The 72,089-nt window shown below is 29.7% G+C and overlaps 5 protein-coding genes and 1 long non-coding RNA gene across 9 annotated transcripts; 3 read left to right on the forward strand and 3 right to left on the reverse strand.

The window, feature by feature from the left end:
- Window positions 1-5,779: 5,779 nt before the first annotated feature.
- LOC137807234 (enhanced ethylene response protein 5) lies at window positions 5,780-11,320 on the reverse strand. Of its 2 annotated transcripts, XR_011080487.1 has the most exons (13): window positions 10,536-11,314; window positions 10,331-10,424; window positions 10,154-10,243; window positions 9,381-9,446; window positions 9,063-9,152; window positions 8,757-8,813; window positions 8,185-8,246; window positions 7,699-7,786; window positions 6,773-6,849; window positions 6,612-6,686; window positions 6,387-6,492; window positions 6,058-6,277; window positions 5,780-5,920 (listed from the first exon to the last, which is right to left on the reverse strand). XR_011080487.1 is itself a non-coding variant. In XM_068607744.1 (12 exons), exons 1-12 carry the CDS (start codon window positions 10,838-10,840, stop codon window positions 6,146-6,148), a joined length of 1,242 nt encoding a protein of 413 aa, XP_068463845.1. In that variant the 5' UTR covers window positions 10,841-11,320; the 3' UTR covers window positions 5,780-6,145. The 2 variants fall into 2 exon arrangements, 1 of the variants encoding a protein (XP_068463845.1); XM_068607744.1 differs by having other exon boundaries at window positions 5,780-6,277; window positions 10,536-11,320.
- A 1,358-nt stretch (window positions 11,321-12,678) lies between these two features.
- LOC137805881 (uncharacterized) lies at window positions 12,679-13,364 on the reverse strand. Its single transcript, XR_011080267.1, has 2 exons — window positions 13,106-13,364; window positions 12,679-13,022 (listed from the first exon to the last, which is right to left on the reverse strand). It is a non-coding gene; the product is annotated as an uncharacterized lncRNA (long non-coding RNA).
- A 2,723-nt stretch (window positions 13,365-16,087) lies between these two features.
- LOC137807236 (uncharacterized) lies at window positions 16,088-18,739 on the forward strand. 2 transcript variants are annotated; one of them, XM_068607745.1, is made up of 8 exons: window positions 16,088-16,316; window positions 16,412-16,673; window positions 16,766-16,830; window positions 16,897-16,961; window positions 17,233-17,319; window positions 17,396-17,526; window positions 18,038-18,143; window positions 18,233-18,739. In XM_068607745.1, the coding sequence occupies exons 1-8, from the start codon at window positions 16,099-16,101 to the stop codon at window positions 18,394-18,396; spliced, it is 1,098 nt and encodes a 365-aa protein (XP_068463846.1). In that variant the 5' UTR covers window positions 16,088-16,098; the 3' UTR covers window positions 18,397-18,739. The 2 variants fall into 2 exon arrangements, with proteins under 2 accessions (XP_068463846.1, XP_068463847.1); XM_068607746.1 differs by having other exon boundaries at window positions 16,412-16,667.
- Window positions 18,740-24,167: 5,428 nt separating this feature from the next.
- On the forward strand, window positions 24,168-26,090 carry LOC137807237 (uncharacterized). Its single transcript, XM_068607747.1, has one exon. The coding sequence runs from the start codon at window positions 24,305-24,307 to the stop codon at window positions 25,943-25,945; it is 1,641 nt and encodes a 546-aa protein (XP_068463848.1). The 5' UTR covers window positions 24,168-24,304; the 3' UTR covers window positions 25,946-26,090.
- Window positions 26,091-33,913: 7,823 nt separating this feature from the next.
- Window positions 33,914-35,534, reverse strand: LOC137807238 (probable xyloglucan endotransglucosylase/hydrolase protein 23). Its single transcript, XM_068607749.1, has 3 exons — window positions 35,051-35,534; window positions 34,655-34,848; window positions 33,914-34,520 (listed from the first exon to the last, which is right to left on the reverse strand). The coding sequence occupies exons 1-3, from the start codon at window positions 35,309-35,311 to the stop codon at window positions 34,124-34,126; spliced, it is 852 nt and encodes a 283-aa protein (XP_068463850.1). The 5' UTR covers window positions 35,312-35,534; the 3' UTR covers window positions 33,914-34,123.
- A 10,405-nt stretch (window positions 35,535-45,939) lies between these two features.
- Window positions 45,940-49,275, forward strand: LOC137807239 (cold-responsive protein kinase 1-like). Of its 2 annotated transcripts, none has more exons than XM_068607750.1 (8): window positions 45,940-46,186; window positions 46,538-46,732; window positions 46,877-46,933; window positions 47,035-47,165; window positions 47,607-47,820; window positions 48,006-48,237; window positions 48,617-48,767; window positions 48,844-49,275. In XM_068607750.1, exons 1-8 carry the CDS (start codon window positions 46,111-46,113, stop codon window positions 49,144-49,146), a joined length of 1,359 nt encoding a protein of 452 aa, XP_068463851.1. In that variant the 5' UTR covers window positions 45,940-46,110; the 3' UTR covers window positions 49,147-49,275. The 2 variants fall into 2 exon arrangements, with proteins under 2 accessions (XP_068463851.1, XP_068463852.1); XM_068607751.1 differs by having other exon boundaries at window positions 46,538-46,720.
- Window positions 49,276-72,089: the final 22,814 nt, after the last annotated feature.

The following is a 72,089-nucleotide window of genomic DNA, read 5'->3' on the forward strand; positions in this document are numbered from 1 at the left end:
CCGAGGGCCTCGAGAGGCGAAGCGTCGCCACCATCTCAATCGTTATATTTTTTCAATCCAACAGTCCTCGTCAGCTCTCACCCAAAAAACCCCTCATCATTGCGGGTCATGTCAACCGCCACCTGACGTCACATAAAACATCAAGAACTCCAATCGTCATTCAAAACCCAGAAGCCCGATCGACACATCACCCTCGTAAGCCTCTTTGAATTAACCATCATCGAGCCTGGGGGCAAGTGTACCGGTGAGAGCTGCACAACCGATATAACGTCTCGGACCCCAATGTCGGGTCGACCGAATGTAGTCGAGACACACGTCTGTCGGACCGACCGATAACTCAAGTCCAATTACGCTCAATGAATGTCAACAAAGCTAATCCGTAATTAGGAGTTAGGTAATTTAGCCCTAAATACAATCCAACCCCTTAACTTGACCCAATAAGGAAAGTCCACCACAGGTAATATAAATAGCACATATTCCAAGAAACAGGTACGTCATTATCTACAGTACTTCGATAGCTGAGCGTCGAACCCTTTTGTTGACTTGAACGTTGGAGTGCCTTCTGTAGGTGTCCCCCATTCAGTGCTTACGAGAAGATCGAGAACCGAGACTACGAAGGAAAGGTGAGGAACGAGCAAAGGAGGTTGAAGAACAGTACGACCGACCGACAGGAAGGCAGAAGGCAAATCCTCTCAATAGTTCTCCAGGCCCCAACCCTTATGCGAGAACATAAGAGATTAAATTTCTAATGCAATTTTTTAAGAAAAATAATCTCATATTTCTTTTTATGGAAAATTCAACACAATAAAAATAATATCTCAACAAGAGCAATAAGCAGCGGATAATACTTTCCCCAACTTGCAAGAATCTGTGAGGAGCAATAACAAATAATGGCAGCAACAAAAACACACTTCAGGAATACACAAAATTTTTAACGTGGAAAACCTTCTCCATGTGAGAAGTAAAAATCACGAGCACAAGTCAGTCAATCAAACTCCACTATGATCAAAGTTATGGTTACAAGAGAGTCTCAAATCACAGCACAAATTGTGCTCAATAATCAGTCAAATAGCAATACAACAGAGATGAAACCGAGAACAAGAAACCTGAAAAATTCACAAAACTCCAGCTACCGTACGTGGCCTGTATGTATCTTTTTCGGTGAATTTTGAACAATCCGAATGGTCCAATTGAAGCACCACAAGGTATGAACCTGCTGAAAAAATTTCAGCCTGATGCAACGGTGAACGAAACAGAAGCAACAATCCAAAAATTTTTGTCCTCAATAGAAACGTTGAAAACGTTACTGCAATGTAAGATGAATTTCTCTCTGATCAAACAACTTCTGCAAGATCCGAACGATCAAATCGAAGTCAACAAAGTATGAACCTGCTGACAAAATTTCAGCCTGATCCAATGGTGAACAAAGCGTCGGTGGCGGTCGGAAGTTGTCGGGAGAAACTTTTTATCTTTACTCATTTCTCCTTTTCTTTTCTCTCTTTGTTTCTACTGACGATTGTCACTCTGTTTGGAAAAACCTAAAGGTTAATATTGAACTGGGCCTCCACATAGGAAGTGAGCCCAACCCAACAAATCTCCCTCTCACAACTATGTGGAGATGATCGACAATCTCACAACAAGTTTCAAACTTGCTTCTCAGTAGCGTCTTAGTCATCATATCAGCACAATTATCATTTATATGAACTTTTTCCAACTCCAGTAACCTAGCTTCCAAACCATCATGTATCCAATGATACCTCACATCAATATGCTTGGACCTAGAGTGGAAAGTTGAATTCTTACCAAGATGAATGACACTCTGACTATAGCAAAATAGCAAGTACTTGTCTTGAACAAAGCTAAGCTCTTGCAGGAATTTCTTCACCCAAAGCAACTCCTTGCATGCTTTTGTAATGGTAATGAACTTTGTCTCAGTAGTGCACAACACAACACACTTCTACAATCTAGATTGCCTTTCCACAACTCCCCTTGCAAATTTAATCACGTAGCCTGAGGTAGACCTTCTAGAATCTATGTCTCCACCCATATTAGAATCAGTATAGCCCACTAGGGTAGGCTTATCACCTCCAAAACAAATCTTCAAACAAGTAGTACCACGAAGATACCTTAAAATCCATTTCACAACATTCCAATGCTCTCTACCTAGATTAGACAAAAATCTACTAACAGTATTAACAACATGTGCAATATCTGGTCTTGTACACACCATTGCATGCATCAAACTACCCACAACATATGCATAAGGAACCCGTTGCATATCTGATTTTTCAGTTTCATTAGAAGGACTTTGTTTTGCACTCAATTTAAAATGAGTAGCACCAATTCAAGCAACTCCGACTTCTGTGAGGGAGGATGTTTCTTGAAGGATACTCTGGTCTGCTTACCAGCCATGCAATGAGAACATTTCTCCAACTCTACACTCTTCAATCCCGGAAGCACATCCTTTTTAGCTAAACAATTCAGCCCCTTCTCACTGATATGACTAAGCCTTCAGTGCCACAAAGAAGCATTCATATCCATGGCGTTCACACTGTCATTAGCAACCAATGCTTTTGTCCAATACAGTTTACTAATTCTCTCCCCTTTGGCCACTATTAGATTACCTCTGGAGAGTTTTCACTTTCCTGAACCAAAGTAATTTTCATAACCATTATCATCAAGCATCTGCACACAGATCAAATTAAAGCGGATATTTGGAGCATGTTTGACTCCTCTAAGCAACAACTGCATTACCATATTGGTTTACAAACAAACGTCACCAATACCAACTACCTTAGACATACCATGATTACCCATCTTCAACACTCCAAAATCACCATAAGTGTAAGATGTGAAGAACTTCTTCCTTGGTGTAACACGCAATGTAGCACCACTGTCAATTATCCACATGCTCTCATCTGATACAAGATTAACTGAATCATGGTCACGGAGAATAATAAGATCATCATCACAAATAGTAGTAGTAACGCGATCATCATTGTCATGATGTTTCTCCTTCTGCTTCCTTTTCTTATCCTTGTTCTCCTTTTTCCAAAGAAAACAGTTTCTCTGAATGTGCCATGTTTTGTGACAATAATGAACCATGTTTCTCTAGACTTGGACTTACTTCTGTTGTATTGTTTACTCCCTTTCGGTTCCTTTTTCTGACTTCTCCCCCTATTTTCAGTGACAAGTACCTCGAAATGAGATGAAGTACCATGAGCATTCCTTCTCATCTCCTTATTAAGAACTACTCTTAACATTTTCCAAGGAGACAACACCATCAGGAGATGAGTTTGTAATTGAAACCCAAAATGTTTCCCAAGAACTTGGTAGAGTATTTAGTAGCCATAATCTCAACACTTCATCATCAAATTTGATGTCCGTTTGTGACAAATGATCTCAGAGTCCCTGAAAATCATTTAAGTGATCTAAAATAGAAATCTCCTCATTTTACCTCAAATTCATCAGGGAATTCAACAAATATAATTTATTGTTTCCTGTACTAGAAGCATACAAAGTCTCGATCTGCTTCCATAATGATTTTGCATCTTCCTCATTAGCAATGTGATTATAAACATTGTCTTCAACATGCTGACAAATAAAACCACAAACCTGTTGATGCTCAAACTTCCATTCCTCACCAGTTTTTTCTTCAGTAGCAAACACAAGAAGATGCAATTTCTTCACAAATAACATATCCTTCATTTTTCCCTTCCATAAGTGATAGTTAATTTCGTTCAACAGACCATCTTATTTGTATTTGCCTTCATCATTCAAGCAGTCAAATAGCTCTAACCAAGGAGCTCTGATACTACTCCGATGGAAAATTCAACACAATAAAAATAATATCTTAACAAGAGCAATAAGCAGCGGATAATAATTTCTCCAACTTGCAAGAATCTGTGAGGAGTAATAACAAATAATGGCAGCAACAAAAACATACTTCAGGAAGACACAAAAATTTTAACATAGAAAACCTTCTCAATGTGAGAAGTAAAAACCACGGGCACAAGCCAGTCAATCAAACTCCACTATGATCAAAGTTATGGTTACAAGAGAGTCCTCAAATCATAGCACAAATTGTGCTCAATAACCAGTTAAATAGCAATACAACAGAGATGAAACAGAGAACAAGAAACCTGAAAAATTCACATGCAGCTACCGTACGTGGCCTATATGTCATTGTTCCTGTGACTTTTGAACAATCCGAACAGTCCAATTAAAGCACCACAAGGTATGAACCTACTGACAAAATTTCAGCCCGATCCAACGATAGACGAAGCGGTAGTAGCAATTCGAAAATATTTGTCCTCAATAGAAATGTTGAAAACGCTGCAACAATGTGAGATGAACTTCTCTCTGCTCAAACAACGATCCAGACGGTCAAATTGAAGTCACACAAAGTATGAACCTGCTGACAAAATTTCAGCCCGATCCAACGTTGAACAAAATGTCTGTGGCGGCCGGAAGTTGCTTGGGAAAACTTTTTATTATTTTTTCCTTTTCTTTGCCCTCTCGGTTTCTACTGGAGTTCCACGTAAAAAAGTGAACTCAACTCATCACTTTTTACTTAAACTTTAAAAGGAAAACATCATTTTATTATCGGTAGAGCGCAATCATCATAAAGTTATTTAAAAAAATAATTTTGAATGAAATTGTATAAAAAAAAAACTTAAATTTAGTTAAAATTCAAATAAAGTGACCCATTCAAGTGTTTTATACTCTTAAAATGTTTTTATTTTGCAAACAAGTTAATAATATAGCTTAACTATATTTAACAAAATATTAATTTAATTCAAATCAAAATTGCGCATGCAAAAAATATTAGGCCTGTAAACATTTATAAAATAATTTATATTTGAAGTTAACCCATTGTCTTAAAAAAGTAAATCTAATTCAATCTTACAATTAAAATAATTTATATAATTCAATCTTACAATTAAAATAATTTATATTTATATATTATAATTTGGTTATAGTCAATACAAAATTCAAAAAATCTCAGTAAAATAAATTGAAATACTATTTAGAAAGCAAATTTTAAATTTAATATTAACATAAATTTTAACATGTGAAGAAGTATTAAGAACTAATCGATAGTCTAAAGTCAACCTTCAACTTATTGAGTTCGAACGAATCATAATGCAGATTCTTCCGTCATGTAATTTCTTTTTAAAAAATGATTTAACATTTCATTAATATTTATATATTTAGTCTAGATTTTATTACTTAGCCCTATTTCTTTCATTATATTCTTTCTTATTTACTTACAATAAAGATTAAATAATTAATCTTTAAATATTTTGTTTAATTATTTAATTTCTAGTAAATCCTTATTTTTATAAGATACTTAAATTTAAACTAAAAACTTCCAAAAAAAATATTGATTTTTTTTTAAATTCATGTGGACCACCTACAGCCCCACAAACCCATAGTTACGCAAAATCAAATTAAATTTATTAACCCGTAAGTGAAATGTGAACCAAAACGAAACAAAACAACTCACATGGTTACTGCCAAAAATAATGAGAGTAATATCTTATTGGATCACAAGAATAATGACTTGGAATATCATCCAACACATACAACTGCAACACCTGGATACTGAATGTCCTTTAGAGATGAAAGAAAAGGACAAGTTGAGAAAAATATCTCCGGAACATCTTTTAACAAAAGAGAGAAGAAATTGGGAGATTTAAACAAATAAAAAGGGCCAGCAGCTCTAACGAAGAATTACTAGTGGTGATTTGGCAGAGTAGAAAGCAAAAACACATGATACATCACAATTTTGTACGTCCAGCATAGACATAGGATCCATAGCCCCAGGCCAAAAATTTAGGTTATTGCAATGAGCTCAGTATCTTCTACAGTTTATTTCCACCGATAACATCTCTGCAGCATACAAGTGGAAGCTAAACTACAATCCAATTTGTGGGAGTTAGCATTGTCTAAACAAAATAATGATGAATTTTTTTAAAACTGAAGCACCGCTGTGATATTTTTGATGCCCCACACGTTTGGGAGAATTCTCAAACATTCAGTACAATGACTTACGGTTGAAAAACTGTCACAAAGTCACCCTTTCATTACCATGCTCCCTCCCCCACCCCTCTGAATTTCAGTGTCATGAATGACATTGTCCCTAAGAATTGACGGGTTTTCCATTGAATTTAGGGAAAGGGTCTTGCTTGCTCAATACAACGACTTTGCTTTTGTGGGCAAAGTAACCTTTCATAAGATTCTTAAATATCAGTATGGCCATTATACACTCTACCTGCAAAAGTATCATACATCATGACCAAAATACATTAAAAACATATCTTCATTTATTTTTGAAAGAACTGTAAGTAGTAGAAAGAAAGGAGGAAATTTTAAAAAATTACCTCATCCACGTCCATATCAATTTCAAGCCATTTCAATGCTTTAACAATAACTTCTAACTTCACCTGATGAGCTCTGATTGGGTCCTTCTGCTTTTGAATGATGTAACTGCCATGTTACAACCCAGCAGTAAAATGAAAAGAGTGATTTCAGTAAATAGCCAAGTCATTTATCAATCCAAATATACTTCGGAATAAGAGGGTGCAAAGGTGATACTGGATACTTACATCTTCTTTACTAATCTCTGGTAAACTTGAAGTTCTAACTTCTCCAAGACAAGATATACACCTGATCTCAAGAACCTACAAGAAGTGCATTCTATTATGCTCTCTTGATTAAAACATAGAACAACGGATCCTATTCATGAAAGAATGATGGGCAATTATACCGGTCTTCATGATCTTGGAGTGCACGTCGAAGAAGTCGAAGATCCCCCCTTCTTAGAGCTTGTACAATATTAATATACTGCCCAAAGTAAAAAGGAATACTAAAATTAACATTTCAAGGCACATAAAGATGTAAATACTGTAAATGTCAACTACCAAATGCAATAACGCTGATGCATGTTTTCTCAGGAAAATTATTCTGCAATATAAACGGCACTATACATTTCTCCCAGTGCTAGATGATAACGAAATGTTTTTAAAAAAAAGCCCTTTGAATGAAATGACCAAATTTGCTAGAAAAATACCCATTCTGAAAATAGGTGTCATGATTCATAAATTCTGACAATCGGGTATTTACTGCAATATCATTCCGGATTGTGGCATAAGCATAAACATGATAACCATCATCTGTACCAGGATGATCACATTTTGAATATAATTATTCTATTATAAAGCATGTTTATTAAAAAAAATCCTATAAAAGATGAGTTCCCATCAGGAACTTGAAGGGGTGTAAGGCCACCAAACTTAGACTTGAATCATAATCAGTTTTATTTATTTCATTCTGACTTGTCTGAGCAAGCTAGGCTAGTCACTACATTAAGTAAACTAAATGTCTATTTGAATAAATTTCTCGAGAAGCACAGATAAAAGAATATAAGGAAAATGAAGAAAAAAAAATCTATAAGCTCAAATTAGGTTATGGATAAGTTAAAAAACAACTTTTGGAAAAGTTAAAATAAGAAAGTTTCTACTACAAATTAATTTATGTATAAACTAATTTTAACTTGTGGAGAAAATATTTTCATTTTTCTTTCTTATTTTCTTCTACTACAAGTGTTTATGAAAAAGTTTTATTCAAAGTTTTATAGTAACACAGGGTGAGAAAGATGAAAAGTAAAAATCCTCAAGAAAGCACCAGACATACCTCAAGTAAATTGTACTTCTCCAAGAGACTGCTTTTAGGCAATATGCCTATCGAAAGCTTCACCGGAATTAGATGTTTAAGTATCATCCTATGCCCAACAAAAACATTAAGTCACACACCTTATACTCAAAAAGATAGTTTATATATGGCTTTTTTTTATTACATTCCTTTAACTATAAGATGAAATTTTTTACCGACCAAAGCTATTCAACCTCTGACAGGTACCTATGCATTTAACTTAGATATTTCTTTTATTGGCTTAGTAAAAACAACATCATTTAACAGATACAAAAAGTTTGAGTAAATAAACTATTTCTAAGAGAATGCACAAGCAATTTTAAAGCTTGGTCTTAGACGCATCCACAAAAGTACACATATTTATAGTGCATGTATAAGTATAACTGCAATCAAAATATATACATACAACCAACTCATAAACCATCCCATGCAAATGCAATGTACACAATTGGCACACCTGAACCAAACCTTATATTGGCTGTACTTTGAGGATTGCAATACTTCAAGGCATACGATAATTTATAATCAGCCTGTCAAATTAGAAATATAAACTGTATAAATGATTTAATAAAATATCAAAGGTTATATCTTCATTGTTCTTTGCTGTTGCACAGTCGGATAAAAACAATTCAGGTAAAATTGGATATGAAACACCGTCAGAGAATAACAACAACAATCGGCATACAAGCAAGTCACATTTACTTCTAATTTTGTTTATGAAAGAAAATGTGTTTATTATAGTGCTTAGATCTTGAACTTTTTTATTTAATTACCTAAAGAGTTACTTTCAGTTTTCCAAAAGTTAATAATTTGAAAATAGTGACATTGTGGTGGTTACTTTACTATTTTATCCCCTTTTTTTTCTTTAAATGGCTGATACTAGACTAGAGTAATATCCTTCAAAATAATAGTAATGATATTAAGCTTAATACAATAAACAAACTATTACCCAAAATTACAGAGCACACATTACTGAATGTGTCCAAACACAGTACACAAGCAGGTCATAAATTGAATTAAAAGAAATATAGATCACTTACTGCAGAAAAATTTTCATTGAAAACTTCAAGACGACCTGTATAGTACATGTAAGTAACCTGAAATACATCACAAAGATAATATAGAAATTATGTGTAAATGCAAATTGAATTTAATCAAAATACACTAACATTGTATAATGTCATCCAATCATAGGTTGTCGTGTTTGGTAGAGTTATTGACTTGACTTTTACACAATTATTTTAAATTTTGTACCTAAAAATAATTTTTAATTGGTTGGTAGTATAAAAAAATTTACACTAACAGTGCATAAAAATTAAACTCATACAAATTAATCCATTTCTAACCTTGTCTCTTTTGGGAAATTCCTCAAAATCAAATATACGTGCAGTTTCAATGCTTCTTATTACGCTGCGGCAAAGGTGAACTGTGCCAAGCTGCAAGACATTCACAGAATAAAAATCAAACTCTAATTTAAATTTTCAACCACAAATGTCATGTCATCCCTGTCCTAGCCAACCTTCCCTGATCCCGTTGGACATGTTACACATAATATTATGCCAATATACAAGTTCAGATTAGTGCCATTGCATATCAACAAATAGATCATAAACTACGAAAGAATATGAACCACTAAAAACGGAAGAAAAAGCAGCAACAAATACCTTAAAGTAAATCTTGAATAATTGACAAGTTACATATAACGCTCCAACGCGCTTAGAGCCTTTTCCCTGGAATGCAATTGAGTTAGGATTTAGTATATTACCTCTGAAAGCAAAATTCCATACAATCACTTGAAGCAGTCAGCAATCAGCATTGAAGTATTGCACAACGAAAACACAAAGCATGGAAACTTTTTTCCTTGGAAGGAATTTATATAAGTAGAAATTTTGCTTTCTTCCAAAGTATGTAGAAGAATACAAGAATATGCAGACACAGAAGAAACAATTCGTTTTGTGAGTGCTACACGAACAATTAGGTTCTACGATGGCCAGATATAAAACTATAATAAAGTGGGAAAATTATAATATACATTTTTTATGTTTAATTTGGATGTCTTCAACGGCTAAACATCACGTCTTTGATGAGTGTTAATCCCATTATCTCCTCTTCCATCTAGTTCTAAAGGACAAGAAACTGAATTATGACAAATTAACAGCCACAAGCATACTAATTTTTTTTAGGAAAACACAAATTGGCTATGGTTAGTGTTTATCTTCTATATCTAAGTTTCCGGAAGATATAAAATCAATAGCATTAATAAACAAATTAAATGAGAGAGAGTAGAACACTTATCCTAGCTACAATAATCGTTTGCGCGCGTTTGATAGGGGGATGAATGATAACAAAATTGGATTTCAAATTAGCGATACCAAAATAAATTTGAAAACATAACTTGATTTCAAATGATAATGAGTTAACGGAAACAATCACATACCGCAAGGGTGCCAAAAACTTTCATAAGGACGGAACCAGCGCCTTTCAACTTCTCAGGAGACTTCCCACTGGAAGCCAATTCTTTATCAGCCTAAAATTAAAAAAAAAAAAAAATATGACACAACCCAACCATGCTTCCAAAAAAAGAGAAAATATCATGGCGAAGTATAAACAACACCTTCTCTGCAAGAACCCTAATATCGTAAACAATGACGTACAAAGCATCAAGAGCCCACGCGGATTCCCAATTGCGAAACTCCTGGATAAACGCACTGAACTCCAACGTTCCAATTTAAACACACGAAAGAATTAAACACAATTGAAACAATTCAAATAACAATAAGAAGAAGAAGTAGAGGAAAAAAGGGGGAAAGCAAAGTTACTTGGCGGTTTTTTCGAAAGCGTTATAGGCTTCGAGCAAGTTGTTCTGGCGGTAGTTTTGGAAGGATCGGAAGAGGGGGACGAGGATGTCGGCGAACTGAGAATAGTTGTCGGATTGTTTGATGAGTCTATTGGCATCTTGGAAGAGGTTGAGAGCGTCGGCGAGAGAGAGAAGGTAAGGGGAATTGGAGGAGAGAGCGAAGAGAGACTTGAACGAAGCTCCATCTTGCGACGAAACGGCGTCGGAAAAGCGATTCAGATACTCTGTGATCCTTCTGTGAGCTTCCCCCATGCTCATGTACGCCATTGCTATTTGCTACTACTTGCTTCCCAACACTCTTCCTCCACCTCCAAATTACAACACTTGCTCCCAACTGTTACTGAAAAATGCTTTCATGGCAAACCAGTTTTGGGCTTTTCCCTTACTCATTTGGCCCATTTCCGGATCGGCCCACGACCCCAGAAATTAAACTAAGCTTAACTGCAGGGGTGTTTCTCCCTGCAACCCTACAAAGTTCTTCCTGCACTCCATCAAATGGGTAAAAAGACCATAAATTTCTTTTTGGAATACAGTTTAGAAAATTTATTCCAAAAAACAAATTTTGTAACGTATAATACACGTTTGGGAAATCATTTCTGGAAAATACTTTCTGGAATTTCTGTAAAACGTTTTCCATAATACACTTATAAGAGGTAATTGTATTTTCGAATATTGATGGATTGCAGGAAGAACTTTGATGAGGTACATGAAGAAACACACCCTAATTGTAGTTTGAATAATGATTTTAAGAAACTCTTGTTCTGCTTATAATTGTTTATAAACTACCTACTTATTAGGTGCCATTAACTATATGTTTCAAAAAGTTCTCCTTCATCTACAATTTTCAAATAATCTGAAAGTTGTGTTGTTTATATTAGTGTAAATATTTTACTTTATCAACTCATTAAAAATAATATTAGATATCACTTAAAAAAAATGCTATTGAATTCAATAAATTTAAAATTATACCATTTAATAGTAGTGTAAAAAGTATTAATTCAACGAAGAAAATGTATTTAAATTGTTTTTAAAGAGTAATTTGAAATTGCACTTAATACGTTTTGATATATAATAGAAGAAACAAGGCCTTGTAAATAATTGATTGTTATGTTTTGGTTAAAAACAGATATAAAATCCATAAACATATTCATGGTTACTTAGAACAATGGTAATTGTTTTCAAACGGGTTTTGAGACTAAGAGAATTATAAGAATTGTTCTTCTACCTCTCTAGCCGATTGGTTAGTTTGCATTTTTGTTTCTCTTCAAAATAGCTCATTTCTTTTCTCTACTCACTTTACTCTTCGATCATCTTCGTGTATACAGACTCGGATGGTACCTGCAGAATTCACTTTGGTGATGAAATCAGATTTAGTATTCGGCACTCGATATTTTGAGTATTGTGTAATGAAGCATCTGATTCTTAGAATTTGTGATATTTATATTATTTTGATGAGTATTTTTTATTGGATCGGATTATAAAGTTTAATCACATTTAAAAATACATTATCTAACCGTGATGACCGGGTTCCAAACTGTCGGTCGGGCAGAGATTACTCTAACGTAATAATTTTTGAAAGATGAATTGTAGATGTACTCATTTTAGTAGAGTACTTCCCATGTGGATATAAATAATCATAGATGAATTCAGCCAATCTGTGAACAGTAGCTGATAAATTTTGTGAACTGGTAAAAGAAATGATGTAAATTAACTGAAACATAAGTCTAAAATATAGGTAGCGTGTTTGACTTCACATCTAAATTAAGAATCTAATAATTATAGTTTTTATAGCCTAAGATTTATTGGTGTTTGTGGTCCTACGGATTTCCAACCACACTATCTGTAATTTCTTCCGTACATGCAGACAAAAGGAAACCGATTACTTTTAGCTAGATCCGCAATGCGTGCAACTATGCTAAGTTGTGATTCAATTATTATGGCAACTCTAAAGAAAAGCCGCAAAATACTTCTTCTAAATCCACCTCTGCAATCTCTATATATTCCCTCTGCTTTCCTAATCACTGCTACTCAAACCACTTCTACAACACGCACTTCACAAAAATCAGTGAAAACCACCATCAAATACTTCAAAATTGTGACACCCATTTATCATCAGTAACACAAACTTGTTTTATTATTTACATAATTATGAAATAAGGTTTCATTCATTGGCATGTACAGTACATTGAAATTGATTCCTTCCCAAAACTTGATCATTCAATTTTATGAACGGCCAGTCCAGAACAAAACCCTGGAAATAGATCTTTGCTTGCACCCACCCTTTCCATTTGGTCATGCTGAAGACTTATGTTCAACATGTTCCACATCACCTCAACATCTCTGTACCCACACATTCGCACATCATCACGAAGCTTCAACAACCCCCCACTCATTCTCCCACAATCATTGGAGTATTCACCGGTTCCACCAACTCGGCCACCAGAAATCCCTGTTAAGGTAAACCCACCCATGATTACAAGTAGCAATAATGAATATTTAAAACAGAGAGATAGAAGGATAGAAAGGACCCACTTGATTTGCGAAGCTTGATACGAGCAGAGAGTGCAATCCAAGTTTTTGTGATCTTATGCCACCAACCCATGTGAGAAGTGAACAGAGAAATAAGGCATAGAATAAGGTTAATTTGAGAGAATAGGTAAGAGAGAGGGATATATATGAAGAAAAGGGGTTTATTTAATTTGAAAAGAGAAAGGCACCGAAACCCATAACACGTTGGTTGATGGAATGCCAAGCGTCTGGTGTTGCTGCTATAACACTTGAAGTACTATGTTCGTATGTATGATGTGGTTTGTTTGGTTTTGTATGTTTTGTTCTGGATTTACCTCTCCTTTTCTTTTTACCAAATATTAATAATGCTTCCACTTAGGCTCCTCTTGTCACTTTCACTCATTCATTCTCACCACTCCCCACCCTCTTCTTCTCTATTTACTCTTCCCCCCTTAATAATAATAATTTCTTATTTAATACTTTACAAATTATTGAACCAGTTACTGTCTAATTGCAGTTACTCACTTTATTTTTTTACTTTTTAGAGTCTATTGTATTTAAAATTCATTTTATTTTAACTTAATAAATTATAAATAGCATTAATGAAATTATCGCCTATTCAATTCAAATCAATCAGTTAAGTTGGAATAATGTGTTAGTCAACATTCTTTATGATTCTTTATTTACATTATATTGCTTGGAAATCAACGTGTACATGTTTTTAACAAATATATTAATTAGGTCACCTTAAAAAATGAATTGCACAGAGTGTTACGTAATAAAAATAAAGTCACTACTTTTCGAAAATATAAACGTAATTTCTTTTAAAAATATTATTTTAAGTATAATTATTATTCGGTAAAAAGTAACAACTTATAAATTTATAAACGGTTTGACTTATCAGACTCACGCAAAAACAATGACTCTTCTAATTCAAACCATAATTTTTTTTTTCATCAAATTTTAACTATTTTATGTACTTGTTCGCATGGTTAATCATTTTCATATACTATATTTGATACTTTTCGACAAAGTTAAAAAAGTTAAATAGTTATTTGTCTCTTTAATATTATGGAGAATTTATTTTTGGAAAATTTATGTGAGAGCTGTAATTCTACCAGATTTATTATTGAAATGGGTAAAATATTGTTTTATTACATATATAGATGAGTGGTGTTGATGTTCACCCTTCTAAAAAAATTATCAGATGCTCATACAATTTTATTTAGGGTGTGCTTAAATTAGGACCCATATTTTTTATACAATTCTATTACAATTTTTAATATTATTATTTTAATATATTTTTCATATTATTTAATTCTAAACTTGTCTTTTATTATATATATTTATTTTTAAACTCATCACATCAAAAGTTGTATACAATTCTAAGAATTGTCAAACTATCATTTTCTGATTTAGAAAAAAGATGTGTAGGAATTTGAGAGAGTGGATGTGTAGGGATTTGAGAGAGTGGATGTGTGAGGATTTGCAATAAAAATGTGAAAAAAGTTAGTGTGTTTAGATTAAGGTATATTAGGATGGGTATGTGAGTAAAGTTGGTTGAAGTTTGTGAGTGATTGGATGGTTGTGAGAAATTTTATTTTATTTTTAAATGTGTAAAATGTAAGTTTAGAAATTTAATATTGCCTTTAAAAATAGATGAATAATGAAATATGAAGTATGTTATGTAGATTTAATTTAATTATTTTTTTTAAATTATTTTTAGTACAGTTAAATAATTATTTAAAAAAACATGAGTTCTTTATATTGTTAGAACATAAATTTTGAAATTTTTTTAAATAATTTTTATTGTTTTTTATTATATGTAATTGTTAATTAAATATTTGTAAATTGTTACTGTAATCTCATGTATACACTTGTTCACATTTCTTAACAAATTATTGAATCCAAACTAAAGATATTCTCTCGTTTTCGTCTTCGTAAATAGTAAATTATACGACTATTTTTCAAAATGAAATCGTCCTAGACCTACACAACTTTGCTTAGTATAATAAAAAATTATTTTTAATATTAATTTACGTTGTATTAAGGGTAAGTATATGGTTACACCAAAGTCATGACACGATTTCAATTTACCAAAGTGAAAAAATCATTCTAACATAAGACGATTATAGATTTTTTATGTCATTTTCTATGTAGATTTTTATATTTGTTACCTGTAAGTTGTATGCTATTTAATTTCTGTTTTCAATGATTAGGCATTTTATCCATGTGTTGTTGGGAAAAAACAATGATATAGAATCATTGTGTTTCAGGAGTGGTGGGATGTAGATTTCAAAATTAAAAATATTAAAATTCATGTTGTGATGATTTCTCAACTCGGTCGGGGATTCAAAGCTCTTATTATAGAGTAAGATAATTATTGTCACCTAAAATTTATTTATCTTTGTGTATTGTGCAGTAACATATGTTGGATTCATATTTTTTAAGAGTTCTTTTCTTTTATCCCCAGATTGTACAGAGGAAAGGTTGGGCTGGATGTCGTACAAGCACAACATTTGATGAATGGTCTTGATTGGCAGGGCGCTGCGAAGGATATTCGTGTCTTAGTTTAACTGGTTTAAGTCAAATGATTCAAAGAAGGTTCCAACCTATTCGTATTCATGTGTTGTGAAGACACATTTTTTATTTAAACCACCTTCTTAACTACTACACCAAATTCCTAATGTGTTGAAATGTGTCAAAATAGACATTGTGTAAAACATCCTATCTCGAAACAACTTCTTTATTTTGATAAATTGAAGTGGTATAATAGTATCACCATTTCAATATAACCATCCACAACAAACATTATTTACACTTACACGACTTCAATTAACATAACAAAAATATGTTATGTTAGATTAAGTAAAATCGTATCAAATAAATCATATAATTTCAAAAGGGTGAACATGACTTATCTATATAAATAATAATAAAAATTACTTAATTTTTCCATTCATTTCCACCCTTAAAAAAGAAATTTGATATCATATCTACAGTGATGTGGATAGATAATGCATTGTAGTAGTGTAGTTTATTCACTCAATTCAAATATGAGGCTAGGCACAACGGAGCCGATCCCAACCCCATTCTTTTCATGCCGCCGCCACTTCCCAACACTTCAACTTCACATACCCGCCGGACCAACGTCGCGCCGCCGCCGCCGTAATTGGGTCGTCTATTCAAGCCGTCAGAAACCGCCGACTCCAATTTATAGCAGCGTCATCGAGAGGTGTGTGTCTGTGTGTACGTTTTAAAGTGCCGGCTAATGGTCCATGTTGTCATGGTTGTGATCTGTGAAGCTAAGTAGCACTTCCTTTTCTTCAGGGCCTTAAGGAGAGGAATTTGGCCAACACGTTTTGATATCTTGTGGAAATGGCTTTCTAGATTTGTCTCCTTATACTTGCTATCTCTCAATCTCGCTGCTGCTGCAGCGTCTGATTATCCAACTCCCTCTTCTTATCCCTGTGAGGACATTAGCAATTACTATACTCCCGTGAAGAATTTAGGATTGACGGGTGAAGCACTGAAGAGACAATTGAATAGCATCATTGCCCCACACCATTCCTTGTCCTACCGAGAGGTCACTGTGGGTTTAAATATACATGCTTTGTCTATTTTTATTCAAATCTTGTGTAACTTGTATCCTTTCCTGAACAGAAATGTTTGTGTAGCTAACAGGTGTGGGATGCCCTTAAGGTTCTTGATGCTGCTGATGTTAATAACCCAGAAGCTTCATCCGAAATGTATGGACTTGTCTTGGCTTTGAATCCTTAGCTTCTTTTTATGTAACTAATTATCAAGATGTGCAGAGTTGAAATTTACTCCTTGAGAGTTGTCCCAAAACGGTTATCAGGAAAACCAGAGGGATGGAATAGTGAGTCAACTAATCAATTTGTTAGACTTACCATGATGTTAGTTTCTCGCTATCATTTAGTATCATGTACTTTGTTACATTTGATTTTTTGCTAGTTTCTAACATGGTCATATATTTGTATATAAAGGGTGAAATGCAATGTGTTTAAATACGGAAAGATACATGTATTTTTTGTCATGATACTCCTAGTTAGGCCATTAATCAAGCAGCAAAGATGCAATGTGTCATGATACAAATATAAGAAACTTATTTATATAATTTTGTTTGACAGGGGAACATCTATGGCCTCGTTCTTATGGGCTGACTAAAGGTCCATCTTTGACTGACTTACATAACATTCGCCCTGCTGATGTAAATGGTAAGGAAAGTCACTGCTCCATATACTTACTAGTCAAGACACAATTTCACTTGCTGATGTGCCAAGTATCTCTCAGTCAATGCATCAAGGGGGAACAAGTACTATGGTGAATGTGTTACTAGCTCAACCAAATGTTTGAGGCCAGCTAACAAAGAAGCTGCTTTCGACACTGAAACAGACAAGCAGAAGTGGGCACCACCTATGCAGGTCATATTTTCTGTCATCTTTGTAAATTATCATTTTCAAACCTTTATAGTTGATACCATGTCTTGCTTGAAATTTGATGAATATGATGCTCGGTAGTTCTTAGAGAGGCCAATCTAGAGTAGTTCTTAAAAGTTATTCTAAGTTTCCCATGAGTTATTTTATGAACTTGAAATTCAGGATAGGTGTTGCTTCAGTGGTTATGACTTGTGAGTATGATACCTGTCTAAATTTTAGAATTAGCAATTAAGGGTAGCTATTAAAATTCTTACTTCTTTTATCTAGAAACAAACTTGAAATTTTTATCTAAACATTATATTTTCTCATAAAATATTTTAAATTCTAAATTAAAAAGAAAGTTGTATAAATACACTAATTTTTACAACTAACTTGTATGTTGCAAACTAATAACAACAGTTAAAGGAACAAGATAGATGAAGAAAGTCTTTATATTGTGCTTCTTGATTTGGACAATTGTTAGTGATAAAATTTGTTGAAGTTAACCTAATCTCAGGTTAGAGGGGATATAGCAAGGGCATTAATGTACATGGCAGTCTGTTATGGGTTCCAGCAACCAGGGCAAAGTCCAAGTCTTCGACTCTCAGATACCCCTAACATTGGTATGTTGAACTTGAACACTTTAGTCCTTTCATTAATATTATTTAAGGTAAAAATGATGAGAACTTGATGAAAATAATATTATGTACAGAAAATAGGGAGATGGGACTCCTTTCCATTTTATTAAAATGGAATGAGGTTGATCCACCTTCAAGGGAAGAAAAACTAAGAAATGAGAGGATCTGCAAATTTTATCAGCATAATCGGAATCCTTTTATTGATCATCCTGAGTATGTCAATCTTATATGGAAGTAAGGTTATTGAAGACATGCAAAGCAGGGTAAATGAGGCGAAAATTTAGAAAAGTGGAGAAGGACAAATGGGTGTTGATCTAATGCATTGGGAAAGGAGGAAAACAACTCAAGACCCAAAATAACAAACATGAGGTTGAGGGAGTACAATTGGTGTGGCAAGTAATATTAAAGTTCATTCTAAGAGAGAGAATGCAAGGAAGGAATGGTTCTTCTAATCATCTCTCTAATTTTTCAATCGTGGATACTTTTAGTCACTTATTTTATTTTATTTAAAGAGCCGATGTCACTTATTTAAATAGCGGATGTGTGACTAAAATTTGAAAAAAATAGATTGTTTCGATTCAGTTATGTTTGAGAAAAGTTTATGAGTGGTGTGAAAAAATTTTAAATTTTTTTAAAGTGTAAAATGTTAGTTTACAAATTTACTCTTGTCTATTAAAAAAAATTAATAATAAAATGAGTTATTTTTTAAAAAATAAACAACTTTCACATATTCGTAGATTTAAAAATTATAATTAAAAAAATATATATTCAATAAATTAAATAAAAACAAAAATTTAAGTAATTTATTAAAATATTAAACATGTACTATAAAATTGAAAAATAAATCAGATCTTATATAAATAAAAAAATATTATTTTTTAATATTAAAAACAATGTTATAATTAAAAATAAAAAAATACTAGAACAACAAAAATAAAATGTAATTAACAATAGAAAAGAATTTCATAACAAATTATTATCAAATAAATTATAACTTATAAACATAATAATTATACACAAAAATATATTAATATAAACACAACAACAAATTAAATAAAAATAGAACATCAAGTCTTTTTTTAAAATATTAAGAGGAAAATAAATCACATCTTATATAAAAAAAATACTATTTTTTAATATTAAAAATCCTTGCAGTAATGGAAAATAAAAAAAATACTATAACAGTAGAATAAATAAGGGTAAATTCGGAAATAATACATGCTGACGTGATTTTCCCTTTACATCTCTTCATTTTGCACGGAGAGGATATTTATTGTTCACAGGTATATCCTATAATTCTCTTCCCCACAAAACCCTATATTCAAATGACAGATATCCTCTCACTTCTTTACCTGTGAACCGTACATTCACAAAAACAAACATGTCCTTAGTAATTTTTCTGCATTTTATTTCTTAATTTGTTATCTTGTTAATAGTCATTACTTTCATTGTAAGAAAATCCTTTAATAATAACATATATTACAGAGTTTATATAAAATTATATTTTCATCATTCATTACATTTACATTTGTTACTTTCATTAAGTCATAATGGAGAATAATCACTTAAATGAACTTTTAACCGATATTAAAGACTTGCTAAAAAAACTATGAAAAAGAGAGATACGAAGAGTTGACTGTGAAGTTCTTGTTGAACAATCAATTTATAACCTTACAAGATGAATTATCCAAATTTCCAAGTCTGGTACAATTTACTAATTTAAAAAGAATGTATAATACAAATGTCATAATTGAGTTATTTATCCTACAAACTCTACAACAAAACTCAATTAGTTAACTTTGATAAAATGAACACAAAATTTCTTATGGAGGAGATAGAAAGTTAGATGGAGGTACAACCAACAAAGTAATTCAACGAGGCTAGATGAATTGTGGTGTGATTATCACAAATTTAAAAAACTTTACTAGTCATATTCGTATATGCTTGCTACATGCAAATACACATAACAATTTCACGATGTACATGGCTCATGCTTATACTTTAAAATAAGTATTTAAGGTCCATGGAAAGCTAGTTAGAGAACCTAAACATGAAGATTATTGGCCAAACCAACTTACACGGGGTCAATTTTGTGCCCAAATCCACAAATGGAAAGAACTAAGGGGTAGCCAAAATAGAATAAAACCTCGAGAATCATCCAATGATTAGATTTAACAATTGAAGAAATTGTCTGGTTCTATCTTTTAAGAATTAAGAAAGACAAAAAAACTTAAGATATTAACTACTAAACACTAATTTGATCTATAAGATTATATAGGTGAAAGTTTGAATCAAAGAGTAAAACAAGAACATGAATATAAGATAAGAACAAGAACATGAATATAAGATAAGAACAAAAACAAGAGAAAGGAAAAAATAAAAAAATAACTTTAGAAAATTTCTCACTTAGCATGAATTTTATTTAAGAGGATTATATAAGTGTGAAGGTTTGCTTTAAGAAAGTATGATAAACAAAAACAAAGTAAGACAAACTCAAAATAAGGAATAAGATAAATTCAATAATATGTAAAAATAATTAAAAAATAAAAAGAAATAACTAATAAGAGAATGAAGGTCGTCATGCTACTTGGAAAAACTTCAAGATATTTGTTGATATGTATTGGTTACTTGATTCAATGATGTAAAATAATAGTCAATCAAGAAGAAGAAAAGTCTCTCTCTCACACACAAAATAACTTTAAAAACTCTATCATTTCATTTAATAGTCAAAAAATTTTACAAAAAAAATTGACATATTTATAACCTTTCAGTCCAAAATTTTAGGTTTAAATGCAACTTAAATGTGCCTTGTAATCAAATGCAAATTCAAATCTATAATACCTAATCTAATGACAAAACATTTAAACTAATATAAGGAGGGAAATTTGAATTTCAAAATTTAAAAAACAAAGATAGACATCAAAGAGGTTTGCCGAATTCTAGTTATGTTTACCATACTTGCTTCATGCATCTCTTGCATCTTTAGTTACATGTTTTCCATGTCTTCTTCTCCTTGTGTTTGTTCGAGAATGATGTGAGCTTTAATTAAGCTTTGTTGACTACAAATTACTACTTGTTTCCTTGTTTTTTGAAATTGACACTCCATGACATTATTGAGTTTAACAAGTCCATATATAAAACTTATTATTTGTACCTTTTTTAACAAGTGAAAAAAATGAAAGTAAGTTTCTAAATTCTAAAATTTTACATTCAAAGTGAATTCTAATATGTAAGCATTTTTATTTATTTATAACTAATTAAGAATCTCATTATTTATTCACTCATCAAAACCAAAATGGACATTAGGAAAAACAAAATTGTTCTTAATAAACGTTCCTACCAACACACACATGGTTACACTAAAAAATCATATCCCGACATTATTTTAATATTGATGAGCATAATTTTATTCATACTTAATAGTTTTACTCGTAACTTATTGAACTGTAATAATAAATAAATTCATTATTTTAATTAATATTTATATAATTGAGTTTATATGGGTTTTAACTATTATTTTTGTGTTTTTAGAATAATCTAGATATTATTTTTGTGTTTTTAGAATAATCTAGATTTTGTTTCCTTGTTTTTTGTATTTTGCAAAAGATTTGCTTATGATTTGTTTCTAATATATTGTAGATTTTATTTTCTCATTTTTCTCCTCAGATTTTGTTTTCTATTTTGATTCAAATAAACAACTTGAATTTTTGTATATTTGACTCATTGTAGATACTTCCTTTAGACAATTTACTCTTAAAACACAAAAATAACAATTAAAGTGCAAATAAATCCAATTATAGAAATATTAATTAAACACAATAAAATTATTTATTATTATAATCTAATAATGTATAAATAAAACTATTAAGTGTGAATAAAATTATGCTCATAATATTAACTTCAAATGTTTTAAAATATTTTTCTTCCATGTACCTCTCCACATCAGTCTTATTCACAAATTTTCATTTATATCTTTCATATAATTATTATTTCGTATTTCAATCACTATTAACTAAAAATACAAATTTTATATTATGCAAATATTTTAAGAATAAATTTAAATTTATAAATGCGAAACAATTTTACTTTTTTAACTTAATATTATGAAATTTGTAAAAATACTTTTAAAACTATTCAATATTGTTTGCATAATATCTTTGAAATAATAACCTTAAAAATATTTTTAAAATATTTTCAAGTTTGTGTGCGACAAACATCTTTAGTTTCATTTTAAAAAACAAGTACACATTTATGGAATGAAGCAACAAAATAACGCAATATTATTTGATAATGAACAATTGCACACTGATCTAAGTTTTTGTTTTTTCATTAACAATTTCCATTCTCGTTGTTTTAAGAAGGTACAAAGATCAATAATTGAAATCATTGCATCAAAATCCATTACTTTTCCTCTCTATAAATAAATTCATCCTTGTCTGCATAATATTGTTTAATCAACTTCAAATTATAGATAACGAGAATTATTTTAATATCTTATTTTGTAGTTGTGTTATAAATAATCAAATTATATATTACAAAGTGAATTTTAAGCTTAACTCAAACCTATAAAACCGGTTCATAGAGTTGAGGTTTGCACCCACTTATATATAATGAAAGACTCTAATCTCTAGTCGATGTGGGATCTTCAACATTATATAATGGATAAAGATGTCTTTTAATGTGTTTCTTTTAAATTATTTTAGAATCTCGTGTTCTTTGTATAATTTGAAGGATAGAATATGCATTATATTTTATAACATTGGAAAAGTGGTACTCCGACACAATTTGTATCAAGTTAGTTCTTTGATAACTCACCAAAATATTAAATTATAATGATAATAAATAATTTATGAAAATTAATTATTATCTTTCAAGTTAAATTGTGAATAAAAGATTGTCACAAATTAATAAAAATAAAAAATTAATATTTACATGACAAAAAAATCAAACATTCATTTTTTTTTAAACTCTACTCACTATGTAAAAGAGAATATTGAATTCTTTGTTCAAATCATAAATTTATATACAATAACACTTCAGAAAAATAATGCATAACTTACACAACAATAATGACAATATAAAATGGTTCATATTTCATCGATAACAAAAATTAATCTCAATTATATTTTTTAATTTTCTATCAATATATATATATAATTATATTTATTTCAATACCTTTAATCTACTTGGTATACCTTTAACTTGAAAAAATCAATTACTGTTATATAATTTTTTTATTTTTTCTAGATTTAAATATTCATCATTAAATAATTTTTGGTATATTTTAAATTAAAATTTTAATATAATTACTTCAATCTATTATACTTTAATAAATATATAATAAAAATTTACGTTAAATAAATCATTTACGTCGATTAAATTTATATTAATTATAAATCTAATTTATTTGATAAATGTAATTTTTTTAATATTTTAAATGATTTTTTCCAACTACATTTTTTACTTTACTCTTACAATAACAATTTTCCAAGTTTGATTGAAAAATGTATTTTCTAATTACTTAATAAATAAATTAATTATAATTAATATATTTTGAAACTATTGCTTTAACTTTTAAAAATATTTGTACTTCTAATGATTTTTTAAATATTTTTAACTTTTACGATGAATAATTAAAATGTCATATATATATTTATTCAAAGTTTATATCAATCATTATCAATAATAACAATTATATTAAAAATTGAATTAAATAACTTAAATGAATATTCATTTATATTAAATTATTTAAGTTTTTGAATCTAATTCATTATTTTAAAATTTTAAGATATTTTTTTATCTTTTATTAATTATTTATAAAACTCTTGGAAAAAGAAAATCATGTCAGAATTCGGTTGGAAGATAACTGGATTTCTACCTGTGTTTGGGGAATAGGGATATAATAAACCGAATTTTAACCCCGTTTACTGCTGTAAATAAAGTAGATTTGAGTTTAATAAGGTAAGTTATTTAATTTAAAAAAAATATTTAAGGAAAATATTCTAAAAACGAAGAATTGCGTCCCACATTGAGATTGTTAAAACCCGCAGTGGGCTGGTACCACCGTACCTATTAGGGTTTTGTTAAAAGAACTCCAAAGGCGTTACGACGGTGAACGCGGCAGCAACTAGGGTTTGTGTTTGGGAATGGAGGAGGAGCAGGCGTCCCAGGTGGGTCGGTCTCTGATCAAGCAGCTGGCGTGCTGCAACAAAACCACCAGAGAGAAAACCCTTCGCCTCCTCCTCAAATCGTGGCTTCCCTCGCAGTCCCAACCCCTCTCCGACGACGATGCCAAGAAGCTCTGGAAGGGTCTTTTCTACTGCATGTGGCACTCAGACAAGCCCCTCGTCCAATCCGACCTCGTCGATCGCTTGTCATCTCTTCTCCTGTCCCTCCACCTCCCTCTCTCCATCCAGTACTTCTCCATCTTCCTCCTAACCATGCGCCGCGAGTGGTCCGGAATAGATGCCCTGCGACTCGACAAGTTCTACCTTCTCATTCGCAGGTTCGTCTCCAAGTTCTTCTCTCTCATGAAAACCAATTCCTGGGATCTCCAACTTGTGCAGAGATTAATGGGTATTTTCGACGAGGGGACTTTCTCCGCTCAGGAAAATAAGGCCCACGGGAACGGTGTTAATTACCACATTGCCACTGTTTTTCTTGAGGAGCTTCGCCCTTTTCTACCGCTTAAACAGCAGGTTCTGGAAGTGCTGTTGAAGCCGTTTATTTCTGCTATGGGGAGGGTCCACGATAAGGTGTTGGTGGGGAAGATTAGGACTGGGGTGTTTCATTTGTTGCTTAAGAATGGGAAGGCGTTGTTGGAGGTTAAGAAGAGAGGGGATGAGGATGTTGATTCTGGTGACGAGGTTGTCGTTCTTGGAACTGTTGCCTTGGTGATGGGGTTTTCCGGGAGGTTTTATGAAATGGGTTCTTCTGCTGAGTGCTGGCAGGGAAATAGGAAGGTGCTGTTTGCGCTGCATTCTGAGTTTTTGAAGTTGGAGAAGGGGGCTGTGAATTCGGGGGTTGAGATCCTGATTCCTGATGTTATTGATGAAGAGGAGGTGCCGGAATTGGTTCCACTGGGGCCTGCAGAGGTTGCTGGTAATGGTGAGGTGTTAAAGAAGTGCGAGAAGGACAAGGAGGTGACTGTTAATGGTGGCGAGAGCACGAAGAGGAGGAGGAAGAAGAAGAAGGGTGATGCCTCTGATCTGGCTAGTGCTGCCCAGAGTGGCAAGGAGAATGTGGCTAGTGATAATGGCGAGAATGCTAATGATGGAAGCGCTGTGGTGTTCAGTGAGACTGTGATTGCTAACCTGCAGAGGCAGTTTGAGAAGGTTGCTGAGGAGACGGGTTTGGTTGAAGAATCTGCGGGTGTGTCTGATTCGCCCGAGGTTGCCTCTGCTACCGGAGAAACCGTGTCTAAGAAGAGGAAGAGGACAAAGAGTTTGAAAGGGAAGGCCTCTCAGGATTCTGCTGATTTGAATGGCCTTGTCGGTAAGGAGAGTGCCGGGGCAAAGAGTGGGGATAAGAGTGCAAAAAAGGTAAGATTTTCGATGAAAAATAACTTGGTGTGGAAGCCACACAGTCCTTTACCTCCTCAGAGTTTGAGGTTGCCTCCCTCTGCAACACCCAGAGGAAGTGCACTCAAAAAGGGTGTGCCTCCGGGTCCCGTCAGGGAGATGCCACTTCCTACCAAAAAGCAAAAAATGAAGAAGGTCAGGAAGGCAATTAAAGGTGTTTCTCCATCTGTCAAACGCCTGAAGAAATTAAAACTGCGTGCTGCATGAATGATTTGATTTTCTGAACCTTGTTAGGGTGTTGGGTTTCCATGTCTTGTTTGTCATACAGTTTTAGTTATTGTTATGAAAAATTTCAAAGTTTATTGTGATAATTCATTTCTGCTGCGCCAATTGAAAAGCATTTTGATTTGTAGCTTAAGTGACTATATTTATCCACACCTCCTTGCTATGATGTGATGAAACAACTTTTAAATGCTTGATGATTGCCTTTAGAGTGGCTGAAAACGATAATACAGAGGATTTGATTTAAACATTTCCTCAAATTCCTCGTACTTGACCTGTCGGACTGTCTTCATAGTAGTTTTCAACTAATACTTAGATATCACTGTATATTCGAGAAGGGTGATAGGTTTATTCATTTTCAAACCATCACAATGAATTATTGGGGATGAATCCCCAAAGCTTCTTTTCGAACTCAAGCTTTGTTGCTGCCAATTTGTAAGAGATATTGGTAGCAAGTAGAGGATTTGCCTTTCTTTGGATGGAAACAAGGCTTGTGAGTTGTATCAGCAGTAGCTGTACTTGCTGATATTTTAAGGCGGATAAGAAATTGAGTACGATGATTCATTGCTTTGCACTGTGTTGGTAGTGATACCCCACTTCTGGTGATTAACAGGCAAGTCTATAGGTTCTTTGACATTGGCGGTGCGCTGGTGCCATGATGATGATCACACCTGGCATGATGTGTTAAGAAAATAGGGGAAGAAGAATTTTTGGGCCTTTTGGGTTCTCGGTGCAATAGAAAATGAAGTTTTTTTACCCAAGAAAAGCTTATACTAATTACTTTCGATTCCTTGTTCTAGGGCAGTTGTTTTATATCAAATTCTCAATCTTGAACTCAATAATCCCTTTACTGCTCCTAAAGTTCGTTGTGTTGGTTTTATGGTGGATGAACATAGGATTACGTTTTTATAAAACTAGTAATTTTGATTATGGTGTATGGCCTCTTGAAGAGTTGCATTTTATTGAAGCATGATATTTGATTTCATCGTCGAAGAGTATGGATATGTTCTCTAGGAAACCATTCTTTTACATTCCCGTGAAGATTGTTGATTTTGTTTGCGATTTAATTTAACGGTCTAACGAATATACAGTTCACCTTCGAAACATATGATTTCTTAAGGTTATGTTTTCATGAGCTATTGCATTTGTGTTAATGCTTTCTTTTTATTTGAAAATAGATTTAAAAATAAATTTGAGGGAGTAGATTTGTGGGGTAAGTGAGTTTATTTTTTTAAAATAAATAAAAGTGTAAGATTATAAATTTAATATTGTAGTTAAAACTATATTAAAATAAAATGTGATTAAATTGTTTATGTATAAATAAATTAAAATTTATGTTAAATTATTTTAAATTTTTTGACATATTTGCAAAAATAAATTCTTAAATTATTAATTTTTTTAATAAATATAAATCATAAATTATTAAATATCATACTAAATTAAAAACATAATAAACAAAATTCTTATTCAAAATTTTAAAAAGTATTTAAATCTTATATAAATACAAATCTAAATTATTTAATATCAATATTTAAATAAAATATAAAAGAAATAAATTTCTTAAATTATTTAAAATCTTATATAAATATAAATCTAAATTAGTTAATTTCGTATTTAAAAAAATTGAAATAAATAAAAATTCTAAATTATTAACAATTATAAATACAAATCTTAAATTATTTAATATCATATTTAAATAAAAATCTGAAATAAATAAAAATTTTAAATTATTTAAAATCATGAATAATTACAAATCTTAAATAATTTAATGTGTTATTTAAATAAAAATATGAAATAAATAAAATTTCTAAATTATTCAAAATTATAAATAAATACAAATCTTAAATTTTTAATGTTCTTTTTTGATAAAAATTTGAAAAAATATAAATTATTTAAAATCTTAAATAAATACAAATCTAAATTATTTAATGTCTTATTTAAATAAAAATATAAAAAAATTAAAAAAATTTAAATGATTTAAAATTATAGATAAATAAAAATCCTAAATTATTTAATATCATATTTAAAAAAAATCTGAAATAATAAAATTCCTAAATTATTGAAAATTCAAAATAAATACAAATCTAAATTATTTAATATATATTTAAATAAAAATCTGAAATGAATAAAATATCTATACTATTCAAAATCACAAATAAATACAAATTTTAAATCATTTATGTCCTATATAAATAAAAATCTAAAATAAATATAATTCATAAATTATTATTATTTTTAAATAAATTTAAATTTAAATTATTTAATGTACTATTTAAATAAAAATATAAAATAAATAAATTTTTAAATTATTTAAAATCATTAATAAATACAAATTCTAAATTATTTAATATTATATTTTAAAAAATAAGAAATAAATAAAAAATTCTAAACTATTTAAAAATATTTCATATATACATAAATAAATAAAAATATTATATATATATATATAAATAAATAAAAATATTATATATATATACATAAATCAAATCACAACATATATTAAAAATACAAAATACACAAATTACTTGCATGCGGATAATTATTATCCCAAAAAAAAATCTAAAACGGATTATTGTATAATTGGAACATCAATTATCTAATAAAAATCAGAATCGATTCTTGAGTGTGAAAATCAATCTTGAAAGTTCACTATGTACCTGGGTTAAAGAACATACCACCGCCGACAACCACATACCACCACCACTGCTGACGACGACAACAGAGCACCACCATAGCTGGAAGAAGAATCTTTGAAACTTTTGAGAGGAATGAAAACGTAATATTCCTTGGTTTTTCTATTTCTTTACTAGTTTTCGCTCTCTATTCCTCTCCAATTATGCTTAAGGGTTGATTAAACTTCCTACAGTTTTAAGGTTGGACCAGTGATTCTGATGACAGCTCAAAGTGGTTTCATGGATTTTGTTACGGTGCAGAAAATGAGTGATAATGACGCAAGCAAATTGACATTAAACTGGAGTCATTTTCCGAACATTTAATAGTACCTAATAAAAGGTTGTCAATACTATATATTTTTATTCTCTTTCAATCATAAGTTAGTATATAATTTTTAATAATCATTTAATACTCATTTATAATGTTTTTAATAATTGAACATTAATAATAAATATTTACATTTTTTTATCAGCAATAAAAAATGAATAAATATGAACAACTTTAGAGGTATTTCAACTTTTATACATAATCACAACCTTAACCTCTCCCAATAGATATACCCTCATGTATGCCTATACAAAACACTCATAGTTTAACCCAGAAAAAGTCACCTGAGACAAACAATCATACGTCTTAAATGAATACATTATGTGATCATCCACAAACAAACCATCGGGTCTATGCACCAATCATAAAAGGAGAAATACGCAGACTGTGACTTGGATGTAACTCAAGACCAAGTCTTTAATTGGACCAAAGCAAAAACTTCCAGTATGTCTACTACTTCCCCTTTAAAGATTACCATATTTTTGTTCTTCCAAACCTCGTTAACTATTGCGATTCAAATCCCTCCCCAAACCTCATTCACCGAAGCTGACGTGTTGCTCATTCTAAACTGGGAGAAGTTTAGCAATGGGAAGTTATGAAACACATCCTGCACAGCCAACCATACACAACAATGGTTCCACAATAACCAAGCAAATTTGCACTCGAAGAACAAATGGGTACTAGTCTCCTCTCCACCCTGCAAAGGCTACATGTAATCCCGTGCCTTACCAGGTTAGCCTTAGTAACTAACTTGTTTTCCAACACCCTTTAAGCCGTAACTAGTTCAGTAGGTACAACTTTTCCCATCCAAAACTTTTTAAACACCATCCCATTCTCCGTCCCCACATAGACGGAGGTAAACCAATTTAACCGTATACCTGAACTCCTCTCCTTCCTTCCACACCCACCTATCCTCCTTATCCAGGTCGAAACTCACACCTTGGACAACCTGAGAAAGTAGACCCACTAATTACTTCTTCCATTCAAATAGATTCCTTCTTCAGACAAAATTCCAATCCCACTTTCAGGGTTCCATCCACCAAATGCTACCACCGCAGAAGCTTTTGACAGACTTAGGGAAAACAACCTCGGGAAGACAATCTTCAAAGCCTCACTCCCTACCCAATTATCTTCCCAGGACAAAACTTCCTTCACTTCTTCGAAGTTCCGACCTCAACCCTCCAAACTCCAAACCTCCCTCAAATCTTTCCACCACAAAGATTCCTTACTGTCTTTCCCTCCCTCTCTCAGGCTTCTCCACCCCTCGTACTTGGAATCAATAATCTCCTTCCACAAACCACCCTAGTCTGACCCAAAACACCATACCCACTTACCAAGTAACGCCAAATTAAAAGTCCTTAAGTCGATAATCCCAAGACCACCATCCTCGCTAACTTCATACACCTTTTTCTAGGAGGCCCAAACGACCTTTCTTCCATCGGAACCCCACCCATAGAAAATTTCTTTGGATTTTCACGAGCTCGTTTGCCACCGCCTTAGACATTTTGAATAAAGATAGATAAAACAATGGGATAGAAGACAACACTGACTTTATCAAGCAAATCCTCCTTGCTAAAAACAAAAATCTACTTTCCACCTACTTAATATTTTCTTCATTCTAACCACCACTCCATCCCAAAACGCCCTTCTTGATGGATTTGTGTCCTCCTCTTTTCGGTTTTGAAGGTGATTTGCGGAAGCTTCATGGATTGGAGATGAAACAAGGTCCTCCTAGGAATGGTGGTGACCTTGAAGGTGCATGATAGGTAGGATTTGAGAGTGGTGAGGCCAACTCTACTTGGAAGGGGACGGTTTAGGAAGATTAAGAGCCTCTATGAGGTTTTGGGCAAAGAGTGATATTGACACAATTTTGGCAGCAATTCACTCATGTATTAATCTTTTGAAACCAAGAGCCAAGGCACTCCTTATATAACACTTGGAGGCCGGATTACAAAGAGGAAAAAAGAGGGAAATTCAAAGTGCTTGCACATGTGAAAGTGGCGCCTATTTTCAGCACATGTGAGGTAGGTTCTAGAATCCTTCCATATGTTAAATGGTCTAGAACTTACGCTCATTTAGGTCTAGATGTGGGCTGGACCTTAGTTTAATTAGAAGTAGGAAATTCTAATTAAACTTAGGTTAGCCTTCTAAGTGCCACTTTGCATGTTTCAACACAAATACAAAAGAATTAAAAGCTATACTACGCTTGAATGTGGACATCTTGGAGCATGTAGAGATAAGTCTATCTGCCATCAGTAGCAGTGTTCCAATCCTCTTCTAGTCTTCTAGCCATGGCCCTTGTGATTGGCCCAATGTGACATGGTGTTTGGCTCTCCTTTGTAGTGATGCTTGACCCTCTTCCATCACTTCTCTTATGGCACCCTCCTACCAATAAACCCAAATATAGAAAATGAGTCACCATCACTTCGCAATTAAGAATCGCCGTGAGCGTTGGATCATTATCTGCTCAACCCTCAAACCACCTAACTTGCTCTTCATGAAGTTCACCTTGAGCCCGGAAGAGAGTTTAAAGCAATTCAAAGCCGCCTTTATATTGAAAACACTTTTGACATTTGCTTCACAAAAAAATAAAGTATCATCAACATACTGCAACATGTTTAACTTCACTTTCTCCCTATCAATCTCCAAACTATCAATCAGGTTCTTCTCGACTGTCATCCTAGACACTCCCGCCAAACTTTCCGTTGTAATGAGAAACAAAAACGGACTTAGTGGGTCGCCCTGTCGAAGTCCTCTCTTTGGTAAGAACTCCTTAGTCGGGCTACCGTTCACAAAAAATGACACAAAGGATGACTCTAAACATCCCTTTATCTAGCAAATCCATTTGTCGCAAAAACCAACCATTTCTAACATATAATAAATAAACTCCCATCCTATGTAGCACAGACACTGACACGGACACTGATACGACACAGACACGAAGATACGTATAATATCTAAAATGTAGGATACGGGGACACGGATCTATATATTATATAATTATGAATTATATAAATTGATAATAAAGGTTTATGTGCACAAGTATGTTCCAATTTATTTTTTTGAGGAGAAAAATGTTCTTCATGACTGGTTCAAAATGATTTGTTTCTTATTTTTATAATCATAATAAAAATTTATACAATAAGTTTGAGTTTTTAGAAAACTAATGTATTTTTTCTTTTTAAAATTGTGTTAGAATCATACTAGAATTATCAGAAATCTAACAAATACTTTTTGAATTTGACACTTCACAGATACGTGTCATAGGAGTGTCGGTGTCCGATATGAGTATCCGACACCGACACGCCATTTAAGAGAAATGTCTGAGCTTCATACCATCTTACAGAATCAATCACCTTCTGAAAATAGACTCTGAAGAAAACATACATTTTCTTCTTTTTTTTTCATCTCATCCAAAATTTCATTGAGAACAAGACCCTCCCATGAAGAAAAGCAAACCATCTCACATCAATCAAATAAACATTTACATTAACAATAATACAAATTAAATTACATAATTTTACTTACAAAACTATCTTATCTTATCTTATCTCAGGTTTTTTCTCTTCATTAAAATATGGTCGCATTTATATGTAAATCATGGAGTTGATTTAAATTTGTATAAGATGTATTTTAATGAAACTAAATTATATTTTAACATGAGCTTTTGATACAGTCAGAAAAAATAGTTAAATTTGAATTTATCTTGTCCTTAAATTTGTATATAAAATGTATATTTTATGCGAGTCTTTTAGTTATATCTTATTTACATTTCGTTTACAAGATGTCCAATAAGACTCGTATGTTAAATTCATAATTGTGACTCTCACAGCAGAATAAATTTTTTACTACTTTTAAATTCTAATGATAAATAATTAAAATTTAATTTATAGATATTCATGTTTTGCTGCAATATCGCTAGCAGCTTCAATCTACTCCCTCTCAAAATCTCATTCAACCAAACTATTGGAGCAATATAATTTTAAGAAAAAAATGTTACTTTTGACACTTTATATTTATACTAAAAGACACATTCCTTTTGATAATTTTGATGTAAGATAATGTAATTTTAAAATTATTCACTTTCTTTACATAAAATCTATATTTCAGTAAAATACTTTTTTAATTATAATATAATATTAATTTGTTAATATATCAACACTCTTTTAAGAAAAGAAAAAATAATAACTTTTACGATGATAATAAGTTGATACGATGATGAATAATCCAATAAATTAATATTTTAATTATATTTAATTTATTTTTTAATTAAAATTATTATTATATTATAATAGATTCATTTCGTAATTTTTAAGGGACACACGAAAAAATTATAAAATCAAAATGTCCAATCAAATACAATGTACAAGTATCTATGGTACCAAAAGGAACATGACTTAATGAAGAAGCTGGTCAATAGAAGATTAATATAAACATACTTATTTTATTAACCTTTTTAAACCAGTATGTTTTTCCACTTTACATTATTCAGCACATTTATTATTTATTTCATATTCTTTTACATATTTTATGGACACTTACACATTTAAAAGTTTTTTTTTTCCATCAACATAGATACAAAACTATTTCTATTATAATTACATAATTTCAAATGCATTTTCATTCAAAGTTAATTTTATGAAATCAAAATCTCCAATGATCTATGTTTATAACATTTACTAAATTGGTAATATGTATGGTTAAAAAACCAAACAAGGAGGGCCGAGAAAAGAAAACCCACCAGGGAAGGCTTTTACTAAATCAACATTAATCTAGATTTTTATTGACCCAAAACAAACATAAAATTTATTCTCATTTTTTAAAGTATGACCAAGTGAAGATAGCTTTTCTATTTGAATTCATCCGAGTTTTATTATTCTTTTATATCATTCTATGGAACATTCTGGTTTCTCTTAGATTTTTATTTGACCTCTGACCATTGGAGGAACAAGATGATGAAAACGCAACCTTAATTTATTGTTTATTGTATAACTCTCCAACAAATTTATTGTAACCAAAATTACAATGATTCTCATTTGCACACTATTCAACAGACAATAGAATGCATTAAAGTATAGACCAGAGGACACTAATTTACACAAGAGGTGAAAAAAAATCAACTCGCTAGGTGTGAGAGGTTTATAATATGAAATAGTTTTGTTTTCATGCGATTGTGCATTCAGGAGGAAGGCCTTGTGGAAAACGCTTAGTATCAGTGCAGTAGTTGTATATCATGTAGTTCTTTTGCACCCACTGAATTCTGGCTTGCCCTGTTGCATCCATTGATTGCTTCATCCATGATTGGTTTGATGATGGATTGTTAGATGAACAAGATGAGCCTGAAGAAGGAGTCCAAACACATGCTTGAGCATTGAAATTCCTGTAAGAGGCTGTGAATGGAGCTTGGCTCCAATCAGTCTTCACTAGGCCTCCCCTTGTGGCCCAGTCATCAGCATTCCAAAGGCTTGAATATATCCTCATGGCTTGGTTTTTGGGAAAAGAAACCCCTTTTGATTCAAGATTCTTGAACTCCCTTATGGGTGTCCCATCCACAGAGAATCTAAGATAAGAATAAGAAGAAAAGGTTAATCATAAAGTTGATACAGACATCTTTTTTCCATTGTTTATTTAGCTTCTCAATTAAGCTTTAATGAAGCAGGCATAAAGAGAGAAAAGAGGTATGCATGTATTTACATGATGCTCTGAGGATTCCAAAGAATGGAATATGTGTGGAAGTCCTTGGTGGGGTCGAACCACAGATAGAACTGTTGTTCCCTGTTACCTTTCCCTTGTGTGAATATGTTTGTATGAAGAATATAAGGATCACCACTCAAGTTGCCCAGAAATTCAAAATCAATTTCATCATGAACATTTCCAAGAGAAGATAGCTGCAGCAATTACAAGAAATTGTATAGTTAATATCTTTCTTTGTATGTATATTACCTAGTTTGTATTGATCTCATGCAAAGTATTCAAAATATGTAACTAACATTATTTGATTAACTTTTCTTGTTAAAACATTTGATGTGGCAAAACCAATAAAGAGTTATATTAATTGGTGAAGAACAACATGAAGGGTAAGACACTTACATAATAAGCTGTGACTGTGCCTGCAGAGTTACCAGGCACGAGCTTTAGCTGCATGTCAATTTTTCCAAACAAGTATTCATTTCTAGAACGAAATCCAGAGCCAGAGGCCTTGTCTAGGGACAAAGTGAGAAGTTCTCCATTGTTGAGGATTTTGGCACGACCATCACCCCATGTTATCTCAAAGTCTTGGTTCAAGTTACCAGCAGAGACCGCAATCACATAGCTTACGAAAAGAAGGGCAAGAAATATCTTACTTGCCATTCCAAGAAGTGGTGCCTAAGTTTGGTTTTAATTAATTTGGTTGGAAAATATTGAGCAAGAGAAAGGGGCACTAAACGCCAATAGAAGTATTTGGTGAGGGTGGTAGTGCATGCAAAGTTTTGAAACTATATATAGGGACTGCTTTATGAAGAGGCAATAATGAATATACAGGGTAATTGGGTTTTGGAGGTGGTGGAAGTGGTTGGGAGAAAATTACAAACGTGTGGAGTGCAATAGGGTTGACTTATCTTTTATGGGGGCTAGCTTCGTGTGGGACCATGACAGCTAATAAGGGGTGACATGTATATCCAAATGTTCTCCAAATATGTGAGTTCTAAACCCACAGTTCTTTTTATTACAACTATTAATTAAATGTATACATAATTGCACTTGAAAACTTTGGTTTTCAAACATCAAATCAAATGGCAGCTGTCTAGGTTATGGTGCAAGTAGTGTTTTAGTAATAGTTCCACAGAATCTACTAATTACTTGGTGCTCATATTAAATAATGGTTCCTTTTCTGCCAGTTGGAAGAAGTGGTGCTGCCTTAATTAACACCTTTTTATCCAACATATCAAATTTGTTTGGATTTGGTGAGACTAATAACTTTATCCTAAAACCGGAACATACATGATTTGAGATACACAAAGCTTTTGGGAGATGATTTTGCTGTTATTGTCAATTAATCAAAGTGAAATTTAGAATGGAATAGTTAGGCCACTAGCTAAGATTTCACAGGTAGGTAACTAAGAAAACAATGGATTTTGAAGGTTGTTATTTACATGATGTGATAAAGTTTTAGAATAAGTGGTGATATGGGAAAGTTTGAAATTATGGGAAGTGTGAAGAGGGTTATTTTTTTGGATGGAGAGAGTTGTTGAGTGGTGGATATTGATTAGGGTATAAAAGGAATCACTGGTGTATTATGGACTTTGGAGTTAATATTATTTAAGAGGCTGGAGAAGGTAGAGAGATGAGTTGTAACTTGTTTAATCATGCAAGCTTTCTGCCAAAAATGGATCTTTCTTGGGTCAAATGTTGCTTTCATGCTAAGCTGGTTATGAAGGCAGTAATATGTATTTATGAGAAGTGGAATATGGCATACACTTTCTTAGACAAAGACCATTTCCTTCCTCCCCAATGCTCTTGTCAAATTGTGACTTAATCAAGGTTCTGTTTTCCCTTTTCTTTTGCCATGCCAATCAAGAAAACTTGTTTAAAAAATGCTCATACTCATTTCATTATCATTTATCTTATTCTTATTACCATCATTAAAATAATTAACATAAATTATATTGACATGATTAAAATTAAAAATTCTAATAAATTTATTATATTATTTTTGTTTTAAAATATCAATCATATAATGTATAGAAACAAAATAAAGTTTTTTTAAATTTAAAACAATATTTTAAAAAAATTGTAATAAACACCGAAAATGCTAGATGACACTTAGAGCATATATATAGATATTACAGATAGATAGATGATATAATGTGATGTGAAGAGAAATTGAAAACATGTTAGGTTTGATTAATGAATATTTATGTATAGTTACTTTTTTTTAAAATAAACAATTAAAAAACACTTATTTAAGAAGCCAATAAGAGATTCATTTGTTTAAACTCAAAATAAAAAATTATTTAAAAAACAAAAGATTTTTACTAAAATAAAAAAAATAATTATTTTAAATAAAATAAACAAATCAGACAAACACATTAAAAAAACATAAATCCACTTATGTTTGTTAAAAATAGTTTTTTTTAGAATTAAGTACAAACAAATCCACCCGAGATTTACTTCTTTAAAAACAAAAACAAAAACCTTATTTTTAAAATAAATATATTAGATAAACAAACAAAAAAACATAAATTTACTTAGTTTATTAAAAAATAGAACAAACAAACCTTCTCAAAAAGTTATCTTGTAATTTAGATATTTGTCTTGTACTGTATCTTAATATTTATAAAATCTACTTTGAAGCGAGATTGGTCTTTTTATGTTAAAAAGGTTTTTTTTTTAAATAATTATGAATTATTATATATAATAAGATTGCTAATTTTGAAATAATTACTTTAAAAGTTATATTTAAATTTTAAGGAAAAAATTGTAAACCATCATATTAAATTTACCCTTACAGTATACCAAAACTAATTTCTTCAACAATAAATCTATAGTAATAAATAAGATAATGTAAGGGCCGATCCAGGGAGAAATTATACCTTCAAATGAATAAGGCCTTCAAAGTTTTTTATTATAATATTTAAAAAATACTAATTAATTAATAATATTTATAGTGAAGGATTCCTCTCTCTTATTTTTCTTGTTTATCCATTACTTGATATTTAGGTGTTTTGTTAGGGGTTATTCATTACTTGATATTTAGTTGATCATGTAATATAATATTATTAAATTTGATTAAATTATAATATTTTTAGGTATTATTATAAAACTTAACACTGATACCTCACCTCAAGTAATAACAATCTGTCATGAAAAAAATATTATTAAAAAAATAAAATAAAATAAAAAATAAAAATATTGAAAAACTAAACTAAAACTCATATATTAACAAAAACAATACATGGTTAGACTATATCTATTCATAAAGAATTTTAACAACAGACTAGATGAAAGACTATTATACCAATAAAATGATTCTTTATGAATAAATCATAAATTACTCAACTTATCAACACACACATTCTCTTTTCTAAAAAAAAATTATGAATAAATGCAATAATTCTTTTGTAAACCCACATGTTACTTATATATAAAAAATAAATTTAAAACCAATAATATCTCAATAACGATTAAGTGAACTTTATAATTATTTTTAAGTAGTTTATAATAAGATCAAATATAAACCAATTAATTAATTTGTAATTATTCAATTTTAATAAATTTGGACATAAATATTATGATAATATAAAACTATAATTCAACCAAGTAATATGAAAACTTTTATCTATATGAATTCTCCAACATATTATTTGTGATCTAATAAACTCAACAAACTTTAACTTCAATAAATTTATAAATTTAAATTTTAACTAAATCTTATAAAACAATTCATCAAATAAAATTTATACTATTTTTATATTATAATATATATATATATATATATATTAGTTTAGTGCACGTGAATCTCACATAAAAAGAGATTGGTGTTATGATTTTAAATGCATCGAATATATTATACAAAATATTGGTGGGTAATTTCATATGCATAGAATATATTCAGAGAAAAAATGGACAATATTAGGTTTTGGGACACTAATGGCATGGACTATGGAGAATAGAGGACCACAAGGAAACAGTTGTTCCATTATAATCTTATGCACCACATTCTTCATGCTTCTCAAAGCTGGTTTCCTTCTTCATCCCTGCTCCCAACTTATTATTGTAAATACCAATCATTTTGCAAAGTGCCTAATTTGTTTTGCTTTTCATTTACTCCTTTCTCTTGCATCATCATTTGCCTCTTTCAGCCTTTTTCACATCTCATAATCTCTTATAACTATCTTTCTAATGATTCCGGTACCGTACCACATTTCTCAGAGTTCCATACGCTAATATAAACTATATTTCAAATTTTAATTTTTAAAATCAATATTTAAGATTATAATTTTCAAATATTTTTGGGACAAAGAATAAACTGGCCCATTAAAAAAATAAGAAGAGATTATTGAGGTAATAAATACTTAATTCCTAATTTAAAATACGTGATATATGTGATATAATAAATATTTAAGAGTGAGAATTCTCTGTTTTCATAATTTAGATATCTCCTTCCTAAGAACTTGAGTTTATCTTCTTGTGTACACATTTTTCTGATCAACGAGTGTTTCTGAAGTTATCATGATGCCGAAGGTAGATGGATGTACGTGAGGTTATTAATGCATACTTTAATATCTTTTTCTATTTATAATATTTTATTAAATTCTCTTAAATTTGGTTGTGTGCCAAAACAAATCTTAATACCTGATTATTCTATAATCATTGGATTACTAACTTAAGTATCACTTGATATAGGTGCTAGGAGTATTAAGATATGGAGGGCATGTATGATTCAGGTTCTTTCACAGTATTATTAGTACATTGATCTCCAAATTCAAACTTAAATAAGAGTATTTTTCTATTGTATGAGTATCTAGAATTATAATTAAGTTTAAGATTTGAGTCAAACAAGACTCTTATATTAGAGTAAATTTAAATTTAAGTTATAAGAATAAAAAAGTATTTTATATTAAAAACAACTTTTGTTTCAAATAAATATGTTATAACAATAAATATTGTTATGTTAAAATGTAAATAATATATTATTAAACCAAGTCTTATAATACTCTTGCATGAAAAGAAAAATAATACATATGAGATCTTAAAAGTAATATCACATAATATGATTTAAAAAAATTTAAAATTTTATGTTATGATTATGTAATAGAAATGTCCTTAAAGTTGAAAGAATAAAAATTTATTTATTTAGATGATACAATTTTAATTCAATCCATTAATCTAACAATTTTAAGTCAATATCCAAAGTATATAAGATTCTCAAAATGCGTAAGACCAATTATTTGAACGCTAGTATTTTTTGTTGTATTATTATTGGTGAAACATTCTAGATAACGAAATGTTAAATGAACAATGAGAAGAGACTCAAATAGTGACTTTTAAAAAATTACACCAGTATTATTGTACAAGTAAATTTTAATTTAAGATTTTAGAAATCTCCAATTAATTTATAGTTTAACCAAAAATCTTTTTTATTTTTATTTTTAGCTTAAATACATTTTTAGTCTTTTAAATTTGAATAATTTTTTCTTGTATCCAGATTAATTTTTTTAATTGGTTTCTCACTACACTCATGACCGACATTTTTTTTTATCAGCAATAAATAAATTAAATTAAAGGAATACTTCAAGGATATCTCAATCCGTATACTTCAATGACTTAGAGAAGATAACCATTATGTGGCTTAACCTACATAACCACACTCATGGCTGACATAGTTAATGATATTAAGAAAATTAATGAAACACATAACTGAAAATAATAATGTAAAAATATAATCATAATCATTAAAAATAAAAATTCAATTTTAAAAATGAAAAAATAATTAATCATTATATTAATTAAATTAAATATTATTTAGACACTAAAAGTTTATTGATATTTAAAATAGTTTTAATTATCAATAAAATTTTAAAAAAAACTAAAAAATATTTTTTAACATTATTTTATTTTTAAAAGTATAACAAAATAGAAAAAAATAAATTAGAAAATAAAATTATAACACATTAAATATATATTTTTTAACAGAACCATAATAAAAAAATCAAAAAAACATTTTGTAAGTCAAACAGTCAGTCTTCTGTGTACACAATTTAAAAGGATTGATTTTAAAGTTTATTTTGTTTTGAATTGTATAATAAATAATAGTAAGTGCATTTTGTGTTTGTTAATTAGGTCTTAATGGGATATTAACAATTATATATGTAAAAGAAAGGTTGGAGTTTGGAGTTTTGTAGTTATGATCAAGTTGTTAGTCTATTCCATCATAAGCTTATAAAAAGATAACTCTTCCACTCCACTTTCTACATAAAAAAAACATCATGGATTCAGTGATATCGTCATTGGTTGCTATCACAAATATTGCTGTCTTCCATTTAGAAGACTACTGATTTTACCAATTAATATGAAAGAAACCCCACCCAACAAAAACATGCCAAATAATTGAAATTTTAACAAAAACATACTAGTTAATACATTCACCTTTCATCATGTAAGTTTAATTATTATTAATTCAATGTTTTAATATCAAATCTACTAGACTAATTATGCTTTAAAGGTTCGATGTTTCAATATATATTAAGGAAAAAGAAGGTTTTGTAAATTATTTTTGTTTCTTTGATGAGACTATTTTAGTTATGGAAAATGATTCTTTTTAGACTAAAAAGCTTTATAGTATATTTGCATTGAAATGCGAGCTAGTGTATTCCAAAGACACAAACCCTATGAGTTCGGTTGAATTGAATTGAAACTTAAACCTATAATTATTTTAAGTGTGTTAATATTTGTAGGATAAATTGTTCACTTTTGTACTAAATCTCAGTTTTATTTTAAAAAATGTTTCCATGTTAAGAAAAGAGTATTATAGTGTAACGTAACATGATTGATTGCAAAAGTTGAATGGTTTCTCATATTAATCTGCTTCGTAAAAAGGATAGAAAATTGTTTTCACTATTTGGATAGAATCATTGGTCGGCTGAAGTGATATTCCTGTCTTCCACTCAAATGCGTCAAGTTTGCAATTGGATGTGATAACAAAGAAAACCCAATCAGTAAAAATCCTACTTTATCATATTTCTGCGTCATAAAGGAAATTAAGAGGAAAATTGAAGGCATCATAAAGGAAATTAAGAGAAAAATTGAAGGAAATCGGACTCTGTATAGAAATAATCTTGCAAAATTATATTAACCAACATTATCTCAATATACATATTTATCACATTCAATTATATCAAAATCTAATTTAAATATCAAACTGTTATTTAGAATACTTCTGAATTTCAATAAGAGATCGATGATAGTACGAAGACGTTGACATCAAAGAAATTAAAGAGAAACTTAATAAATGGGAAAGACCTTTTCAATTGAAGAACAACCACTATCATATTTTTAAGTTAGTTAATTTTAATTTTTATCTTTAGGGTTTATGCATGATGATTATAAAATATTTGTTAAGGACTTTAAAACACTTTTAAAAAATTGAAACAAAATTTTACAATATAATTACTGTTTTGGAAATATTAGTCCATTTATTTGTTTTAGTTGTAATAATATTTTCACATAAATTTTTTTGTTGTATCAGCTGTGCTATTTCGCATGAAGCATTGAGGCATTTCTCCTTCTATAAAGAGGTGATACAAAAGAAAGATTAACGTAAAGTAAAAGAGGTTTTAGCTTACTAATTTAAATTTTGGAAGCAATAAGGATGTTTTAATAATAAATATAAGGGAATGAAAATCAAACTTTAATTAATTAGAGTAAAAGGAACATTGTGGATTATTCATGATTAACTATGTTTTCTTTCTCTATATTATAACGTAAAATTATTTTTTTTCATAGTTTAAATTTTAGAACTTTTAAATACTTGTGATCATTACCGGTATTTGTTTTATGTAACAATTTTTTTTTATGTATTATAGTATTATAACATCGATGAATTAATATAAAATATTTTAATATTTTAATTTATATTAAAAATCCGTTTATCACATGAATTTATTTTTGTAAAATATTGATTTCAATAATTTTCTTATTACAAAAAATTTAAAAATTATAAATTTAAATTAAGAACTAAAATCAATTTCAAGAAAAACTATAAACACATTAATAAAGTAGGAGTATGTTTGTTGGGTGAGAAGTGAGTGCTAAAGTACAGTTTATGTTTATCTTTGGCAACAGTTGCGTAGGCTGAGAGAGGTTCGCATGAAGTGAACATAACTCAATTATTGTTGGAGTCAAACCATGCATAGTTGAAGGAGTTAGGCATGCATATTGCCAAAATTATGTGTTCAATGATTCGCATGCATGGATATTGCCAAATTTCTCTCTAAAAAACCAATCCACTCCCAAATCCGAATCCATTCATCTTCCACTATCAAACCTCTGTTCTTCTTTATTTGTTTACATATATAATTCTCAAAACTTCATTTACCCTTCTACTACATAATAAAAAACACTAAGTACAAAATTTACTGTTAAAAAGAGCAATCAAACCAATAATAACATATAAATTGTTGTATGTTTATCATATAAAAAAATAAACTATATCAATCAATATAAATTGTTACAAGAATTGCTATAAGATATCAATCTCTTTAAATAAATATGTTAGTGTTGTTCTCACTTGATGTTAATAAGAGCTTTCTTTATTAATGTCATTAGTGTTTTATGTTAAACACATATATTTTCATTGATAAAGTATGATTAACATTAATCAAAAAATAATTATAATTTATATAATTAAGCAGTTTTATTCTACTATACTTATTATATTTCTTAGACTGTTGGTACATGGTTTTTTTTATTAATTTTTTGAACGATAATTGAGGTTTTTACTACTTCTTTAGCAAATATTGTAGGGTTATATGATGGTGCTAGCATTCTGGATACAAGTCTCTCAGTTTTAAACAGGTTGTAATTGGAATATTCTCTTATCTTTACAGCAGATGTCTCATTTTTTTAATCATATCATGGTTAGGGAGGAACATGATATTCCTAATTGGATTCTATATGAGTTTGGTTGTTTCATTTTTAAATCAACTAGGACTTTTTTCTTGGAACCAGGAGTTCCTTGTGGTTGAGGTAAATTCATTGGTCTTCATCTATCCCGCCTTCTAAAACTCTAGTAATTTGGAAAGTTTTTCACGGGCGACTTCCTAAAGATTAACATATTCAGAATAAAGGTTTGCATATATGTTCTATGTGTACGCTTTGTGAAAAACATGAGGAATCTATTCAACATTTATTTTTTGAATGTTCTAATGCTTGCATATTTGGAGTTGGGTTCGACAGATTTTTCTTATTTCTCATTTCTCTAATAAGGATGATCTTCTTTCTTTTATTAAGAGTGATGTTAGTTCTTTGATTAAATTGATTAAGCTTGTTGTGATAACTTTTTTTATTTGAATGATATGACATATGAGGAATTATGCTAGATTTCAGGATAAGATTGACGTTTATAGGACTATTTCGGTAATTAAAGTTTTAACTTGTCTAGTAGGAAATTCGTCTAAAACTTCAATGAAGAATAATATGTTGAATTTCAACGTGATTAAATTTTTTGGTATTAATACTCGTAGTGGTAAAATTCTTCGTTCTCTTCCTGTTAGATGAGAGTTTCCTTCACCAGGTTGAGTTAAAATTAATACTGATGGGTTGCTAGGAGGTATCATGGTCTTGCTACTTGTGGAGGTATTTTCTGTGGGAGTATGAGAGAGTTTATTGGTGTTTTCTCTGCGTTTCTTGAAGTTCAGACTACTATGGTTGCTGAGTTTTATGGAGTTATACATGTTATGGAGGAAGCTCAAAAAATGGGGCTTACTAATGTTTTGGCTTGAATGTGATTATGCCTTGGTTTGTGTTGCGTTTACTGTTGTTCCGTGGATGCTTCGTAATTGATGAAATACTTGTCTTAATTATTGTGGGAAAATTAGGTTTAGGATTACTCATATTTTTCATGAATGGAATACGTGTGCTGATAAGTTAGCTAATTTATGATTTATTCATAGAGAATTATTTTATTGGTATAATAGGCTTCCGTCTAGTCTATTTTTAGAATTTGTTATGAATAGATATAGACAATTATTTTATTGGTAGGAAATTGTTAACATTGAATTTTGGTCTAATACCCCATATTTTTGTATTTTTTTTTAATAATATTTTGTTTATGTGATGATAGATTATTGTTGTTACTTGATGTGTCAGCCTAGCTGAGATGTCAAGTTGCATAATAATACATAACATAAAAACTTTTATAAGAAAAAAAATTAATTCTAACCTATATTAATAAAAATGTATTTTAAACATTGTAAGAAAAAATCGACTAAACACATTTTGGCTTACATGATAGATTAAAAAATTGTCTCATGGATATCAATAAAATCTCGATCAAGATCGAGGTTATGGTAAAATCAATTTAGACTGAGCTAAGAAGACAAAGTAGAAAAAATAAATATTATAAGAGAAAAGGAAGTGTAGATAATATACTTGTTTTTTTTACCTTTTTTAATGAAATTTGGAATTTCTAATTTTAAACAATCAAATTATTTTATAAAATTCTATAATTTCAATTTCTTTTAATTTTTATCATAAGATGTTTAGTTATAAAACATTTAAACTTCCCTGTAGAAATGAATTATTATCTAAAAAAATCGAATTCAAAGATATTATAAGAGTCTAAATGAAGAAACCATGCTGGAAGGGATTACTGAGCAATGAACAAGAACCGAAAAGTAAATGAAAACTAATTTTTCTTTCAATTAAATAAAGAGATGGTGGGGCGCATGAGTCCAGCGGTGGAAACTGGGGTGAAACCAGGGACACAAAAAGTGACAAGTGGCTAGGCAAGACGGCATTAGAAATGAAAAAAAGAATGTTCTGAGAATGTTACACATAAAAATAATAATTGAAAAATTTACGCTTAAGTATAATTTAATTTTATAAAATCATATTTATTTTGATCTGAATTCTCTAATATACCTTTTCACAGTGATTAAATTTTAAGTTTAATTCAAAATTATAAAACTAATTACATCTATTTATATACATAAATATCTTTATTTTTTGTCTATCTAAATTTTTTTAAGACAAAATGAAGTGGAAGTGTGTTAGAGAGGTAAACTTGTCATTGTTAAGATGAACTTGTCATTGTGATGGAGAAAATAAGAGAGAATCCTTCTCATTCTTATTGTTTATTCACAACTTAACAATCACGTAGTGCACAGATTTTTAGATTCTATGTCTGCATTCGACCACATCTATTTGTATATATGCCTCCAATTGAAATATCTGACAAAATATTACTATTACTATTGCATTGTTTCCATCAATTCTGTGGGACGCCCTTACATTGCAACACAATGCTATGCTTCTCCAACGTTCTTTTTTGTTTTTTTAACATAACAATTCGGTTCAATAGCAACAACGAATTGGTAAATACAAAACCAGATAACCATCGGAAATGATTGCTGTTGCCAGTTGTTGAACTTAACCCTTCATATTTGGCCATGACATTATTGACCAACACTTTTGAATCAGAATGCTTGCTTCTGTTCCCAAGAATGCCTCGGAGAATACTTCAAGGTTTCACTTCATGCTCTCTCAAATTGTATTTACCACCCTCAGAAAATTACTTATTTCATCCTCCATTTATGTTCAACACCATAACATCATGTAAATTCATGAATTATGAGCATGTACATTTTTTTTTTTAATTTTGAACATTGTACTATAGCTTGCTAACACCCATATCCAATTGCAAGATCTTCTTCACGATATAAGTTTGAGAATAGGTATTACAAATGGAGTTTAATTATTATCTATCAGAAATGGTTGTTAATATTGCATTTGGAATAGGATGCATAAAGGGGTTCTTTTAGCTCTTAAATTTTTTCAAGTTCGTTCTTTTAACAACGATGAAACCCTTTGACGCAGTGACTGCAGAGGAACCTCCTTCATCCTCTGTGGCTCTGAAAACCTCCGCGTCACGCTACGCCCCTGGAGTGTTCTTCTTCCTTGGGGGGACTGTATTGCTCATCATATTGCTCATTCTTCTGTTTATATTTTGGAGGCGTACTAAGGGGCCAGCAAAGGTGACGGAGAACACAACACTAACAGGTCAGAAACATGGTAATTTGAAGAAACCATAACATACAAAGCAAAATATTTGCTGCTTAAGTTATCTATATGCCTGCAGCATATTTGGTTAATTTTGTTAATAGTGTGCTTATAATGATTATACTTCTGTTATTTGTGTTTGGCACTTACCAAAAGGGAAATATATTGAACCGTCTGAGGTGATGAAGATGATAGTCCCAAATATTCAACAAGGTATTTGAAAGAAAGCATAACTTGTATTTGACAATTGAAACATATTTATGTATAGAGTGTAGCACTATAATGCTTCTATTGAAGTTGCTTTGTGTATACAGGACAGATGGAGTTCATTAGTGGGAACCTTCGGACAATTAGCTACTTTGACTTCCGGACATTGAGGAGAGCCACTAAGAATTTCCATCCTCGAAATCTGCTTGGAAGTGGTGGATTCGGGCCTGTCTATCAGGTATAGGTACTGAATCTTATGTCATTTGCTTTGATAGACAATTTCATTTGTCAGTTTTGGGAACCTGATCTCTTAATCATGATTCAACTATGTTAATTTATGAGTCATGTCGACAAGTTTCCTGAAGGCTCGAATAAGGAAAAATAAATAGACAAGTTTTAATAGAGATCAGGGGAAGTTGTACTGGCAATCAAGGTAAGGTGTGTTAATAACACTCTCCTCAAGAGCTTTTCAGTTCTGATTCATTTTGAAGGGCACTGAAAGCACTTGTTAATATTTTCCTAACTATGTTATAGATTCAAATTTTAATAAGGCAGTGGACAAGTTGTTGGAATTCATATTAATGGGGGCGTTAAAGAAATTGTGTTTGGTAGTTGAGGCTTGCATAAATGAGTGTACTCCTGCTGTGATTAGTATTCTGAAATGCAATTGTTTTGACAGGGCAAGTTGGCAGATGGAAGGCTTGTTGCAGTAAAGACATTGTCTCTTGACAAGTCTCAACAAGGAGAAAAAGAATTTCTGGCAGAAGTGAGAATGATCACAAGCATCCAACACAAAAATCTGGTTCGCCTTATCGGATGCTGCACAGATGGGCCTCAAAAGATACTCGTGTACGAATATATGAAGAACAGAAGTTTGGACCTCATAATTTATGGTATCCCTGCTTTATTTTATATCAACTGTCACGAAGTTCCTCATAGTTATTGGTGAAAGTACTTTCCTTGAACCTCTGCATGTAGTGTGTGTATACCATATCCAATAGGTCATGAGTATTTGAAACAACTCAACAGTCTTAAGTTTTCACAAAATGACTCGTACTTTGGATATTTGTGTGATCAGGAAAGAGTGATCAATTTCTGAATTGGAACACTAGATTCCAAATTATTCTTGGTGTAGCACGGGGATTGCAATACCTCCACGAGGATTCGCAGTTAAGAATTGTTCACCGAGACATCAAAGCAAGCAACATTCTTCTTGATGAGAAGTTTCAGCCTAGGATTGGAGACTTTGGGCTAGCTAGGTTCTTCCCTGAAGACCAAGCTTATCTTAGCACTCAGTTCGCAGGAACATTGTAAGTCCTCTATGTTTGAAGGTACCACATTGTCGGCCTAAATTCTTGGAACACAACTTACGTACCTGTATTAGGTAACTTCACCTAACATTAATTTAAGATAAAAACTAGCTTAGTATGAAGTCGTGACTCTTTATTCAAAGGAAACTAGCCCTCTAAAGCATTGGTCATCACTTTTTAGATAAAAGTCTCCTCTAGTAGCTATATAGCCAATATCCTGATCATAACTCTATAGCAGTGTACACCCACCATCCTGATTAACTTAAGGTATCATTTGGCAACATAGTAAAGCTATCATTCATGACTTTTGTATTAGACATCTAAAACTAGGTTTCTATGAAACATCTATTCTTGACTTTTTGTTGTCATTTTTTGTCAGAGGTTATACAGCTCCTGAGTATGCCATTAGAGGAGAGTTGTCCGAAAAGGCAGACATCTATAGTTTCGGAGTTCTTGTGCTTGAAATCATCAGTTGCAGGAAAAACACAGACCTTACTTTACCATCAGAAATGCAGTACCTCCCTGAATATGTAAGCTCTCAGCTTATTTATGAGTATCATATTAATCTCCAAGAGGCTTGTATAAATCAATGTTCATTACTTACAGGCATGGAAACTTTATGAGAAGTCAATGTTGATGGAAATAGTGGATCCAAAGCTGCGAGAACATGGCATGGAAGAAAAGGATGTTATGCAAGCATTTCAGGTGGCCTTATCGTGCCTTCAGCCACATGCAGATTTGAGACCTGCGATGTCAGAAATTGTAGCATTGCTGACATTCAAAGTTGAAATGGTTACCGCGCCAATGAGACCAACCTTCTTTCATAGGAGGCGCGTAATGGATGATGAGAACCATTCTTGGGGAGCCATATCCTCAGAGGGTTCTACAACTGCAGTGACATCATCCTAGAGCACCACAACACACCTCATCCTTTCAAATAAGGAACCATCTCCTTAAAGGAAGGAAAAACATAACTCCCACAAACTATGTATGGATTTCCTTTTGCTTTAGTTGTATATATTAATTATTATTCCAAAATCAATCATCTTAATATTCATTGCAAAATTTTTACAGTTATCTCTTTACTAATAAAATAGACTGAATGAAATCCAACTGTAGTTGCAACAAACTTTAATATATACATCTTTTCACACCCACCAAAGTGGCTTTAATATTTTGTTTTCCTCTCCAGTGTAAAATGTTATCGACAAACATTTTTTTTTGTTGAATTAGAGGAACGAAGTAAAAATTGAAAAAAAAAAGGAGTTTGTTTAAAGTAGATTGAAAAAAAAAAGAGTGAAAGTGAAATATTTTTGCTTGTTATCATTAATTTTATTCTTTTTTAGTTATTTATTATTATAATAAGCATCTTAATAAATATTAAGAATATATTTTGGAGAAAAAAATTAGTTATATAATATAAATATGCACAAAATATTAATAATTTTTTTATAACATAATCTGTTAATAAAATAGTATCTTATTTTTATATTCTATTATTTTTCTTTCTCCATCATTTTTTTTAGTTCAGTTATAAATGTTGATTAAAAAATTAACAACTTTGACAAAGATAATAAATTTACAGTATATAGAATCTGATGATGACATTATAACATTCTTCCAATTATAAAAATTGTCCATATAATTTTAATGTATAAAATATTACCCTATTAAAAAAAAATGCTTTTAATAAATGTGTCTTTGTATAAACATTACACTTTGGATCCATGAGCTCAAACTTAATTAGTCATCACCATTTACTTTTATTTAACATTTTTGGATTAACTTTTTCATAAATATTTTCAGAAAAAAAGATAAAATATTTTTTTTTTACCTCAAATTAGTTTATATAAATTAAAAAATAAAACTTATAAAAATCATGGATTTTTTTTGTAAATGAATTTATAAAAAATAATTTTAATTCTAGAAAATTTATCCAATGTACTAGATAGGACTTTAGATTCATAGCCTAACTCAACCCTATAAAATCAGCTCATGGGGTGAGGTTTGCACTCACTTATATACAATGAAATATCTCCTAATCTCTAATTGATGTGGGATCTCCAATAATATTTGTGAAGTGTCTAATTAAAAAATTATTTGTTGGATTTTTGACAATTCTAACATGATTTTAACACAATTTTAAAAAGAAAAAATACATTAATTTTTTAAAAATTCAAACTTATTGTATAAATTTTTAGCATGATTATAAAAATAAGAAACAAATCTTTTTGAATTAGCCATAAAAAACATCTTTCTGCTAAAAAAACTGAAATATACTTGTGTACATAAATCTTTATTGTCAATTTATATAATTTATAATTATGTAATATATAGACTCGTGTCCCCGTATCCTACATTATTTTAAAAATTATACATATCTCTGTGTCTGTATCCGTGTCGTATCAATGTTTGTGTTAGTGTCTGTGTTACATAATTATATTTTCTTTGTCTAATGATTAGGCAGATAATTTAAGAGGAAAAATAGTGTCTTTTTAAAATTTTAAATTACTGTATTCTTATATTTTAATAAAAATTATTAGTTTTTCTTTGCATTTAGAGAAACACTATTACTAATTTATTTTTCTTTGATTATTTTATTTATTTATTTATTATCATTTTTTATTTTTCTTTTTAACATACATATCTTTTCAGTTTAAATTTTTATTAAAAAATAACTAAGGTATTCTAACTAATTTAGTGGGAATATCCAATTATACTACACTTTTTAAAACATACCACTCTTACTCTTTGTGTTAAGGTGTTTGACAGTGTCTACATCCTTTTCTAAAACAATATAATAAATTAACTGAAACTAAGTGATAACACATTTTTGTATAGCACATTAATTAATACTTGAGGTGTATATATTTATTTAAGAAAACCACATGGTTACCAGGTAAAGACAATGATAACCAAATCATTCTCTTTAGTATTCCAAATGCTGTCTTTTCTAAACCTAGTCATATCTCTTCTTCTTCTAAAGCTTCCACAAAACAACAATAAGAAACATGTTAGGTTTGTGTGTGGCAAGAAATTCTGAGTGAGAGACAAAAAGAAAGGAAGAATGCATACAAGAACTTTTTCCATCTTCTTTGACCAGCTATTCTTTCATACTCCACACTCACTGCTCAGTGTTTTGACTCTTTTGAATTGTCAAAAGAAATGAGATGATAGATACATGCAACAATATGAGCAAATATAAAATAACATACTTAACCTCGAGATGTACAATGGGAGAAAGAGACTATAAACAAGAGTGGAAAAGCACCATGGTTTGTGTAAAAAAGTAGCTTTTGGTGTGAAAGAAACAGCGAGACAAAGACAAAAGAAAAACGACTTTTGTACATGTATGTGTTAAGTTTGCTATTCCAATTAATACTGCACAGCAGATAAGATAACCGCAGGGTTACAGACACCACATTCAATTCTTCCCCGACACCCATTGAATGTAGCCTCGGTATGCACCCTACGACATATCACTATTAAACCGATTCATCGATCCCTTTACCTGCAAAATAAACGGATCTGTCAAACTATATATCCTCTTCAATCCACTTTGACTCACCTCTTTAATCAATTCAATATTCCAGTTAGATCAAACATAAGAAAAACAAATATAAAAAATCTATCATTATATGACTTTTGTCTATGGTTAACCCATAAATCTATATACACTCAACATATTTAACTTACAAGGTTGTCTTAAAGATAACCTATGCGGACCTTTGAGTTACACGATTTGGCTTTAATTGAAGGCCGATGATTGATTAGCAATGCAGGTCATGGGTCATATCACATGCTCTTTATCTCTGTTTTTAACATATGAATCATATCCGGGTCCCACCCAAATTGTACCTGATATCTCCTCTTAGTTCTACTATGTCATTTTCTCATAATTCCATTTCCTTTCACACCATTCTTGCATTTCATAATTGAAAGAAATAAAAAATGTCTTGCTTCCCCTTTAAAGAAAAGGGATAAAGAATATATATATCTCAACATTTTTGGACAGTATTGGAGCTAAACGCACAACACAAACATGAAAATAGTTGCATCATTGACATTCCAGGGAGCTTGTTTCTATGCAGACATTAATTATAAAAAAACAATAATTTAAGGTACCATTGAAGATGTAGAACAATAGAAATCTTTCAATAATAATTCATTTACAAAACAAAGTCAAAAGGAAACCAAAACAAAAGGGGAAATGAAATTCAACTGGGAATTGGGATCGAAAGTAAAATTTCAGAAGAAATATAGCAATATTAAAAATAATGACTTCAAGGAAAAGAGATCATAATTGATTCATGATGTCTTGGTGCTCATAGCAGATGGTTCTTCTTCTACTTCTAGGCTGCTCTATCGGTTGTGCAATGGATTTGGACCTGTGGGAACAAGTCTTTTGTCTTCTAATGATGTGGTGTTGTTGTGATAGCAAGACAAATGTCTCTTGCGGTTGCATTTGTGAGCACTATCTGCAGATAGCATAGTGTTAGTCTTCTTCTTTGCTCCATCAAAAAAGTTGCTAACAAAAACTGTCTTTCTTGCGACGGTGTTGGAGGCAATACAAGCCCACAACAAAAGAAAACACACTAGTATCAGCTCTGCTATTCTCATCTCACCAAACTAATTGAGTTAAATTGGAAAACAGATAAAGAAGAGTAAAGGGAGTGTTTGACTGAGAGGAGAAGGCACAAGAGATAAAGAGGGAGGAAAGATTGAAAAAGTGAGTAGTGAAAAGAAGAGAAGAGAGGGAATGAAGAAGAGAAAAAGGAGGAGGTGGTGGTGGTGATATTATTAGGGAATAAGGTAGGGAAAGAGGGGAATGGAGGTGAGTATAATAAGAGAGGGTTTGTAGCTAGGAATGGGATATTAAGTATGGTACCTAGGATATGCAGTAAAAGACTTTGAATTTGATACATCACATCTATGTGGTCAGAAACTTCACCAAACCTCATTAATTGACTTCAATTCTGCTTGACAATATGTAGGTTATTCAAACCAAATGGAATTTGAACATAAATGATGGGTAAAATATGGTGGCAAAAGCACAACATTCTGTTTTTTAGACAGTGGTAACCTAGAGCCTAAGAATAACAAAAGACACACACCTCTAATCTAAACACACACTTGGGATTAGAGAAATTCTTCTCGGGGTGGCGCTTCACCACGTGCCGCTACGTTTGAGGACCATACTTGAAAAGCTGACATTCATTGATAAAAAGGAAGTTGCAGGAAATTAAATGGTTGGTGGTTTAATTTTGACTGTAGCATGCATTGAATTGATCAATGTCATTTCTTGCTTTTGAAGCACGTCTTCTTCTATAGAGTTGGGGTGAGGGTTTTGATTGAATGAATGATGGAAGTGATGTTGAGCTGCAAGTTGCAAGAAAGTGTTATGCTGGTGTTGTGTTAGACTTTACATGGTTGTGAATTAGTATAATAGATGAGGTCTTGTGTGGTAACAGTAACAATATGAACAGAGACAGAGACAACCTGGGAATAGGTTAGTGGGAACTCGGGAGTTATGAAAGGACAGTTGGGGATTCATTAAAGGCAGCCATTTCTGTTAAAAGAGAAAGGTTGGTTAGTTAGCTATATACTGAGTTATGTTGCCCAATGCTTATGTTTGATATCCCATGCATGCATGGGGTATGCCTTATGCAATGCATGTTCTCATATCCCATTGAAAGGGTACATATACAGAAAAAGGTACAAATGTGATGTGACCCATAATGGGTGAAGCTGATATCATAAGATAAGACGGTGGAATAGTCTCTGTTCTGCTCCCTCCCTTGCCACCGTTCCGTAGACAAATCTATACGGAAAAGGATGGACAATTAAAGAAAGAGGTACATCACTACATTGCATGTCTATGAGTACTATACATATATGAAATATCATTATTAAATAATATTATAAAATATAATTAGTTATTTTAATTTTTAGTCTTTTATTACATAATATTTATATATATATATATATAAAATAAATATATAAATTAAAAAAAAAAGTCAGGCAGACCCAATTTCCCCTATAAAGTAATTCTGTCTTTGCATCTCAATGAAAAAAATATTATATACTTATCTGCACATACTTGCATGTATGCATTTATATTCAAACAAGATCTTATTCTATATTATTATACACTTATTTACACACCTTTTGCACACATGTTAAATCAAAATATTATCATATGATAATATATCCACAATATACAACTTATGTTAAAACAAGACATAATTCTAAACCAAAAAAAAATATCAAGAAATAAATGTTCAAGTACATATATGAAATCTCCAAACATGAAAAAATGCTAGGTAAGTAAACAAAAGAAAAACACAAAACATAAAAAAAGACAAAAAAAAAGAAATATACACATTAAGTCTTCCACACAAATATAAAAATTGTACCAAACAAATAAATTTATTATGCATATTTTTACTGATAGTAATTATCTTATTAATATATATTATAAATATTTAATATAATTAATTGTATTGTAAATATTTTATTAGTATTTATATAATAGATTATATTTTATACATAATTATATAGTTAATATTGTATTAATATTTATGTATATATAAGCTGAAAATGAAGATTAAATATTTTATTTTTTATATTAAACTATTTTCATTATATTTTTTTACATTATAAAATGAGAGGAGATAATAATTTTAATAGTTTTTTCAAACACTTTCTTTCTTCACATACAACCTCAAAAATTATCTTCCACCATGTTGGTATATTCTTTCCTTTGTCTCACTTTTTTTGGTAACACTGTGTTTGTATTAACATAAAAGAATGAAATGAAATAAAATTACAAGAATGAATAAGTTTGTTTGTACTTATTTTCTAATAAATTAAGTAAAAAATATTTCTTTAAAAAAATAAAATATATTTATGTCTTACTATGTATATAAATTAATTTATTATTTTAATGATCTTTATATTCTTTCTAACTTAAAAAAAAAAATCTTAAAAAGATGTCTTAACCAACAAACAAACCAGGATAAGAGGTTCTCATGAATCTCTTCTAATTCAAAATATGTATCTTCAATTATTCCATCACATGTTACTTTTACCAAGTTAATTTTTTTTTCTCTTAATAGTTTAACTCTTCTATTTTTTATCAGTAAATATATTTATATATATATATAATATTTTAGAAATATCTTAATCTTATTTTAAGAAAAATAAATTATGTCAATGTATAACCCTAAAAAGTTTAAAGCCATCAAGATGTAGCCTAACAATCATTAAAAAACTTTCCTTACTCACAATCACCCCCCTTACTTCAATAAAAGGATATTGGCCACAATTGTGGAGCTTAAAAAAAACAAACAAAAATGAGTGTTGGACAAAACACCAATCTTACTGGTCATGCAGTCTCAACCCAACAAAATAATGTCTAAAGAACTTAATGACAACCCAAAAAATTTCAAACCCACTTGGTTATTCTGTTTACATTTGCACTAAATTGACTTTCTCATAAGATAAGTTTGGTGTGGTTTAACATGAGCGAGATCTACCATACAAATTTCATTAGTTGGAATTATGAAATAAATTATGTAAATTTTCAAGGAGGAATGTAATCTTCCTTTATAAACTACTAGGCTGATTCTTATGATAATTTAGTTTGTCTAATGAATTTAAGAATCTATTTTTTCAATTTTATATATCTTTTGTAAGAATATGTGATCTCAATTCAATGATGTTTCTCTTTATATGATTATGATTTGTTATTAGGGTTTAAGGTTTTTCTATACATATTTGTGTTTATTCAATGACTTTCATCTTATCTTAATTTGTTTTACTTTCTTATTAGTTTGTTATAGGAAATTTCAGTCCTAATAACATGTTTTTCCTATCTTAATACCAACACAACTGAGTTTACACTTCTTATTATACAAAACTTCAAAACATATCATTTTCTTATATGAAAGTTGTTATTATAAATAAATTCTGCCAAAGGTAAAAGTTTTTCAAACAATATGTTTAAAGCAATGTCAGGCAATCTTTTGTTGTCAAAACCTCTTGTTGAACTGGGAAAGACTAACAAAGTCTATAACAATATTTTCTCACTTCCATTTAGGAATTTCTAAAATATATTACATCATTTATGTGACAATCAATTTAATATAAATTTCATTTGAATCGGAAATTACATTTTATTTTTATTTACTTTTGCATCAATTGACATTAAGTCAATTTTCACAATAACCAGAGTTATATTAATATCTTTTATATATTTGATTTCGTTAAGATTCTTTAAATATAATACTCATCTATATTAGAATATAAAAATTAAAAAATATTAAAAGTTCTATAGTGATGGAAGTAAAAAAATTTAAAAAAATGATTTCATATTTTAATGAAAGAAGAGTAAAATGATTTATTCTTCCTGCATATTTTTTTATCAGGAATCTTATTTTCTACTAGACATATTTTATAAGACGCATCCTCCATTATTGCAGAAAATAATTACAATTCACAGAAAGAAGAAAGATTAAACTTAAATAATTAGCAACAAGACAGAGGTCACAAAAAACTCAATCCATTGTTTAAAAAAAAACTGCTTGTTAATGAATAAAAAATTTAATCTGTTCACGTATTTAAAGAAAATGAAGGTAAAATAAATGAAGATTCTATAACTAAATCTTTTAAGACCTTCGCCGTGGTCTTACGATTTATAAACACTAATATCTTTCTTGAACTCTGGGATGTGGGCCATGAGAACGATATATGATAGAAGTTATGTGTGGAGCAAGAAAGCTGCAACAAAACATTTACGAGATTAACAAATCTTTTCAAAACCACTACTTTGCATGCCACAAAATCAAACATAAAATCATTTCCATATTAATAAAAACAACCCTTTTAAAACATTACTTTTCTTATTGCTTTTATAAAATTCAATAATTAAAGGGTTATACGGAATTTCCAAGGTTTATAAAATTTTAATATGTTAAATTTGAATTCTTTTTATTTTATTTTTAAAATATTTTATTTGAATAAGCTAATTTAAATTTATTAAATTTTATTTTTTAAAATATATCAATTACCATCTTTTATATAAATTTATTTTAATATTAAATAATAGTTAATAAATCAAATACATTACTATCATATGTTTTCAGTTAATTATATTTCAACCAAAGTTTATTATTATTAACAAAAGAGGAGAAAATAAAAACATTCACCAGAGACCAAATAAAAACCATGGTAAATTAAAAAACAAAATCTAAATTTTATTACCTCAAAGTGGTTTTTAAAGAATTGTTCACTAATATAAGAGCACAATATTTCAAACCAACGAAAATATTTTAAATTTATTTAGTCTAAAAAAATCCAAAAAATATTGTTGTTGTTCTTCTTTAATATATATTCTTTAAAATTATTTAAATTCAAACATTATAAAATATAAAATAAAAATTTTCTATGTATTCCTCGCCAGTGCAAAATTTAACATAAGATACTTTACAATATACAATCACTACAAGAAAAATTGGTATTACATTTCAAAGACAAAAAAACATCAACTACCTGACAAGTTCTTTAATCATATTATCATTTTTATTATACTTATTATTATTAATACAATTTATACATATTATTATTAATATAATTTATACATATTATTATTAATATAATTTATACTTATTATTATTAATATAACTTATACATATTATTATTAATATTATTAGTATTATTAATGTTATTAGTATTATAAAATATTTTTAGTATTATTAATATTATTAGTATTATAAGTATTATTAGTATTATAAAATATTATTAGTATTATTAAGATTATTAGTATTATTAAGATTATTAGTATTATTAAGATTAATAGTATTATTAGTATTAATAGTATTATTAGTATTAATAGTATTATTAGTATTAATAGTATTATTAGTATTATTAATATTATTAGTATTATTATCAATAATAAGTATAATGAAAATCATAATAATACACAAGAAGTTGACTGTTGTAGTGGTTAATTTTTCTCTAGTCACTGAAGGAACTTGTGTTTGAATCCCATCTGTTTCAGATTTTTGTTTTATGGTGCCAAAGTACGGATATAATCCGTATCCCCGTATGTAATTACATACGGAAAAAATCCGTATATAATTCGCGTTTTTCTTGTAGTGAATTTTTAAATCATATAAATGTATTTTCTCCTAATTCTATTCTTTATTCCTCATCATCTACAATTCATTTTCACCCCACATAATTCATTTATGAGATCATTATATTCATCACCACCAACCAAAAAATAAAGGTACTTCAAAATCAAACATAAATATTTTAAATATTATGGATCCCAACTTGTTTCACAAAGTCACGAACTGATCTTTTACGAGAGACTTAGTAAATATATTTGTTAACTAACAATGTGAAGAGACATGATGAAGACTAAGATGCGTGAAGAATTAATGGAGGAGATGAGAAAGGAGACTGATATGATGAGGCTAGAAATGAGAAAAGAGAATGATCGAATGTGATAAGAGTTTCTATCGCAACAACTTTGTGCTGAGCCGATTCAACCCCTTGTTAGTTCCACTCCCAAGAGCACAAAGGGGAGTTGTGCGACTCCTACAACATCAAAGGATGATATCACTGGGCAGATGAGGGAATGTGAGCTATTGGTAGCGGGCGACAAGCTTCCTTGGGTGGTGGCCCTTGGAAAAGTCTATGAAGAGGCCACCACCTTACATAACGTTCCTCTCTCCCCTGATGTGGCGAAGGTAACAGTTGAAAAAGTACGAGTGCCTGATGCTCGTGTTCCACTACCTTTAGATGAGGTAACCACTGTGGCCGATGCATTTCAGACATTCGTTGTCTGACCCAGAGACCTCATTCGATTTATGCCCCAACCTCATGTAATAATTTCATTTCATTATATTATTAGTTTTTATTTATATTTATATATTACATATAATTTAATACTAATGTTCTTTATCTTGTAGAAACCTCTTCGGAAACCAAGTCCGGAGAAGAAGCGTGAGGTTCCAGTTGACGATCCTATAGCTTCCTTAGGTCTAATTGCTAGTCAGATTGGTAATCAACCTTTTGAAGTTCCGTGGGATGATACATTTTTTCAAATAAACATTGAACTGCCATTGATGATGTACAACACAGATTTATTAGAATTTGTATCTGGGAATCAGGAGCTCAATATAAATATAATTCATTTTTTTATGATATAAGTATCTTTACCTATATTTCAATTTACTTTATGTTAAATTATTATTGATTATGCTTTAACTAATAATTTGTAGGTTTTTGCATGAAGTCTGTCTCACTGAGGAGAAGGAAGATGTGTATGGATTCTTAGATCCTGCATATACTAATACTGTTGGACCAAGGTCATATGAGACCCAAACATACATCACTAACACCCTGAAAAAAAAAGGGAAAACAAATTTATTTATGCCCTTATATTAATGAGTAAGTTTAATTATATGTCATCAATTATTATTATTTCATGTTTTAAATATTTACTAACTCTTTTCATGGATGATATAGGCATCATTGGCAGTTAATTGATATATCCTTTAATGCTTATTTTAGCCTTAATTGATATATTCTTTAATGCTTATTTTAGCGTGTTTTCACTCATGTTTGCTTATACTCTATTACATCTCTTATAAAAATCCTCTTGATATTTGATTGCAAGTTTTTCGATTGTTGTGAATATTATAGTCTTGTTAAGCATATGGTAGTGTTTTTCTGCATAAGTGTTGAGTGTAAATACAAACCCTAAACACTTGAGAGTTAGAGAGTGTCTAGTGAAGTTTTGTCAATTTTGATTCAACCTTTGATTTCAATTATAGGAATTTCCATTCAAATTTGTCTTGATTCCTTAATTTCTTGAAATGATATCATGTCTATCATTATGCGTTCTTAGAATTTGCTATTTTTTTTTTTTTTTTGAGTTCGTAGAGTGTTTTGCCTAGGAGTGCAAAAGGATAAGTGTGGGAGTGTGGATATTTGATGAACATAACTTTATTCACACTTATTAACTTTAATCATAAATAATTAGAATATAATAATAAATAAATCTATTGTTTTAATTAATATTATTCTAATTATGTTTTAATCCAAGTTTCTTCTTTTGGATCAAAACAGAAAACAAAAATATTAAATATGGAATTCCAACCAGAGGGCCTTCACTTAAACAGAATGGTAGAAACTACTATTTCTAGTGAGCCTGTCCCTAACAAGCATGTCCTAACCGTCACTTGTTGTGACTGCCATAACAATGAGGAAGGTCTTAAAAAGTATACTATGGAAATGGAAATTTGCTTAATGTTTTGGTTAGACGAGGGAGTGGATTTGAGATGATTCGGAGGGAAAGTGTAAAGAAAATTAGGGTGTGTGGATTAAGGTAAATATAGTGAAAAGTGTAAGGAAAATTTATGAAAATTTATGAGTGACGTGATATGTGTGATTGAAATTATATTTTTTTAATTGATAAAAACGTAAGTTTACAAATTGTTATAAAATTAATTTGATTTATTTGTTTAAAAATTATAATTATTTTTAATTAAAATATTATTTAAATATTTATAATTATAAATATTTGATAAAAACTTATATTTACATTAAATAACATTATTATTTTTTATCTTTACTTTTTTGTAATTAATATAATTATTATATAAATTTATTTCTATATTATTAAAAAATATATTTATTTTTATTATTGTTTATATTTATAATTTATTATATATGATATGATTAATTATGTTATTTTATAATAATTATTTTTTTACAATTTTAATTATATTTTTTATATTTAAATTATAATTTTATTTTAAATAAAATTAAAAATAATTTGAATGTAAAATAAAAAAAATAAGAAAGTAAATTATAATTAATTAATTAAGTAATATATATTTATTTAGTTAATTATACTTTTTTCGTAATCCATCAGAGAAAGTTATTTTTTCGATTTCCGGATGATTTTAACTTTATTTGTATTGGTAATTTCGTTTTCCACACACTCGCGCTTAGGGATGGCAAAGCGGAGCGGGCCGGCCCGCAGCCCGCTTGTAAAAAACGCGGGGCGGATTGACCTTTTCAACCCGCTAACCCGCATTAGCCCGTCCCGCATTAGCCCGCAACTCGCACAGGCCAGCTGCGGGGCGGGACGGGCTGACCCGCTAACCCGCAAGAAAAATAAAATTGGCACTTAGCAGCAACAAGACAACGCAATTTGCTTTTCACAAAATTTCAAAGAAGGAAACACAACACAATTGCGTCAATAATTTTATGTTTAATGTTTTTGAATTAATGTTTATGTTTATGTTTTGGAATTAGGTATTTTTAATGTTTTGGAAGTGGAAGAATAGTGATATTTGTTATTTATTTTAATGTTTAATATTTTGATGTTTGATTATGTTTGAAAAGGAAGAAAAAGAATTTAGGTTTGATAGTAACAACCCGCGACGGGCCAACTCTTATGCGAGGCGGGTTGAGAATTCTAGCCCGCAATAACTTTGCGGGGCGGACCAACCTAATCCACATTTTTGCGGGCCAAGCGCGGAGTGGGCCAATGCGAGGTGGGCTGGCCCGCTTTGCCACCCCTACCCGCGCTAAATGCTTCATTTTCTTCCCTTGAAGCTAATGGGACATAACTTAAAAAATGTTACACTTTTATATTATTGGTTTATACAATACAAATTATTCTAAATTCCACTTTTATATTTGAAGACTAACTATTTTTAATCAATAAAAAAGAAATTAAATAAATTTGAATTATTTATGAAATGTTTAATCTCTTATACAAACAATTATAGTCTATTTGACATAACCCTGATACATATGCAATACAAGATAGTGCGTATAGTAGAAAACAAAAATTCCTGATAAAAAAATATGCAGCAATAAATACTTTCATAAAAGTTGGATACTTTTCTATCACTCTTTGAAATAAGAATCACTCATTACATGGGTAACTAAGAGTGAAAGAAATTTTTGCACACCCTTAGGTAACTTATTTCTGAAAGTTAATTTGCTATAGTTCTATCTGTAATCTTGACTATTCTGCACCCAAGTTAAAAATTGACTAACTAAATATTTTTCATAAAAATTCTTTTAATTTGTGAGTTAGGTACTAATTCATCAAAACTTTCTTATACAATGAAATTATACAAGTCAAAGATTTTAGTTGATAAAATCTGCAGAAAAGAAATATTTTCTCCGTTCAAAAGACGAAACACTACACTCGTGCTCTATCTGTCAATATTAAACCTTTTTTATCGAGCTTCTAATAAAAAGTGAAGGTTTTCAAGCACTATAAATTATTTTAGACCTTCGTCGTGGTGAGGGGTAGGTTAAACGCCTGCTTCGGCAAACTGTATGGTTTGACTGAAACGATCTCAACGCCCCTCCGGTTGGAACATATAGTCGTGAGTATCTCACATGACTCCTCAACCTGTCTACCCCTGACCGTCCATAATGGAGTAACATAGCCAGGAGTCACGTATTATCATGACTCTTAAACTCGTCTTCTCCTGCGGTCATGGAGGACACCTCTATTTGAAACAGAAGTGGTAGCAAATTTGTGCCACAGATCACCACTCAGTCCTATAGTACATGTTCCATCACCTTAATGCCCCCACTAGAGTTACAAGCTAGCGCTACCTAGCTCAGCAATCTTTGCACTTTGTCAGCTGTTTATAAAGACTAACATCTTCCTTTAACTGTTGGATGTGGGCCTTCAAAACGAAAGATGATTCAAGTTATGTGGAGGAGCAAGAAAGTTGCAACAAAGCATTTACGAGATTAACAAATCTTTTCAAAAACACTACTTTTGTATGCCACAAAATCAAACATAAAATCATTTCCAGATTAACAAAAACAACCCTTTCAAAACAATACTTTTCTTATTGCTTTTATAAAATTCAATAATTAAGAGGGTTATACGGAATTTCCAAGGTTTATAAAATTTTAATATGTTAAATTTGATTTGTTTTTATTTTATTTTAAAAATATTCTATTTGAATAAGCTAATTTAAATTTATTAAATTTATTTTTTAAAATATATCAATTACCATATATTATATACTTTTATTTTAATATTAAATAATAGTTAATAAATCAAACACATTACTATCATATGTTTTCAGTTAATTATATTTCAACCAAAGTTTATTATTATTAACAAAAAAAAAAAGGAGAAAACAAAAACATTCACCAGAGACCAAAATAAAAACCATGGTAAATTAAAAAAAAAAATCTAACTTTTATTACCTCAAAGTGGTTTTTAAAGAATTGTTCACTAATATAAGAGTACAATATTTCAAACCAACGAAAATATTTTAAATTTATTTAGTCCAAAAAATTCAAAAATATTGTTGTTGCTCTTCTTTTATATATATATTTTTAAAATTATTTAATTTCAAACATTCTAAAATAAACAAAATTCTTATTTACTCCTTGCCGGGCAAAATTTAACATAACATAGATACTTTACAATATACAATTTCTAATCATATAAATGTATTTTCTCCTAATTCTACTATTTATTCTCTCCATTTATAATTTATTTTCACCCCACATAATTCATTTATGAGATCATTATATTCATCACCACCAACCAAAAAATAAAGGTAATTCAAAATCAAACATAAATATTATGGATCCCAACTTGTTTCGCAAAGTCACAACATCCTCCCCAATCTGAATCGCAATAGGCTTTCATCTTAAGATCGTTATCATAGGGAAGTAATAATCCTTGCCCGGGTATCCCTTTGTTGTACTTCAAAACCTGTAAGTTGGATCCTAGTGTGTTTTGAGAGGCTCTTGCATAAACTAGCTTAAAATTCTGATTGAGTAGACAATATTTAACCTTGTGATGGTGAGGTAAATAAGCCTTCCAACTAGAAATGTCCAATGTATATTTTCTTTGAGACATAAAATTGCCATGTTTAGACCGAGAAAAATCATTTAGTATGGAAAGAAAATAGCTTTCAGACAAAATTGGTTGGAAAACTATGTGGAACAACTAAACAAGTCCTAGACTCTTTATATTCCACGCAAAAACATTGTTTGGAAAATTGTGTGCACTAACCAAACAAGTCATAACCTATTCTTATTCTCTAGTTAACTTTCTTATTTTAATATTTAACATAACTAATACTTTAAATACAAATTTCTAAGAATTCTCTAAACCATTATGAATTTCTTTTTGAAGTATGTTCTAATGAATCATATCTTTGAGTTTTATAATTTTACAATGTAATTTACTTATACACTTGTATTTTTATTAGTAAGTGACTTATATTTTTCTTAGAAAGTGGCTTTTATCAATCCTCTTGCTACGCAAAATACAACTTGTTGAACCAAGTGGTGTTCAATGTTTTGAAGAATCCAAATCCTTTGAAACAACCGATTGTTTACACTTAGGTGTTTTGAGAAAGTTTGAAAACTACCGATACAGATAAATTGTTTTCTTTGACTGAGCTTTAAATGCTTTAACGGAATACGCTCCAGTCATTAAATGCTTTGACCAATCTATTTTAAATGCAAGTAAGAGTTTGTTAAGATTTGATAACAAATTATATCCTTGAATATATTCTGAAAAAACTGTTTTTAAGGATTAAGAATCTTGAGACAAAGTTTTTAACAAAGAGTTTTTTCAAAGAGTTCTGAGATTGCTTAAGAGTTGAGAGATTGTTCTTGAGGTGTTCAAGATCAGCAATCTTAGTGTTGGCCAAGGAGAGTGTGTTTCTTGAGGTTTTCAAAGTGCTCTAGTATTAGAGTTTTTGCTTGTTGTTTTGGCTAACTGAATTGCTGAATCAATTAGTTTCTGAAATAAATTCATTCTAGCTTTGAAAAGTTTGCGAAAACCCCTTTAAACAATCCCCCCTCTAGTTTAAAGTCATCTTTTCTAACACAACCACCATACTAACTTATCTATAGGGTACACCATTTCAACTTTTGAGTGTTTATAATAATAATAATACTAGTAATTATGGTTTTGAATGTAGATAAAAAAAATCACGTGGGACTTAAGTAGGTGGAGACTTTTTTTTTTCTAGTTAATTTGTCCTATTGTAACCTAACTTAAAATAGGCATAATGAATCCTACATGGTTATCTCATGTTCATCATAATATTTTAATTGATAAAATCTTCATTCAGTATTTTGCCTTAGTTGTTTAAGGATGCTAAATTGTAATCATAAAGCAACTTATAAAGGAAATCGAAATGAAACATTAAATGAGTATTTTTATTTTCTTTGAACCTATCACTGTTGATTACATCAAGTCATATTTATATAAGAAAATGTTGGATGATGAAAAACTTAACAAGGAAAACGACAAATGCAATCTTCTATGGCATTACACCTTCCACTGGCTAAGTTTCCATGCTTTCTAACACAATCACTGTCACACTTGCTTTCTTGACAATCCTCGTTCAACTTCTCATCACACCTTCCTGCTTCTACTACTTTCATTGCTCCTTCATTTTCTACATCACAAACACAATATTCAATACTAAACCACAAATCTCAGCTTCATAAATTTATTCATAACAAAAGTGAATTTAAAGGATTAGTAAGCACAAATTAATGAGTATATGGAACGAGGAAAACAAAACATACCAATCTCAATGGCAAGAACAAGTAGCAGGATCAAAACTGAAGTGATGAGCTTCATGATAAATGATCTTTGAGTAATGTTAAATTGGTGACTATGTTCAATACTTCAAAGTATCTTTTTGATGAGTTAGAGTGATGTTTTATTGGAATATATATACTGACATTATCACACATATTCATAAAAACAATCAATTTGATTGATTTTTTAAAAATAACTAGTGCACTCTATTAATCTTAATTATTAATTATTATTTTTTCTTATTATTTTTTAATACAAATCATAAATACTCACCGGAAAAAAAACGTAAAAATACTAATTCTAATACTAATATATATACTAATACTAATATTACTAATATACTATATACTATACTATACTAATACATATACATATATTAGATATATAATTGTAAATTTTTTACATCTGTTAGCACGGTATAATTCATTAACAATGTACATGAACAAACTAATATAAAAAAAATACAAGAACACAAAAACATTATTAAAAAAGTATTAAATAAAATTATTTTTAATAAATAATAATTAGTCATATATTGATTAAATTAAATACTATTTTAAAAATTAAAAAATTATTAATATATAAAATAGTTTTTATTATTAATAAATAGGTATTTAAATTTATATTTAGTTAATTATTAAAATTAAATAAAGTTTATCTTCCTTCACAATCTGATTATTTTATCTTTTAATTTTATAATTAAGTTCTCTTATGCATATAAATGGTGACTTAAGTTTTGATACTCTCGTTTATTGTCAACTTTATCGTTTGTTGCCATAATAAAGATTATTAAAGTGCAATTACTATTTAATAAATGTGACTGTTACTTCCTTTTGCTGCAATTTCTTTTGTTTAGAATAAAGATAATTAAGATATAATTAATATTTAATAAATGTGATCGTTACTATCTTTTTCTACATATTTTATTGATCATTTCTCTTTATTAATTGTCATTTCAAAAATAAATAAAAAACAGAAAATAATTCTTACTGCATAATTTAATCCAAAAAAAACCGTGAAAATAGAAAGGTGTACATATCCCAATTACTTTCAGATTAATAACCTCTCATTTAATATAATATTTAAAGGCACATAAAAATCAATTAATAATTGTCCGTTTAATATTATATTATATATTATATTTACCAGCGGTTATAGGTTACTGTTATAAATTCATTTATATCTCATGATAACCACTCAATGTTTTTCTTAATAGACTGAGTCCAACAAGACCTATAAATAAGTGATGACTCTCTCAGTAAGAGACTTTTTCCTACCTAGTTTTCTCTTTCTCCTTTCCTTTCTCACTTAACTTTCTCTCCCAAATTTAATCTATTTTAAAATTAAAATTTGATCGCGCTACGCTTAATTGAGGCTAGAGATCCTTTATTTTCTATTTTTTTTAGGATTTAGTCAAAAAAAAAAATTGGTGGGATCAAATAAGAGATAAGTAATCCTTTCAACCTATTTTGACGATGTTGAAAATATCGACATTAATACAATACCATTGTACACTATGTTGTCATAAATTTTGTATGTTTCCTTATAACTTATTATACTTAAAAGAAATGCAAACTTTCCTACATAACCATGATTACAAAAATAAAGTATATATGTTTACATAATCACGATTTCGAAGTTGTATCATTCTCAAAAGATTCATTTGATTGTTGATGAAGCTCATGGTGCACATTTTGGAGTTGTGAAGAGAATTATTATTTATAAGTAGTTTACTCATTTATGTTTTATAAAGTATCTGCGTTTAGAGACTCTTTTTTTTTCGTTAATTTGTCTTATTGTAACCTAACTTGAAATAGGCATAATGAATCCTACATGGTTGTCTCATGTTCATAATATTTTAATTGATAAAACTTTCATTCCTTATTTTACCTTAGTTGTTTCAAGATGCTAAATTGTAATCACAAAACAACTTGTAAAGGAAAGCAAAAATTTTATTATTGACAAAATAAATAAAAAAACAAAATACAAAAGCATTCACGATAGACCAAATAAAAAATTGTGGTAAATTAAGAAAATCCAAATTCTATTCCTTCAATCTGGTCTTTGCATATTTATTGACTAATTAATACAAGAGAGTAATATTTTAACCTGCTATACAACTTTCAACGAGATAATAATTACAACTTTAATACTTCTCGTCATCCCTTCTTCGTTCTTTAAGTATACTTTAGATGTCTTCCCTTCACGACCTCTCTATTTCTTCTGACAGGTTGATCTTGGCTCTCCCAAGCATGTGGGTGTACCTACAAGGTGCTCTAATAATAAAGTCATAATCGATTTGATTAAGAGATCATCTATGAAAAAAATACTCCACTTATATGTTATTCAGGTAAGGTATTTATATTATTTTTTATTGGGATTTTACTTTTTTTACTTTATATTTATTGAGTTTATTCTTAATATTTTAGGCTTAACATTTGGGCCTTGGTGCAATATTAAGGCTGGTCATTATTTTACATTTTCCTATTTTATAATTAAAGTGTTTTGATCCTTATTAATCACATTGTGTTTGGTAGACCGATAGTTTCTTGTAGTTATGGCCTCTGGACCTCCCGATCATATAACATAATGATTTTTATCTGTTCCAGACACGAGGACTTTTGGACCCTTTTACAAAAATGTGCTTCCAATACACTACCATACATGCACAAACTATATTTTTTGTTTTCTCATTTTTAGAAAATAATACATCCTTGAATAAAAACATATTATATTGTAATAAAATGTTTGTCGATAGGAAATCCTACCCAATGAACATTACAATATCCAGATTTTTGGGTATCACCTTTATCTTCATATAATAGACCTTATTACTAAGTCTTTTTGATAAATCATAAAATAAAATAACAATATTTCAATTATCAATATAAAAATTTTACATGATTTGACAAATGATGAGCATAATTTTATTCAAACGAATACAATTAAAAAATATTTCTACACACATAGTTGAAGAATATTGTCACAAAATAATGTGATTTTTTATGTATTATAAATTAGTATTTGTTATAGTTAGAATTATGTGTGGTATTTAGACATTATGATTTGATGTGGTTAGTTTAGTTTTAAGTAGTGATTATCATTATTTAGGTTACAATTTAAAGTTTTGTGATTTGATGTACTTAACTACACTCTTTTGGAAAATTTTAGTCTTCATTTTTCTAGATCAATATTTAAATTTATCTTGTTTGAAATCTGTATAATTATTTGAAGTAACACAATGGAAAGGCACAAAACATGTTGCAATTATCAAAACACAAAATATTACAATGATTGGGTAATAATAAATGTAACAAAAGGACTTTTAAACTAGGCAAGATAAAAACTAATTTAAAAGAGGAATATATTACACAGTTTATGTGACAACCAATTTAATATGTACATTTTTTTTATAAAAGTTTTCATGATATATAGCAATTTAATATGTGCTTCATTTGCATCGGTTATGACATTTTGTTTTTATTTTTTTGCATCAATGGACATGTTTCATCAATTTTTAACAATAACCAACATAATAAGTTATATTATTATCTTCTATATTTGTTTTGGTTAGGATTCCTAACATCCTTAATATGTGTATGTGTTGCATGTTTTCGAACTGCTATGGATATATCATACTTTTCTATATTAGAATATAAAAAAATAATAAATATTAAAATTTCTTTTCTCTATAGTGATGTAAAAAGACGTAAAAAGTGATTCCTTATTTCAAAGAGTGAAAGGAGAGTATACAATTTTCATGAAAGGGTTAAATATGTTTTTTTTTTGTCCATGTATTCTTTACGAATAAACAAATTTCTAATGTGGACTGTATCATAATATTATAAGATCCATAAATTTGTTTCCCATGTAAAAACACTGACAATGACCAATTCCAATAGTTTATTTACTATAATTAAGTACCTAAGAGGTCTAAAGTTTGGACTAGGGATGAAAATACTTTTTCCATGAATGTATAGGGATGAAAAACATATTTAACCCTATTTTAAATAAAATGTAGAAAATATGTTTGCTTTCTTTCAATTAAAAGTATAAGACATTTAGTATGGATAAAGAATAGCTTTTAGAAAAATTGGCTGGAAAATTATGTGAAACAACTAAACAAGTCCTAGACTCTTCATATTCCATGCAAGAACATTGTTTGGAAAGGTGTGTGCATCAACCAAACAAGTCATAAACTATTCTTATTCTCTAGTTAGCTTTATTATTTTAATATTTAACATAACTAATACTTTAAATACAAATTTCTAAGAATTCTCTAAGTCATTATGAATTTCTTTTTAAAGTATGTTCTCATGAATCATATCTTTGAATTTTATAATTTCACATTGTAATTTGCTTATGCACTTGTATTTTTATTAGTAAGTGACTTATATTTTTCTTAGAAAGTGGATTTTATCAATTCTCTTGCTACACTAAATACAACCACCATACTAATTTATCTTATAGGGTTCACCATTTCAACGTTTGAGTGCTTATAATAATAATAATACTAATAATTATGGTTTTGAATGTAGATAAGAGAAATCACGTGGGGTCGTCAAATACTTTGTGACCTGGTGGAGACTTCTGTTAATTTGTCTTATTGTAACTTAACTTAAGAAAAGCATAATGAATCCTACATGGTTGTCTCATGTTCATAATATTTTAATTGATAAAACCTTCATTCAGTATTTTACCTTAGTTGTTTCAAGATGCTAAATTGTAATCATAACGCAACTTGTAAAGGGAAATCGAAATGAAACATTAAAGAGTAATTTTATTTTCTTTGAATATATCACTGTCGATTGCATAAAGTCATATTTATATAAGAAAATGTTTGATGATGAAAAACTTAACAAGGAAAACGACAAATGCAATCTTCTATGGCATTACACCTTCCACTGGCTAAGTTTCCATGCTTTCTAACACAATCACTGTCACACTTGCTTTCTTGACAATCCTTGTTCAACTTCTCATCACACCTTCCTGCTTCTACTACTTTCATTGCTCCTTCATTTTCTACATCACAAACACAATATTCAATACTAAACCACAAATCTCAGCTTCATAAATTTATTCATAACAAAAGTGAATTTAAAGGATTAGTAAGCACAAATTAATGAGTATATGGAATGAGGAAAACAAACCATACCAATCTCAATGGCAAGAACAAGAAGCAGGATCAAAACTGAAGTGATGAGCTTCATGTTAAATGATCTTTGAGTAATGTTAAGTTGGTGACTCTTTCAATACTCCAAAATATTTTTTTGATGGGTTGGAGTGAAGTTTTATTGGAATACATATACTAACATTATTACACATATTCATAAAAGCAATCAATTTAGTTGATTTTTTTTAAAAATAACTATTGCACTCTATTAATCTTAATTATTAATTATTATTTTTTCATATTATTCATTAATACAAATCATAAATACTCACTGAAAAAAACGTAAAAATACTAATACTAATATACTAATACTAATACTAATATACTAATACTAATATACTAATATATACTAATACTAATATACTAATATACTAATATTACTAATATACTATATACTATACTAATACTAATGCATATACATATATTAGATATAATTGTAAATTTTGACATATGTAAACACGGTATAATTCATTTACAATGTACATGAACAAACTAATATAAAAAAAAAAGTACAAGACACAAAAACATTATTAAAAATTATTAAATAATTTTTTTTAAAAATAATAATGAGTCATATATTGAGTAAATTAAATATTATTTAAAAAGTAAAAAATTATTAATATATAAAATATTTTTTATTATTAATAAATAGTCTTTAAATTTATATTTAGTTAATTATTAAAATTAAATAGAGTTTATCTTCCTTCACAGATTATTTTATTATTTATTTTTATAATTAAGTTTTGTTATGCATGGAAAATGGTGACTTAAGTTTTGATACTCTCATTATTGTCAACTTTGTCGTTTGTTGCCATAATAAAGATTATTAAAGTATAATTATTATTTAATAAATGTGATTGTTACTACGTTGTACATTTTTTTTTTCGGAATAAAGATAATTAAGATATAATTAATATTTAATAAATGTGATCGTTAATATCTTTTTCTACATATTTTATTGGACGTTTCCTTTTATTAATGGAATTTCAAAAATAAAAAAATCAGAAAATAATTCCTACTACATAATTTAATCCAAAA

The sequence above is a fragment of the Phaseolus vulgaris genome, chromosome 3 (assembly GCF_000499845.2).
Source record: "Phaseolus vulgaris cultivar G19833 chromosome 3, P. vulgaris v2.0, whole genome shotgun sequence".
Classification (NCBI taxonomy): Eukaryota; Viridiplantae; Streptophyta; class Magnoliopsida; order Fabales; family Fabaceae; genus Phaseolus; species Phaseolus vulgaris.

What these genes read in the sequence shown, in the direction of transcription:
- LOC137807239 (XM_068607750.1), top strand. Translation starts at nt 46,111, where the DNA reads ATGACATTATTGACCAACACTTTTGAATCAGAATGCTTGCTTCTGTTC. An exon ending in GATTCGGGCCTGTCTATCAG is followed by an intron (nt 47,166 to 47,606) that starts GTATAGGTACTG and finishes TTGTTTTGACAG; the next exon opens with GGCAAGTTGGCAGATGGAAG. An exon ending in TTTGGACCTCATAATTTATG is followed by an intron (nt 47,821 to 48,005) that starts GTATCCCTGCTT and finishes TTGTGTGATCAG; the next exon opens with GAAAGAGTGATCAATTTCTG.
- LOC137807234 (XM_068607744.1), bottom strand. Translation starts at nt 10,840, where the DNA reads ATGGCGTACATGAGCATGGGGGAAGCTCACAGAAGGATCACAGAGTAT. An exon ending in AAGTTTTTGGCACCCTTGCG is followed by an intron (nt 9,447 to 10,153) that starts GTATGTGATTGT and finishes ATTGCATTCCAG; the next exon opens with GGAAAAGGCTCTAAGCGCGT. An exon ending in TCAATGAAAATTTTTCTGCA is followed by an intron (nt 8,247 to 8,756) that starts GTAAGTGATCTA and finishes CTAATTTGACAG; the next exon opens with GCTGATTATAAATTATCGTA.
- LOC137807236 (XM_068607745.1), top strand. Translation starts at nt 16,099, where the DNA reads ATGCATTGTAGTAGTGTAGTTTATTCACTCAATTCAAATATGAGGCTA. An exon ending in TATAGCAGCGTCATCGAGAG is followed by an intron (nt 16,317 to 16,411) that starts GTGTGTGTCTGT and finishes CCTTTTCTTCAG; the next exon opens with GGCCTTAAGGAGAGGAATTT. An exon ending in TCGCCCTGCTGATGTAAATG is followed by an intron (nt 17,320 to 17,395) that starts GTAAGGAAAGTC and finishes AGTATCTCTCAG; the next exon opens with TCAATGCATCAAGGGGGAAC.
- LOC137807237 (XM_068607747.1), top strand. Translation starts at nt 24,305, where the DNA reads ATGGAGGAGGAGCAGGCGTCCCAGGTGGGTCGGTCTCTGATCAAGCAG.
- LOC137807238 (XM_068607749.1), bottom strand. Translation starts at nt 35,311, where the DNA reads ATGGCAAGTAAGATATTTCTTGCCCTTCTTTTCGTAAGCTATGTGATT. An exon ending in GCACAGTCACAGCTTATTAT is followed by an intron (nt 34,849 to 35,050) that starts GTAAGTGTCTTA and finishes TAATTGCTGCAG; the next exon opens with CTATCTTCTCTTGGAAATGT. An exon ending in TGGAATCCTCAGAGCATCAT is followed by an intron (nt 34,521 to 34,654) that starts GTAAATACATGC and finishes TTCTTATCTTAG; the next exon opens with ATTCTCTGTGGATGGGACAC.